This window comes from Argiope bruennichi, chromosome 3 (assembly GCF_947563725.1).
Source record: "Argiope bruennichi chromosome 3, qqArgBrue1.1, whole genome shotgun sequence".
Classification (NCBI taxonomy): domain Eukaryota; kingdom Metazoa; phylum Arthropoda; class Arachnida; order Araneae; family Araneidae; genus Argiope; species Argiope bruennichi.
This window is the reverse complement of record NC_079153.1, coordinates 23,535,608-23,602,829: the sequence shown is the minus strand read 5'-3', so window position 1 is coordinate 23,602,829 and position 67,222 is coordinate 23,535,608. Positions and strand designations below refer to the sequence as shown.

The following is a 67,222-nucleotide window of genomic DNA, read 5'->3' as shown; positions in this document are numbered from 1 at the left end:
TCATTGCTTTATTAAATTATGATACTCACAATAATTGCGAATATACGGCTAACCCATTCACGAATTTGATTCAAATCTAAATGCTATGTAGATCGACGATCTTGGTGATAAATCGTAAATCAAGTTTCAATCCTCTGGTGTGTGTGTTTTTTTTATCTTATTTATACATAATAGAATGAGTAAACATACACGTTTTTGTCCAAAATTCGACAGAAATGTCCAATTTTGATTGAAAGATTACATACCAAATTTTATTTGTCTAGCACTCTGCTCTTTTGAGGTATTATGTTCATAGATAGACAGACATGATTCCAAAAAAGATTTTACGAACTTGGGAAGGTCTGAAACGAAAAGATTCATCAAAATCTCATTGTTCGATTTTTTTTTTTTTTTTTTTTTGACATTTATAAATTTTTTTGTCGCTGCAGTTCATATACGTGAAAGTAAAGAGAATGAGCCATTTGATCGTATCATTTTCGTCTCCCGGTGGAAATTTAGCAAGAGGGGAATGTGCTAAAGGGTGTTTTTTCAGCCGCCTTAACAATGCGCGATGTCACTCCCTCCTCTTCCATTAATAGCTGTGGTGGTGTGAGGTCTTAATGAATACATTCCTCGGGCGAGCGATCACCCCGTCATTACCTCCTCGGTGGTCCCCACACGGAACTCTTTTGCTGTCGCCTCGCAAGAATTCAATCATCTCCAGAAAGGAGCCCGTGCGAAAGGTCGAGCACAGGTGGAAATCAAATCTTTTTTTTTTCCCTGATGCTGATTTGCGTGCGTACAAAAACTTAATTAGGAAGGTGGACAAGACGGGGTTGGAGTAAAAATGCTAATGCAAAAAAAAAAAAAAAAAAAATGTTTAGAATTTTCCGAGACTTTTTAATGGTAGCTTGGTTGAATCAACCACTAAAGTCTTATGCAAATGTGCGGCTTAGAAAGATTTCAAAAATACAATGCATTTTTTTAAAAGTAGAATTTATAAGTCTTTTATTTAATTTACCGTGCTTCATATTTACTAAGATAAGGTATGGTAATTGATATCTTCACACACACTCTGATGTGCTAGAGTTTTCAAACTTTAAGCATTTGTGTATTTTCTGTGTCAATATACTATTAAATATTTTTGAAATTTAGTTATCAATTAATTCGCTAAAATAATTCATTTTTATTCCATATCAATGGCTTTATTTGGTTTTGCTTTGAAATAAAATTGATTTTAAGATCCCATAATGTTTATAAATTAAAAACTAAAAATTATAAGAGTATTAAAACGTAAAAATTTCTCCATTTTAATAGCCTAGTAAAAACATTTTTAATGTTGCTTTATTCTTTCATTAATTTAAAATTTAAAAGGTATTTCTTTATTAAAGGTGCTTTAAAAGATAATATTAATTACTTCTTTATTAGAAGACTAATTTATTCTTCATATTTTCCTTAGAGACTCTTATACAGAGATTATATTGTTATAGAGGTTCTAACAGTTAAAACTTTATTTTGTTAATATAAATTACTATATTTTTTTTGTATTACTTATTGATAGCATTTCACTTCTCCTCTTGGAAACTAATTGGCTAATTCTTTTTCGTTATATATCCCATAAGGACCCAAACTGATAAAAAGTTAATAAAAGACCAATCGAAAAAAATTATTCATAATATGTTAAAACAAATTATAGTATTAAATAAAATTTATTTACTTAAATTTAAGGTTTAAATTATCTCCAAATTGCAATATATGTATCAAATAAAAAAATTGTGATCACATATTTAAAAATATTTCTATTTGTGAAAACATGACAATAATCACAATAATCAAATCATTACTAGATATCATTGCTTTCTTTTATTGGTCACGTTTACTTTCGCAACAGCTATTTTTATTTATATTTTGAAAATATTCTATTTTTAAAGACATCTGAGGGTTTTCGAAAATGATATTGTTTGAGTGTGAGGACATTTAACCAGCAAGTCTACCTACTTCTCCAAACTCCTCCCACGTTTTGGGTCTTTTTATCATTATGTATTTTTTGTTTTATGTAGGAATAAAACGCAGGCAGGTTAAATAATCTGTTGCTTTTCAAAATGATCAACAGCAACAACTTTACTCCTCTATCTTAGTTTAATCATCTTATATCAGTCGAGTCGACAGGATGAAAGTTAAATCTTTTCACTCAGGAAATTTGAAATGGCTTAGTTGTAATTTGTTTTATACGTGAGTAGATCCTGAGAATTGTCAAATTACTTAATTTAAAAACTCGGTGCTGCAGATTGTATACTGTTGATAATATAAAGATTGCTTAATTGCAGATGATATCGTACAATGATGAGTTTATTTTAAATAGTAATGTCTGTTCACAGGCGATAAATAAATTTCTCTAATAAATTATTTTTTTAATATTTTTTTATTATATTAATTATTATTGTAAGTATATAATTGTATTATATTAATTATTATTGTATTCGCAATATTAACTATTATTGTTATTATTGTAAGTTTGTATTTTATTCCCAAGCAAAAAATTCATTTCTCATTTCATAATATCTAAATTTGTCTTTATAATTTTGTAATAAACAAAAAAAAAAAAAAAAAAAAAAAAAAAACGGCATCATTTCCGATTTACTGAATCAAAATTAAAAATTAAAAAATGCAACACAATCAATTGATTAATAAAAATAAATTCAATTACGATTAGTTGTTTAATAAATGTTAATGAAATATGTTAAATTAAAACAATTTTCCGAAGAATTTTTTAATTCCGAAATAAAGAAAAATCTGGTGAAGTAAGAAACTATGGAAGTATTTGAGATATTAATAATAATGTTACACAAACTTATTTGAGAACAGAATGTTTCTATTATGGCAGAAATCTAATGACTAATGTTATATATGAAAATAAAACTATGAAAATTAAAAATCACTTGAAACGACATTACTGAAATATAATTTTTTGTTAACTAAGAATGCATTACAGCAACACAAAATTCTTATATATTAGTCATAGTATCAAAATTAATTGATAAACGATAGATTTTACACAGTTAGAGTCTCACTTTAATCAGAATCAATTGATAATCGATAGATTTTACACAGTTAGAGTCTCACTTTAATCAGAATCAATTGATAATCGATAGATTTTACGCAATAAACTTCTCAATTTAATTTGAAATTTTCAGAAAAATTTAGATTCAATCAAGGATCTGAAGTTTATTTTGCGTTTTTGCAAGTTTCATTCGATATTAAAAATATTGTAAATATAATTTTAATCACATTTTATACAAACAGTTTTTAACTGTATACATTTATTAGTATACAAATGAATAAATATTCTTATTTTATTTATTTTCTATTTTTTGGCCTTTAATTGAGAATGCTTTATTATAAATATTATGGAATACAGAAATCATTTTTTCCTTCGAATTCACTGTCAAGTGACACTACTTGTATGAAATCTAAATTTAAATATATCATTCGATTAATTAGTAAATCGAGTTCTGAAAATGTGGAAATAGTGTACAATTAAAAAGAACATAACAATGTAAAAACGTTAAAAGTGTGAATACAGAATAATACGAAGTGGAAATAATGTTAAAAAATCAATTTCAAAATTCCATCTATACAAACATGAAAAAGTAGATTTCATAAAAATATAGATTAAGATCAACATTATTAACAGTTCTATTTGACTACTAAATATTAATTAAAATTTCTAATATCTATTCTGCAAAAAAAAAAAAAAAAAAAAAAAAAAAAACTTTAGATAAAGTATTTTACATCTGAAAGATGATAAGTAATTGTTTCTTATTTATTCAAAAAATCCTTTATCATCCCAAGCTTATATATATATCCATATAAAGATTTGATTTTTTATTTGTGATTTTTTATAAAAGAAGGAGGTGGGGGGCTGTTATGCAACCAAACGATCTCGATCGACATCCATAATATTCCTCTAAAAACCTTCTAAAATAAACCTTTCAACAGACCGTATGATTTTGATTTCTGAATACTGATATTTTCCAAATAACAGCATCGATAGCATTTTATTCAGTCATAAAATGCTAAAACATTTATTTATTGCATGGAACTAATTTTTAACTATCTCATTTCTTTTAAACTTTCACTACTTTTTAAAATATAATTTCAATTATAATGTGTAAAATAAACGAGTTTAATATTTTTCAATGGACTGTACAATGTATTTAAGGCTTATCAGTAGAATTATTCTATGTAAATTAACTAAAAGACTAAATAATTATAATATTTTCTTTTAACGTGAGGATCAATTTATAGATGAATTAATATAATAATTAAAAGTATATCGAAAGTATAGAAACTCAACTATCCAAAGTGGATATGTAGTAGAGTAACAGAGGATACTTTCATACTTTTCATATCGAATAACTTCAAAAAAATATCAATAAAATATAATACAAAATTTACTTATAATATGGGAAAATTTTGAAACTCCAAAATCCACAATTCTAACAGAATTTTTAAAAGATAAAGTATACGGAATAAAAAAGTGCAATGTAGAATAAACAGCATATTGTAAGATAATAGCAATAAAAGTATAATATAAACTAAAAAAAAAGGAAGGATGTAAGTAAATATAAAATAAAACATACCATTAGAGTAAGGAATGGGATAACAGTATAGATAAAAGAACATTTTAAATACTATTAATATTAAGAAAACGTAGCATATATGCAATTAATATATGACATTTAGCAATACACTATTCAAAGTTTCATTATATAAGTATTGTAGTCTCTAATAATTACTAGGCAAAAGAGTTTCCAATATATTTTGTACAATGTTCTTAATACCAATTTTTCCAGTCTTATTAAAAATATATAGGAAGTCCCAAAAGGTCTTTACACACTTTATGAGTAGATCGGCATACAGGAACTAATTATTTTTACAATAAAACAAAGTTCGTGAACGTAAATACTGACTGTTACAGAGGGCCATTAAACTTATTAAAAGAAAATAATACACAAAATAAAATGTAAAGCAATGTTCAGTGAATAATTATGTTAAAACATAAATATTCAATACGTCACACTTGCAACTGCATGAATTCACATAATTAATCACAAATCACATGCTGTATGACAAATACAGTGACAAATAGGATGCAATATCAAAAACAAACTTGTGAAATATTTGAAGTTTGTGTTCAAAAGGACATTCAAAGCTGTACATGTTTCGCATGTTCTTATTCAAGCAGTTTGCCACAAGTTTAATATGCATATCTTTCAAGCATATTCAGCAGGCACGGCGGCATGTTTTCAAGCGTTATAAGTGTAAGATGTTTCATTTTTTCAAAACTTTGATATGGAATTTATAGAAAATTACAATATTTTCTCTGTGTATATTTTATAAAAAGGAAAAAAAGAATATTTTGTTAATAAAATGCATTCTAACAAACATACTTTCCTGAATCAATATATTTCCGAAGTTTAGAACCAAAATCCAGTTAACTAGATTTGTCCAAAATTTTTTTGAAACAAAATTGGAAGAAAAAAATTATCTCATTTCGCAAAGTGTTTAGAGTTTATTTATAAAAAAATTTATAACAAAAGACAATTAAATTGAAATTAGTCTTTTCTTTACAATATTGATGTTCATAAACAATGTTTTAATGTTAAAAAACATGATATGACAGCGGAATTACATTACTTCCATTTCTTTTTAAACAGATATGAATGCCTTCATATTATTATTTTATTGTATTCAAAACATCATGATTCAAAATTTCTACACATTTAGAAAGTAATTTTATGATTTATCAATTGTTTTTTTATATATATTTTTAAGATATTTATTTTGTTAAACTTATAGGTTTTTTAATATATAAATAGAATGTTAAAAAAGAATAAATAAAAAATGCACTTATCTTTCTTGACTATTCCACTTTGTGTTTGTTCTGCTCCATTAATTCGTTTTCTCTTTCAGAATCCCTTTATTAAGATTTATATCACTTATTTTATTTTCTAAATGTAAAAACCAAGTTCTGAGCTGTCTTTTTAAACTTCTGAATGCGATTAATTTAAAGGAAGAATTTCACAGTTGTGAATTTTAATAATAAACGTTCCGAAATCGAAATAAAGCGTTTTATTTACTCCATCAATTATGCAGCAAAGAATAGATTTACTTATTACAGACGATTTTTGAGTTATAACATAAATCATCTGTTGCCAAATAATTTTATGTTCAGATAAAATGATTTTTAAAGCTCAAATTCAATATCATCAATAAAAATACAAATTTCTTTTGTAGATATCATCTGAAATAAATAAAAGTTAAGAAATTCTTTTTAAATATATTATTTTCCTATTTTCTATGCCCAGCAAATGGGGAAATAATATATTTGAAAAGAATTAATCGAGATGAAATTATCTTCATATCTTTTATTTATAAGATTTAATTATTTAATTCATTGCCTCGAAAACTCCGTTGAAACTTTCATATGCTTCAATATTTGTTAGAAAAATTTGAAGTAGTTCAAATATAACAAAAGTTACAGCTATAACACACTAAATTTATTTTAATTTTCTCAAATGTAATTATGTTTACGTGGTGTGATTATTATGCGCTAAGAAATGAGATTTTATTCAATAATAACACTCGCACAAAGTTTAAATAAATCCAACTTTTATTTTAATTATTTTTATATAAATATAATTTTACGCAAAATATTATAATATTCAAAATTTTCTTATTGTCAGCAATCTTATTCTTAATTAAAATGAGAAAACCATTTGCTCCAAACGATTTTTAAGTCTGTAAATTGTCGGAGAAAATTACAATCTTTATCAAATAATTTTTTAAATTAGCTGAAAACTAATTTTTTTACAAAACTTATTAATAATTTTTAAAGAATGTTTCAAAATTTAATTGAACAAAATAAATAAAGTGTTTCGAAGTATATTTAATATTTATGGAAATACCAACAGAAAAAAATGATTACTTCTACACATGGAAACGTTTTTTAATTAATAAAAATGTATTATTTACTAAATTTTTAAGAACTTTTCAATAAAATCTTCTTTATGCTTCAAAATCTAAGGAAAATTTATTCAATGGTTTAGATTACTATTGTTTACAAACTATTTATAAGTTTCATTCTTATTTACATAAATGAATATTTTCTTATAAATTGATTCTTTTGAATATAATTTTTCATCGGGTTTTTTCCCGTTCAAAAACAATCACCAAATTAAATTTGTCCTATTTGAAATCTTAAGCCAACTGAAATTTGTCCTTTTGGCACAGAACTGTAAAGGACTTGTTTGAAATATATCTCTTTAATAATTGAGTCAAGTAAGGTGATAGTACAATCACCAGATCGGACAATGGTCAGTACAATGAGTATATTACTTCATATTTAGCTGCTTCTGCATTTATGCTACCATGACAAAATATTGAAACCTACAATTGCCAAGTACTAAATGGGAACAAAAATTAAATTGGTGCTGCACTCGTATCATGGTAACATAAGCAGGGGCAGATTTTAGAAATATAATCCAAAGACCCAAAGTGGTTTTGAGGCTCCTCGTCTATCTAATGTCGTTAGTTTACCGTTAATTCATCATTTTGAAGCACGCCAAGTTTTGAATTCTTGCCTCTTACCGATTCAGGTGAGAAACAGGAGTCTGCATAGCATGAGCAAAAAAACCATTACTAAGCATTAGTCAATCTCAACAAACTTAAATTAGAAAATGAAAAAAAAAACAAAAAAACTGAGAGGTTTTATGTTTTTTTCATTTTATAATTAATTTCATTTTTTAAAATAAATATCAAATAATTGAGCATTCAAAAAAATCATTATGTTTTCAAAATAAGTCATATAAGCCATTTTTTTCGATAAATTATAAAATTTCTGATAAAACATTTATTCTATCTCATTAAAGCCAGCAAACTAATATCCAATAGATTGTTTTGTAACTAAATTCTGTTTTATTTTCATATCGTTTACATTTAATGTTAATTTAAAGAGCGTACAAAAGATTTAAGCATGGATCGTCCCTATTAGAGATGCAGTTTATTTTTTGAGAAAATAAGGACCAAAGACGAAAAGAAAAATAAAAGGCTGTAGAATCTCCCTCCAGTTTACCACGGCAATCGGCTTAGTCATCCGAGGAGTCGGTCACTTAAAGGTGTGACTGTAACAGAGGAGGTAAGTCCCTCTTCTCTGTTATTATGGCTTCCGCTAAAGAAAATTGGATGCTTCTCTGGCAGGGAGAAAATTAATTGACCGGACAGAGCTCGCAAAAGATTCAAAGAAGGGTTACCACTTTATCAAGACAAAAGGACAGGCTGTTTTTCATGGATATTGCAGAAGATTTTTGTTTTGGAATCCTTGACATGGATACCTATTGAGTAGATGGAATATATATTAGGTGCTTGAATGTATTTTGATCATTTTTTTTTTCGTTTTGAAAAGGCACTTATTGAGAAAAATTGGTACAATATATATCAATCAAAATATTTCCTACAACTTTTTTCCATTTTCGTCCAATAAGTCTTGCAATTAATTGTCTTGGAATTCTTTTTGGTCTTTGTCATAGACATCGAAATCACCACTCTTAAATTGTTAAAACCAAAACCGATAATTAGGATATGACGGAGCAGCATCCCCATAAGTTTCTAAAAATGTCTGATGAGCTTCGGCAGCAAATTTCTTCAAATCAAAAAAAAAAAAAAAATTGAATGTCGAAAATGCAGTTTGGGACGTTCCATGATTGGAATCTTTATACATTGAATAACTTAATAATACTAAATGGAAAACTTTCAAAATGATAACAATAAAGTAATAGTAAATTGGTAAAACCAAAAACCATTGTCGTTTATATAGATAACAATAAAGTAATAGTAAATTGGTAAAACCAAAAACCATTGTCGTTTATATAGATAATTCGCCTGTTTACCAATCGATGTCGCTGATTAAAATACTTGGACGCGCCTAATATATGTATATATAACATTCATTTCTACCGTTACAAGAAATTAGAACCATTAAAAATTCAAAGTGATTACAAGTAATCACTTTGATAAGTTGATAAGTTATGTGATTGATAAGTTATATTATAAAGTGGGAACTAAATTTGCTCTTTTCGTCAGATCTGATGTTTTGATGGATTCCCGAAATGATGTTCAAAGCAAACATTTATTGAATTCAAATGAAAGAAACTTTTCACATTTGAAGTAAAATTAATACATACTAATCGCTATGATTGATACTTGTTTAGAGTTTCAACTAAGTACTGTGCAACTTGATCTTCATGATTTCCTCAGTGAAGTGCTTCTTAATTTTGAATTCGGATAGAAGACGCCTTACAGCGTGTTTTTAATTGAGTTAAAAAAATAAAGTATTATCTCTAATTTCCTATGATCTCACCTGAAATTTCAACTAGAAGTACATGGAATTCTTCATAATAAATTCGCTCTCATCAATTTCAATTCAATCATCAATTTTAGGAACTAATGCTATTCGTTTGTGCAGTGTTCTAGTCTGTGCACTGGGGTCGGGCACGATTCCTTCTCACTTCTGATCGTGATATCGAGGCCGGACCGTGTCGAAAGCCCTTCGCGATCGCGCCAGACGACACCCAAAGCATTAATTTGTAAAGAAGCAGGTGCTCGAAGCAGCTGCTATGAAAGTCGAATTCGTGGTATATTCTGAAATGACGCATCAGTTTGTCCACAGACTGTATTACTTGGACATAATGTAAGGAATACAATATCTACAGTGAAAGTGTTAAACTATTCTCAAGAACACTAAAGTTGTTCAAAATGAAATCAGTTTCAAAGCACTCGTTTTGAGATAATACTATCTTATTCAAGCATTGGATATAGAGAAAACTCTATTGTTGAGCGTTTTCTAAATGGTTCTAAAATCATCTATTTCTTACTAGTCATCTTTACAACCAAATGATAAATTAAAATTTAATTTTAATTTAATTTAATTTCTTATGTTTATTTTTATGTTCATGACATCTGCAATGAAATATTTTTAATCTCTTAACTGTCTTGAGCGTGTCTCATATGGGCTCTGAATTATTGATCCTCAAACTTACAGGATAAAATTATAACATTCAAAAGACGCCATATTAATTCGATACAAATAATAACACATATAATCTACAAACCTTAAATATTCTATGGATTTTTAATTGAATCAGCAAAGTAAAAAATTGCTGAAGCGGAAAGTGTTATCAAATTAGATAATAATATTAATATTAATAATAATAATAAATAGTTAAGAAGTTGAGCATCAAATTATGATAAGCATGTCATTAAATCTATATTGTTCTAATAGCCTATACTTGATCGATTTATTGTTCTGTTCCTTAATGAAATCAAGTCTCATACTATCCTAATGAAAAAAAAAAAAAAAAAAAAAAAAAAAAAGATCTTAAGCATCCGGATAATTTAGCTCAAATTGCACATTGCTTTCTGCGATAATGTAATTTCTCTTTCCAATTCTTCAGGTAAACTGCAGAGATAATAAATCGAATCTCTCTTTCTTAGTTTTTCAATAATGAAAAAAAATCTCACAATTCGATATTTTATGAAACACCGGAAGTGATTCGAATTTCATTATAACAATGAAATCTTTTGTCAAAAATTATGCAACAAAATACATTTTTTTAAAAAGTTACAAAAATTCAAGAAAAATTTCAAGGTCAAATATATTGTATCATTAAAAATCATAATTTTTTTAAATTTTGAAATGGTATAGCATTTATTTTGGGGCAATAATTTTTTTAAAAGATATAGCAAAAAAAAAAAAAAATGTTTGATTTGTGATTAATTAAAATTTCAAAAAGATAGCTCCGAAACGAGCATTCCCATTCTCCAATACACCTATAGCAAATTGTATAGCTCTACATAAAACAGTTTATTCTGTTAGAGCCAACACGCACATTCTCTTTTATTAGTTGTAGAGATTAATTGTCTATTATGTGTGCAGTGAATTATTATTAGTTCAATATTATACGTAACTACATATTATACGACATTAACCCATTCAACAACATTATTTTTGTGTAACATGATATATTTCAGACTTAAAAATATGGAAATTTGTAATTGTGTTCTTTCAATGAGAATATATATTTTTATATTTTCAGAATTTTATTTTCAATGACGATATTAATATAAACACATTTTGGTCCATGTGTATGGCGCCACCTGGAAATGAATTTGAGGAAATAACAGTTTACAAGATTCCATGTTATTTATAATAATGCTGCATCACTATAAAGGAATTAAAATAAAAAAAAAATCTTCATATTTCAGTTCAGTAATAAAAGTATGTTCTTAAAAATTGTTTTAATCCTTTACTGCAGTGCCATTTATAGTAATTGCTACGAGTTTCTCTGTATTCATTTTTCTAACTCTAGATACCCTCCGTTATTAGAATGAACGTAATTCGACGTCACAGCATTACTATACCCAGCTGGGAAGCGAGAACCAATCACCATTTTGAAAGATTTCTATCCCAGTTCCTGAGGTCCTCTTGCCCCCGATAGGACTGCTTGTAAATGATATAAATGTTAGCTTTCCAAAAGCATCTTTAGGCGCCAAGTATAGTACTAAAAAAAAATAAAGCAAATATTAAAAAAAATTTGAGGTCAAACGTAATTCTAAGCTATTACTTTTTTAATAAAATAAAACATTCTATATAAGTTTTCAGAAGAATATCTATAAAGAAATAAATTGTAGCAAAAAGTTAATCAATCAATTACAAATCCTTAATTGAACTGAACAATCATTAATAAACTATAGTTTGTTAAGAAACTGAGGAAATGTGGGACAGGCGTCTTAAATATCTAAGAATTTTTTTAAAGTTTAAATCACATGATTTGATGATCGATGTAACGCCAGCAAAGAAATAGATTTTGCTTTGCATTATTATGATAAAATATACAATTTAAAGATAAATTAAAACACTTATTCCTACGCAGTATCGCAACAGAGGGCCATCAGGAGTAAGTGGATAAGAAGTTGCAATGTAAGTAGACAGGTTTTCGCTTCTCCGCCAATTACAATAATATTTAAGGAATAATACAATAATATTTAACATTCCACTCCAATAAGGATACTTTTTTCGGAAGAAGTTGTATCGTAACTAGCGATAGTTCTTCGAACTTAACTCAATTTCCCACCTCTATTCTGTTGTGTAAATGGTCATCCAGATATCCCAGGTGCTTAATCATGGTGTGGGAAGAAGCTCTTTGCTGTTCCACAAAATTTCCAAAATTAGACGTTTGGAGCGTTTTTAAGAAAGAGAAAAATTCAAAACTGCAATAAATATAGATGTTTAAGTCAATCCAAAGTTCTTCTGGTTTTGAAAATATGAGATGATTGAAAAGTTCGTTAAAAAACCGTTGTAATTGCAACTCTGAAATCAGATTCATCAAAATCTCGAGTTCGAATTTTTTGACGATTACTATACTTTCTCTATACTAAGTATGCGAAAAAGTAAAAAAAAAAAAAAAAAAAAAAAAAAAAAAAAAAAAAGATGGAATGGTTTTGAAAAAATGTAATATATGACGAAAACTTGCAATTAACAATAACGGAAAAGAAAATTTTATATAAATTTCACTTTGCGAAAGTGGTTCAACGCATTTAGGGGTAAAAAGAATTAAACAAACGTTTTTTAGAAATCTCAAACCAATGCAAAATGGCAAATATAAAAGACGCAATTTAAAATAAGAATAATATACATAATAAAAAAAGACAAAAGTCTTACAAATAGAATAAAACGAATGAATTACAAAAGAAACTGAAAGCATAAATGGAAAATAGAACTAAAAAAAAAGAAAGCTCAAATATAAAAAAAAGGAAAAAATGCGGACAAACTAAACCAAACAGCCATGACGTCCAAAATGGTCTCAACCCAATGCCGACTTCTTCCTAGAGTCTATAATTTGACTTTTTTTTTTTTTTTTTTTTTTTTTTTTTTTTTTTGTTAAATCCTACATTTTTTGCTTCTGAGAATGAATCTATAATCTTGAAACAGTAAATGAGATTATAGTATTTTCGAATGTTCTTGTTACATTTTATTTATACTATATCTCTATATAAATGTCAATATTTTGTTTTAAAATGTTAAATGTTTATAAATTATATGAATGTTTGTATAAATCTACAGTTTTCGTTCGTTCCTGTTGAAATTTCATTCACTTTCTTCTAAAGACAAGCGAGAAATCACTATATGAAAATCCAGAAGTTAATTAAAATATAAATTGAAGAAGATTTCAATATTTTTTAATTATATTCACCAAATATATCTCATAAAGAATTATTTTGATGCTTTCTTAAAATTTAAAAAAGAAAGAAAAAAAATTTTAATACTACTAATTTTATTTCCATTTCAAATTTTCTTTACTTAAATTGTTGTTTTTTTAATTTAATTTGATACACAATTTGCAGCAATATTTTTATTATGCTAAAATTTGAACTAAATTCATTGTTCCATTAATCCAGTCATTAGAACGTTTTCGCCAATATTAAAATTTTAAACAAATGCTTCTTTTGAAAATTAACATCTAAGAGATATTTTCATTTCCGCTTTTATTTCGAAAATATACATTTTTTAATTTGCAAGCGCAATAGAAGTTGGTGTAAACTAATTCCCTAAAAATCACATTTTTCGGTTTTATTAAATAACAAAATGAATACTTAAATAAATGCATTCCATATTAAAAGTCTAACAAAAAAAAAAATATTCGGAACAAACGAGTTGGTAGCCAAAGACGGCTAGTAATCTAATAAAATCACATATTTAGAGAGTGATTCATTTCTATCTATACAAACTTCTGGGTGAAAGAGGATTCTCAAAGAAGAATAGGGATCAGATAACAAAGCAATAATCGTAACAAGTCAGGAGGCCCGATAAAACGTCCGTGCAGGTTAACTGTCATGTAGCAACCATCCCCCTGAAAGAGGAGGATAGAGGATTAGAGGTTTTTCGCAAATACAGAGTTAGGAGATTGCGTATGGAGGAAGCAGCTTTGCTGAGGTTACGCCTATAAGATCGTAAGTCATAACTAACAGTCTTTTCAATTAGATTTGTCAGTTCATATCTTTACATGACTTTCTTAAATACTTTTACTCATTTATTTAACGTTTAAATAACTTTTCCATGTCAATTCTTGTAATATCAGGAATTTTTAAGTTATAAACTATTTGACCAATGATTCTCGTTTAAAATAATAACAACTAAAACTAATATATTTCTTGTGAAAGTTGGACTTCAACTTTGATTTATTTATATAAATAAGAGAGAAAATTCATAAATAAGTTGTATTTTATAAAAATCGAAGATAGGTAATAAGTAATTTTTTTTTTAATTTTCTAACAAATGTTATGAAAATAAGACTGTTTTAGCCAAGATTTCATGGCAGTTAATTATATTGATATTTTTCATAAATTAAAAGTCATTTTTCCACTATAAAGTTTTATCTTCAGTTATTACCAGTCTCATTAAATAAAGATAATACAGATATTTTATTTTATTTTTTATCGCCACGTTACCTTTTCATAACGTTTAATAATATTCTGTATCACTCTTAAAAATACTGGTATTAATTAAAGTTCTTGCTAATTTTACTGACAATAGTAATACTTTTCAATATTTGCACTAATTTAAACAAAATGTGACACGATAAAACTACGAAAATAGGTATACGATTCAGATGCAAACCTAGCCCTGGTCGTTGGCAAGTTAAAATAAATATTATTTATTTTTATAATTAATCAAAGCCCATTCTTCATTCCGATTTGCATCTCATTCATCAACTTTTTTATAAACATTAAACATCTTATTTTTTTAAAAAAATCGTTTGATACAATCTGCCATTACTGTAATAGATTCCATATTTAAAATCTGTTTTGAGAAATTGATGTTCTCTTTATGTAAAGGTATAAGTAATAATTTGTTTATTTTCATGAGAAAAATATATGCATAGATATTTTTATAGTGTATCCCCAAACTAAAATCAAACATGTAAGTATTTTCATCTAAAGTAACACTGTTTAATACTAGCATAGCTGGTTAATAATTAAATAACGCTTTTTAAAAATAATGTTCGATTATCTTTTTTGCATATTTATAATAATTATATATAAATGAATTATAGGTTTTTAATAGGCTATAATAACTGGGCTTTAAATAAACTCTAGTTAAAATTTTATCTGAAATATAAATAGGTATACAGTAGACTCCCGATTATCAGCGGGCGGGTTATCCGCGGTGCGGATTATCCGCGCCTGCCGCACAAAGTTTTTTTTTTTTTTTTTTTTTGACTGATTTTTTCAAAAAGGTGCAGTTTTACAGTTATGCTTTTGTAATTACATAATACATTACAGTATTAAAACAGTACATATGTATTAATTTTTCTGTGTATCCTTGACACCTCTCGTAAGTACAAAGCACTTTTCTGTTTTCATTAACAAAATGCATTTTATGTTAGTTTTCAGTGATATACTAAAATATTAAGCGTTAGTTAAATATTTCCTGCTGTTTATTTTACGTTTTATTGTACATAAAACGATTTTTCAAAGTTGGAATGACTGTTTTCTTTTTTGCTATACCCGTTTTTAGCTTTTTTCGGATTATCCTCGATTTTTATTATCCGCGGCGGCCGCGCCACCCAATTCCGCGGATAATCGGGAGTGTACTGTATTTTTAAAACTTTTTCTGAAAACGATAAAACGATTTTGTTATTCGATGAGATAATATTGACCGATTTCTTGATATTTGATATGTTAAAAGATTTGGAATGTTTGATATATATGCAATAACATTTATGAACAAAGAATTTAGAATTTTGTTAAAACTAATTTCCTTTCTGAAGCTTATTTTTTGATAATAAGAATTCTGGTCTCAGAGAAATTTCTCATCTACATTAAATTTAATTCTATAATAAAATTCTTGAATTGGTTCTGCAGATTTATTTTATGGAAAAACTTGTTTTCTGAAACATTCGATAAGACAATTCATTCATGTTTTTGGCATTCTTTAAAGTATCCGACCACGTTCAAAGTACTTTTTTAAATATAGATAGAAGAAACATTATGACATATTTTAAGACTTGAAAGGGTAATAGAGTATTAGATATTTGTTGTGATAGAAGTATTAAATATATAAGTAGTATTTGTAATAGAGTATTTGATAAAATGTTGTAATTTTATAAAAATTCTAAATGTATGCTCTTTTTAAGTGAAATCTTTCAAAACCTGCAAATATAAAAGATCTAAAACTTCATTCAAATTTATATAAAACTAATGCCAAAATAATTTATAAACCTTAGATGAAAGGATGTGCTCGTAATTTTAAATTATGTTATTGAATAAAAATTTAAAATAAATTGAACAATTATTTTAAGATCTTTAGCAAATATTCGACGTTTGTTTTCAAGAAAATTAAGAAAATATTGATAGAATGTAAATTCTTCCTGTAATTTTCTAAAAAAAACTATTAGAAGAATTTATCCATACAGCTTAAATCAATCAAATAAGAATACCTCGAATGAATATGTTTCAAATAAGAAATCATAATCTAGAAATAAGAAAATCTAGTTTCAGCTCAATGCCTTTCCAGTTTTTAAATTTCAATAATTATTTCTCACAAATAAAATGCTCTGAGCCTGAAATCGCAACATACTTATGGATTATGTACTCATTTTGTTTTGCTTTATCAATTTGCGTCTTTGTTATTGTTATTTCTGTTGTTATTATTCATTCTTTTTATTCTGGCAGTTTCTGCAGAGTTTAATAAATAACTCCGCCAAATCCTTAATTATCAAAACTATCACTGATTTCAGTGTTATGCATCATGATGGTAGGTTACCAGTGATTTTTAAAATATCTTTACTTTATGAGGCTTTATTTTATTATATTAATATTATATTATACTTTAAAGCCTTTTATGAATGTCTGGGCTTTATTGCTTCAAATATAAGATAAAGAAATATCACTTTGTGGATTTCTTTCTACAGAATGCAACTAAAGATTTAGCTTTGGGAATTAAAGGAATATTACTTTATTTGTTATTAATAGAATTATCTTTCTCGCTCTATCGTTATTTAATCATATTTTAATTTTGATTTATTCATTGTGAAAATTATTCTTTCAATATTTTCTAATTCACAGTTGTTTGGAACACATAGAATGTGATGTTCTCTTAATTTACGATTAATTTATTTCTGTTATAATCCATCATAAATATATATTACTCACCCTATTAATTATAATTAGAAACACATTTAACAATCATCTGTTAATTATGTGAAGAAATTTATTGTTGTCATAATTTAGATTACATAGCCAAACTTAAAATACTTTCCTTAAATGAAATCATATTCCACTTAAATTGCAGTTAAAAAAATTTTTTCAAGTATTCTGTTTATAGAAATGCAAACTTTGGATATTTAAATCCTCAGTTCTGATTCGTAGTTCTGATAAAAATGAAATATCTACTTCTAATTCAAGTAGAAATAAAGATAAATAAATTTTATAAAAAATAATAAACTTACAATCTAACTACTGATAGATACTTTTTTTATTTTTTATTTTTGCGGTTACCTTAATAATATTATTACTTTTCAAAAATGAAATGACATATTTACACAGAATAAACTAAAACTCGCAAGAGGAGGCAACCAATTAATAGCTAAGATTTTTTTTTTTTTTTTTTTCCTTCTTCTTCTTCTTTCTGGGCTTAAATTATTATTCACTTCACAAAGAAATAATTTCTTTTCCAACAATTAATTTATTTTCGTATGTTGCTTTTTTTTTTTAACTTTTAGTATGCCAAAATTTTTTTGATTAGGAAAAGTAAGAAATTCAGTGCTAAATTTGGCAGAAACTGCATTAAAAAAGAATCTGAAAGAAATATATATTTTACCGTGAAAGCGTGAAATTAGAAAATGTCGCCACAGTCATCCAGTTAAATGGTGCCGCTGTGAATGTTGATATTCACCGGAGAATAATCGTTTGCTAACTTCGATCTTTTACGATACAAAATAATTTACTTTCTTTCCGCATCAAAACGTTGCAAACATCCAACTGATTTTTTTTTTTTTTTTTTTTTTACTGTGAAAACTACATATATGTGGGAGCGAATAATTATTAAATTATTTTTTAATACAAAATTAATTTATAATTTTTAAGTTTAGGAAATTACCCACATATCCACTGTAAATTGATCGGGTTTCATCACCATGGATGCAGTTAATTTCTGATGAGGCATTATTTCTGTTTATATTATATAAAGAGATCGAATTTCTATCACTATTTTAGACCCATATATTTACATTATAATAATTCAGAAATAATGGTCGTCCACTTAAACAATAGCAACTCTGTCTTGTTAAGCTGATTTGGTTACTATGTCTTTATATTTGCATCGGATTTATTTTATTGCTATTATTTTTATCATAATTCTTCAGATTGTACATTGTTATTCATTTAGATTATTAACAAAATATCAAATAGAAATGTCTAGCAGCTTAGGAGAATGTACCAGAATGTTTCCAATCGGGCCAACTAAGATCGCCATTTACTGAAAGATTCGATGCACTAAAATCGAACGGAGCTCCAGTAACTTCATCTCCAAAATACTCCCTGGCTTCTGGCATGCCGCAGGAAGGCTCGGCGATGCCTTTTGATCTTTGCCGCCGCCCCTGCTCATTGGTCGAAGGCTACCTCCTGCTCCTCCCTCCCTCGTTCTCATCCCCTCCCCCAAGCGAAGCCGAACCCAGAGATGCAGGATCCGAATCCTGGATGAAGCCCAAGTGTTTTTCCATCTGCACAAAAAACGCGACAAAAATCTCTGGAATTTTCGGATTTTATCGGAGTGCGAAAAAAAATTTATTCCATCGGGATTTGGATGAATAACTAGGATAGAATGATCAGTGCTCAAACTCAGGTTTTGTTGGTGATTCTTGTTGCTGTATCTTTTCCACAAAATGTCATCGGAACTTGGTGGTGAGTCTTTTCCATTTGTTCATTTCAGAAAAATCAATGGCAACTTCTGCATTTCCGCGAAACTTATTTCTCATGTCCTATGTATCTGATAGAATTCATAAGCTGATGAAAACGAAAATGGTGATATAATTATAAAACAACGATGTTTTTTTTATTGTTTACTCTTTTTATTTATTAACTTATGAAATTTTTCTGGAATTATCGGAAATAAAATTAATTTTTTAAACTATTTTGTAACTTATTATTCTCTGTGTACATCAGGATTGTCTTCAGCTTTTTTTTTTTTTTTCGCAAAGATAAATAATTTTTTAAAGCGTTTTTTTAAAAAAAACTAGACTAAAAAAAAGAAAACATCTAGAAGAAATATCATCATATAAGATAAATTACCGCACGAAAAAGTGAAAAAGCAAAATCGTTTTCCTTAATATTTCTTCCCTCGGTTTTAAAATATATAAATACGCTGTTTTAAATCGTCAAAAAATTATGGAATTATTTATTTAAATTTAGCAGTGTCTTTCTTTATACACTCATCAAGAATATTTTTAAAGTATTTTTCATTATTGCATTTTTTACTGGAATTAAAATAAATATAAGAAGCTTTATATAAAACTTTTCTTATCAGATAATCAAAATGAGGAGATATTTTTAAAAAAATCAAGAATATAAACCTTTAAGTAAATGGAAATCATGATAGCATTTACAAAGTATTTTATATGTAAATGAGGCAAGATGATAATCAATGTAGCTTTAAATCCTGCTCCTATTGATTTGTGAGCTTAATATTTAATTATTTATCATTTAATGATTTTTATTTTGATCTCCAGATTTTTAATCTTTTTAATTTTAATTCCCTAAGAAAATAAACTATTTTTAGAAAAAAAATTATATTTATCTTGCATAGTCTTTAATATAAACTAATAAAACCAACAACAATAATAATAATCGCTTGAAAATACTGTCTTTTTTTAGCTACCTGCCGACAGAAATGAGATTTTTACTCTTCCAAAAACCCCAAGCATTTTCCGAGTTTGGTCACTCTGGCACTGCAATTCGTACAAGGCTCCTTACTTACCTGTGCGATATTCTTGAAATTTATATGCATTTTCTAAGCATTTAAGTAAAATTTCATTTGAAGAACTAGATGCGAAAATCGATTTTCCAATAATACTTCTGATTTCTAAGAATTATTAGGATATCTTCTATATGATTAAGATTATGTTAGAACATTAAATGATCTAGATATCTTTAATTCTATTAATAAGTATTTTATAATATATACTAGCTTCTTCTAATTTTATTATATTTTTAGTTTCTTACTCAAATTAATTTTTAAACAAAAATATAGATGTATGTCAAAAAAAAACATAAAAAAAAAAAAAAAAACATAAAGTTCTACTCGAAATGTTCAAAAAGGGAAATAATCTAAATCTAATTTTAAATAAATAATCAAATAATCTATATTGAAATTGCGTCACTTTTATAAAGTATTTATAGTGAACATCAAAAAATCTTTTTTAAGATATTCCTTGGATTTAATTTTTTTATAACATGTTTGTTTCGTTTTACGATTAAAAAGGCTTGTAATTAATTCAGCAAGAAAAGCACATTTAAACCATTATAATTTTTTTTTCTGCTTTTTAATATTTAATATATTTTATAATTCATGGTTATAAATGTTTTCAAATTAGCTACTTTGTCCTAACTTGTTAAAATTAAAATTTCTTTAACATGTTTATTAACATTTAAGAGTTCTAAATATTAACGTATTGCATTATAATCAAGAGCTAAGCAAAAAATTTTAAACTCTATCACATTAAGAAGTGAATAAAAAAGAGGTTAAACAAATTCTATTTTTGCAAACTTGAAGCAGTTCATTTTAAATAAAAGATGGAATACAAAAATATTGGGGAAACGACTAATTGCCAATTTATTCATAATTTATATTTTAAAAAAGTTATTTCTTCATTTCATACCTATTTTTAAATTTCTAACCACCATACATATATCAGATGGAATTAAATCTAAAAGTCAATTGGAAAGAAAATTATCGTATTATAATTTTAATTTGATTATAATTATGCATAATGATAATTTAAATATTGTTTTCAATTAAGCGAAATAAGTTACAATTTTCGTTTCCTGCTGGGGAAGGTATAAAAATTTATCAATCATATATATATACAATGTAGTAAATACACAGCAAAGCTGACTTTAAAAAATCTCCTCGTATAAAAAATAATATTGTTTCTAGAAAATTATTCGATAGTATATCAGAATTAATTACTTAAAATATTTTCATTGTGCTCTGATTTTTAAGGAACACGATTCGGAAACCCTGAATCAATAAAGAAATAGAAAGAAAAAAAACCATCACGAGCTAAATGATGCAAATACAATTTATATGATAAAAATCTACAAAAGTAATTTGTGAAATAAATTGATTTCCTATCAAAAGCTACAACGCAAGAAATAAAGAAAATAATGAAAGATATTATACAAAAATGAGGTAAACAAATCTGTTTACATCCTGATAAATATCGAAGACAAATTTCAAATTGTTCAAAGTTATTATGAAATGGAAAAATATAATCTATAAAATTGATTTTCAACTCTTATTTACTTTTCCATTCGAATTCCGAATTGATTTGGATCACTTCTATTTACTTTTTCATTTGAATTCCTTGTATTTATTTATTTTTACATATGAAAAGGAAGCTTTGTAATCTTAAAAATATTAAGTTATAAGATTTTGAGGATCCTCACTCTTATACTTTTTTGAATTTGAAGTACATGTTATTGGAATTATGTCAGTTGATCTGCGACTACGATAACAAAAATGTTACAAAAAGATCATTTTTTTACAAAAGATACAATGTTACAAAAAGATAAATGTCTACCTGCACATTTTATTACATTTGAGAGCCGTAATTCAAAAACTAAACGAGCAAATGGAAGGAAATTAAGTGCATGATTTTATCACCAGAATCTTAGACCTGAGCGAAATTTTAGAACACATCCATATATTTGTTCAATGCTCATCGTTCTGACTGTTCTATTGCGTTTGAACGTAATGGTACAAAAACGAAACAAGATCAAAATGAATTTGTTATTTTGAATCAAATTTGCAGACCTGCATCAAATTTTGAATCTGTTTGATCAAGAAGTTCCGGATTATGTTTCGTATACAATGATGCTTATACAGAAGGTGCCATATGTTGTTAGCTTTACACTTCTTTGAATTTGTTATTGGAATTATGTCAGTTGGTCTGCGACTACCATAACAAAAATGTTACAAAAAGATCATTTTTTTTATTACAGAAAAGGAAACTGGTTTATAAAAAGTCTGTCTACCTCCACATTTTATTACATTTGAGAGCCGTAATTCAAAAACTAAACGAGCAAATGGAAGGAAATTAAGTGCATGATTTTATCACCAGAATCTTAGACCTGAGCGAAATTTTAGAACACATCCATATATTTGTTCAATGCTCATCGTTCTGACTGTTCTATTGCGTTTGAACGTAATGGTACAAAAACGAAACAAGATCAAAATGAATTTGTTATTTTGAATCAAATTTGCAGACCTGCATCAAATTTTGAATCTGTTTGATCAAGAATTTCCGGATTATGTTTCGTATACAATGATGCTTATACAGAAGGTGCCATATGTTGTTAGCTTTACACTTCTTTGAATTTGTTATTGGAATTATGTCAGTTGGTCTGCGACTACCATAACAAAAATGTTACAAAAAGATCATTTTTTTTATTACAGAAAAGGAAACTGGTTTATAAAAAGTCTGTCTACCTCCACATTTTATTACATTTGAGAGCCGTAATTCAAAAACTAAACGAGCAAATGGAAGGAAATTAAGTGCATGATTTTATCACCAGAATCTTAGACCTGAGCGAAATTTTAGAACACATCCATATATTTGTTCAATGCTCATCGTTCTGACTGTTCTATTGCGTTTGAACGTAATGGTACAAAAACGAAACAAGATCAAAATGAATTTGTTATTTTGAATCAAATTTGCAGGCCTGCATCAAATTTTGAATCTGTTTGATCAAGAAGTTCCGGATTATGTTTCGTATACAGCGATGCTTATACAGAAGGTGCCATATGTTGTTAGCATAAGAGAAAAAATAGGATAAAACGCTTTCAGTGGATTTAAATAACGCTAAATCTTTTTAATCACATTTCATTAAGTAACAAATTTATATGACATTAGATCTCACTAAGTGATTTACTTATATCAATTATTCAATTTTATTTGCATATAAATATCCCATAGAAAAGTATTATTATTATATTTCTATCGTAAAATATGCTGTTATTTTTACAGCTTTATTTGTTTCATAATTGCAGCTTTTTTTTTTTTTTTTTTTTTTTTTTTTTTGTCAACTACAGAATTTAATTCCTTGCAGATTGCAACCAACAACATCGGTAAAAAAAAAAATGCTTCATTTGTTTTTTAGATAAATTTTTAATTTATACTAGCCGCCATCGGCGACCAGCCGGTTCGCTGGGATTAATAGTCACTTAAATTTTCAATTCAATATGTATGCTACTTATTCTTAATGGTTCCCTCGTCAAAATATTTAAAGTTTTAAATTTTAATAGTCATATAATTCATGAAAATAAAGAAGCATTGCTTCATTCCATTCATTGCATTATGTATTCTTTCAATTACCTAAAAGATGAAATTTAATTTGAAACAGAAGTGATTACATTTAAATTAATGCAAAAGCTTTCTTAAATTTTGAACTTTAATTTGAAAAAAAAAACGATTAAAGATTTTTTTTATAGGTACAGAAAAGGGATTCTTTAAGTATTGAAGTTGCACTGATGTTACTACAGAATATTTTTATATTTATACTGTATCAAAAAGAATTATTCAATAAAAATTTCTCTTATTTAGTCATAAAACTCAATTTTAACTTCAAAAGAATTTAAATGATGAAAATAATATTTTATTTTGTTTTCGTCAATGAATGTACTTGTGAAAGAAACTATTAAGTCTAAATTTTATACAGCCCTTAGATACTATGAATCATATTCAGTAAAATATTAATGGTATTTCAACTTTTAAATAAAAAAAAAAAAACATCTCAGTGTTCTGTGCCTAAATCTAATCGAGTTATGAAGCTTTGAATATCACTATTTTACAACAATCAGCAATTTCATTTTAGCCCAGTTAGATTTGGATAAACTTAGGGATCTTAAAGGTATTTTTTTCCCGAAGCAGTCAATGGAATGTTTAAAATTGTCTAACATTCCGCATTTTTATAAAATAGTGTCATTAAGATGTTCAGAACTCAAATCAATTTTAGTGGGAAAAAAGTGTACTTTTCTTATGTGTGCTGCAAGAATATTTTATGAAATAAAACTCATAGGTTCAACTGTCTTTGTAAAAATAAAATTCTCTAATTTATCAGAGCATTTATTGATTCAATTATTTATTTCATTTTTATCATTTTTCTTATTAGATTATGCCTGTTAAAGTGTTTGGAAATTAGCTGTTAGGATTAGGATAGCTATTCTATGTATATCAAATCATGTTTGATTTAGAAAACTCAGAATTATTGAATTAATAATACAGATACTTTAAAAGTCACAAAAACATTTTTCTTGCATTTATTTTTTTAGGAAAATTTTATTTCATACAGACATGTGCTAATATATAGAATTATCTAAATTTAATTTGCAGTGAGAGTTATCTTAATTTTCAATTTGATCTTTTATTGATGTGATGACAGCGCCTCGATAATTTTTTCACAAGCATAACTTGCTAGTACAGTTAAATTTTATTTTTATTTCCCGCGAAATATATTGTTAGAAAACATGCTTCAAATATTTTTTTAAATTTCATTAAAAATAGAAATTTTATTTATATGTTAAATGGTATCACTAAAACAATAATTTTTGAATTTTAAGATCATTTAAAAACTATTTTTTACTCTTAATATTTAATGTACTTATAGCGGATAAAGACCAAAATTTCTCTTGATTTTTAATTATTTATAATTCTAATTGGAATTTCAAAAAAGTCACCTTCAAGGCCACATTTCTACTTTCCAAATCATATATATTCCAAGTCTCTTTGGTCAAACGATTTAACCTAAGCTGCTAACATGCACACACTTTCATCTTTATAAATAAAGATAAAAATATTAAAATATGCTTGAGTATTTTAAGGAAAATGAATGCTGAAAGTCGGAATTAGTCAACAATTATTATATATCATTTATTTTTTTATTTATAAATAGTACACACGCATTTTGATTATTTAAAAAGTAAATTATTGAACAGTGCAAATAAAAATTAATGAATAATATTTCCACAGATTCTCGAACAAAAATAACATTTCATAAAATTAAGCAAAATGGTTGAGTTTTTTTTTTTTCCCCACCCTCTCTCCAAAGTTTTTCAACAATCTTTTTTAGATTAAAAAAAAAAACCCCAAAGAAATGCATCAATTGTAAGACTTTTCCTCTAGATTCCAGAAACTTAAAACTTGAATGAAAAAAAAAAATTCTTCATGTATAATAATACATAATGAAATGCGCATCAAATTATATGCCATTCGCAAACTTCTGAGACCTCATGAGCTAATTCTTTTTCGGTAAATGAAAAAAAAAATTATGCTCTGTTTATTACTAGTGGAGATTTCTAATGTCTTAAAGACTTGTGCATATCGGCCAACTATAGAACAAATTATTCGATCTAGTGACACCAAATTTGGTATTTATAGACGTAAAGTGCAAAGATGTGCACTTACGAGTGACTTTTAAAAATTGTAATTAAAAATTGAGCGAAATTTTTGCGTCTTTCCGAGGTAATTTCTAGGAATATTACTGATTTATTACTGATTTATTAATTTTTACATCATTTTGACTTTTAAAAAATTGCCTTTTTTACATAATTTTCAGCGATAGATTTCATTATTGTAATGAAATTCAAACAGTTCACATTGTTTCAATAAATATTTATTCCCTTGATTTTCTCTCACAGTTGAAAACTAAAGAAAAGAAAGACTACTTAATTACCTGCGCAGTTCGTAGTTTACAATCAGAAAGTAAAATTACAATACCGCAAAAGATAATTTGCGATCTGAAATAAATTAACCATACATTTTAGCTTTTAATGTCATTATAAGATTATGGGATTCGATACCATTAGGAATGCTCATGTAAACAATAAACAAAACAAATATAAAGCTTATTAAAACACAGCTGTATTTATTTTCTATTTCTATCATTTATCTGTCACACTGTGATGCTAAAAATTATTTCTTTTGATAATCATAAACTTCAAACTAAGCATGAAATATATAATTGAAATGAAACACAACCTGACGAATCAGTTGGTTGACAAAGGCGGCTACTGCATGAAAATCAATTTCATTAGATTTCGTAATCGATAATACAGGGTGTTCATTAATTATTGTCGGGGTTTCCGTACCTCATAATTTTCGAATAAAAAATATTACGCAAAAACCGATTACGTATTCGTAAATTACAACTCAAAGAATTTTATTAATGATATTAAAGTGTAAAGCTTGCACAATTTGCACTTTGTAGGCATTCAGTTGAAGGCGATTATGTATTCGTAAATTACAACTCAAAGAATTATGAATACGTAAATTACAACTCAAAGAATTATATATTCGTAAATTACAACTCAAAGAATTATGAATACGTAAATTACAACTCAAAGAATTATATATTCGTAAATTACAACTCAAAGAATTATGAATACGTAAATTACAACTCAAAGAATTATGTATTCGTAAAGTACAACTCAAAGAATCGCCTTCAGCTCAATACCTACAAAGTGCAAATTGTTCAAGCTTTACACTTTAATATCATTAATAAAATTCTTTGAGTTGTACTTTACGAATACGTAATCGGTTTTTGCGTAATATTTTTTATTCGAAAGTTATGAGGTACGGAAACCCCGACAATAATTAATGAACACCCTATATTTTATGGTCTACATATTATCTATGCACTAGGTAACTAGGCACAGTGCATCTAGCATATTCCCCCTCGGTCAAATATTACTGACTATAGTGTATGCATTGTTTAAATTAAAATCTTTTGATTCATTTTACGTAAAACATTAAAGGCACTTTACGATTTTGCAAATGACCGTAGAAAAATTGAAAACGTCTTGAAACACGCAAATAAAAGCTATTAGTAAATAAATAAATTTGGCAATTATACCGCCTTTTAAAATTTCTCATATATTGATAGATCATATTCATTCGATTTTTTAAAATTATAATTCATTATTTATCTGATCAATACAATTTCAACTCATAATTGGTCCTTTTTTATTTCCTCGAACAAAAAATAGAAAATATTTTATGAATAAAAAAAGTCGAATCTCGAAATTTAATTGAATTTATATATATATTTTTTTTCAATCATCTGCCTGATTTACATTTTTGCGATCACGTCGGCCTATTTATGAACAAATAATTAAATATTGCAAAGAACTAAACAAGTGAAATTTAGTCCGAAGTCTATACATAAAAATTGTAAATTTCTATTGATTTGGGGTGATTTGATTACACATTCACATGGTAACTTAAAAGCACGACAAACTAAGGAGATGAAATTTGGCATAAGGTTTTATTAGCAGAGTTATAGTTCTGTATATAATTTCATCAAATCCGACGACTAGTTGATTTTCTGCCTTGTTTGTATTTGAATACGATATATCATAAAGACAATACATTAGATAAAGGAGATCTGATTTGTGGGCTTAAAATCAAAATTGTGGATGTGACAAAATTTAGACCTATCAGTTGGGGGAAAGATATCTGCTTACTATATTATTATTTCTGTTTGCAATAGGATTACTAAAGACAGAACATTTCACCTTATAAAAGCATACAAAAAAATCGAAAGTAGAATATTCAAGTTGTTTGGTTTACAAATCTGTACTTTAAGATTTATTATTAAGAAGTAGTCAGACTGTTAAAATGAAAAATGTTATAAAAATGTTTACTCTGAAAATCCTTATTTCAAATATTTTTCTACCATTAAATTTAATTATAGTGATTTTTATAACTATCTAAACTAGTAATAAAGGTGTATATGTTTAGCTCATAATCAAAAAATACGAGAAATTTTTTGCTCAATAACTTTCGATAATATTACAACACAAAAATGATTTTTACATATTATCAAAATGATAGTAATGATAACTTTTCCATGATACTAATTTTTGTCGCATAATTTTTTTCTATTTTCTATTAATTTTTTTAAAAAATTTAACATATTTTATAACAGCATATTCAATTACTGGAGTGAAGCTAAAATCATTTTTATTGTTCCGGCCAATATTTCATCACAGCATTTTTTCCATTGTTTATGATCAAGAAATGAAAATTTTGCTTATTTTTCCATATGAATAGGTTTCAGTATAGGGCTACTTAAAAAAATATAATTTTATTGTACTTAAAATTAAAATTCAATTTTAATTTTAAAATAGTAATGTAGTATGAAATAAGTAATGTTGAAATTGTTTTAAAGTTTTTCAATTTTTAAATATTATTGCTTTTTCATACGATGTATAAAAATGATGATAGAAAACCAGAAAAATACTTAACACAGTGTAAGATTTCTAAAATGAGTTATATGTCTATTAAAATTTGGTATTTAAAAATATTTTATTGTGGGAGCCATTCAAATCAAATTAAACAAAATATTTAATTAAAATTTGAAGCAATAATTAATCTCGGCTAAGCAACTAGTCACGGAAGGGTGCTAGTTATAAATATTATTATGGTGACAAGAGTTTGTTCAACAAAGAAGAATCAAGATTATGAGCCATATTTCTTTTATTTAAGTCTTCTGTACTTATATATAAATGTACACATATAAACTCGGACATGAAATAATCCTTTTCAATCAGAATGTAACAAAATACGATTCAATACTCCTCAACGAGAATAAAATACAAAGCAGTTATGGCATAGAGCTCGACTCGATTCCTTAAAATCCAACATCTCTCTGCTTCCCCAAGTCGCTCTTTAAAAACCGCAATGTGTCTTGTGTTTAAGTTAAAACTTTTTTGCATAGTATTTATCGTTCTACCAACTCCATTTTCTCAAATAGGTCTTCATTTACACCTTCATTGTGAAGTTCTACACAATTTTTTGATAGGGTTTCTAGGACATGCTTTCCTGTTGTCTTTATATTCTTTTGTAGTATTACAATGTCAATGTATCTTTATATTCTTTTGTAGTATTACGATTCTCTTTGTAGTATTACAATATCAATGATAACTTTAAGAAATTTACATTTAAATTCCTCTTTCTCTCTGTCTCTCTATTTAGAACTTTATGTTTCTCCAATTCGGAATACAATTGTTTTTTTTTTTTTTTTTTTTTTTTTTTTTATCGTTAAGGAAAGTTTTTTTCCTGGATATTTTCACAGGAAAGTTTTTTTTAAATGTTTAAACTTTACTTTTGCATCGTCTGAAAATGTTCAAGCTTTCGATTTCAGATTTAATTGCATTTAGGAAACCGAAAATAGAATTCAGAACAATTTTTGCTAGCCCTGATTTCTTGACAATATTGTAAATTATACCTTAAAATTTAAAATAAAGGGCATTATTTATAATTAATTCAGTACACGGCTTCTTATAATGTGGTTTTGTCATTATTTACATCAAAATAATCCTCTTATCCATCACAATTTTATTCTAATTGCATATGAAATGTTTTGAACCAATTAGAATCGTTTTCACAGATTGCAGCTGAAAATAAAGATATCTTTTTCTTCACTCTATTATTGTTGACTTAGAGATACTATTTGAATTGTGGATTAACAGCCTGCCGAGATTTGTCTATTGGGATAATTTACAATGTTCGACTATTTTTTTCCTTGTTGGTTGGTGCGTAAAATGCAAAATCCAATCCAATCTGACTTTCATAGGCTTTAATGGTCACCACCATGAGTATGTGAAAGAGAACCTCTGAGTTAGTTTCCAGGACGTGTCACCGAGTTACCTCCACTTTATTGAAGGGACGTACCTCTTACTAAAGCAGTTTAGAGAGAATATGATTGCCCTTAGACTCAAACTTTATTCTCTATTTCCTGTTATCGCGACGACAGTTATTTAACAGCTGTTAATACTTTAGTAGGTTCGGTTTTGACTCTTTGTTATTTTGAAGTATCTGTTGTCCATGGTATGGTAATTATAAAGTTTCATTCATTTTAGAATTATCGAACGCAGGACCCCAATAGGAGAAAGTTTGTCTTTAAACACAAATCCCTTTTTTTCTTACTGACTGGATCTCATAAATTTTTATCATGCCCAGGATGGAATAATAATTCAGAGGGAATTATCCCTAAGTTTTAAAAGAATATTCATAGGAAACTGTCCCTTTTTACTCAAGCGAATCCCTCAGATCTTGCCATTTCTGAAAATCATCGAGGATATTACGACTATGATTTTGCAGCATCTCCTATGAATATTTTAATCTTACACTCTCTTTGATATTTCGACTTAATTATTTATAACTGAACATTGACTACTGCATGTTTTCCAGAAATATACAATACAAAGCTTATAAAAATAATAAAAAACAATTCAAGTTTTCTGGAAAATAACTTCTTAACATGACTTAAAAGAGAATTAAACGTAAAACTAAAGAAATTAAGCTAAATAAACCAAAATATAAATAAATATAAGATACACAAATAACAAATATAAAGTATAACACAAATGGAAACACGCAAATGAATAGATAAACGCATAAGTTAATACAAACGAATTTCAACTGAAGACTGAAAGTCAAAATCTCAGTATTAAAAGCAAGATCATAGAGAAGTAATCGTAGACACCAGAGGAAAAGAAAACTTAAAAGAAAAAAAATAACTACACACAAGCTAAGAATAAAAAATAATAATAAAGGAATAAAGTATAAAGGGTTAGAAGAAAACAAAATTAAATTGGAAGAAAAGGAATTGCTTCTTATATTCGACGGGATTTCTTTTTTGGAGTAGGGCGCACTTATCATACTAGAATTTGTATTATAGGCTCTTCAAAAAGTTTTGAGAGCACCAACCTGTATTATATTATTTTCCAATATATATATATATATATATATATATATATATATATATATATATATATATATATATATATATATATATATATATATATATATATATATATATATATATATATATATATATATATATATATATATATATATATATATATATATTAATGAGCTTTCAATTTTATGGTCTTAGTAGCTTTTTCGAGTCGTTGGATCTGGATGCATTACATTACTCACACGCCATAGATAGTCGACCTTGAAAGTACTACATTTATTCTACCATTTATTACAATCGTCAAGAATTTCCAAAAACATCGGACTAATTTGTTATTCCGAATATTACTCTACAATTCATATTTAATTAATTTTATTCAAGAGGAATTTTTCGAAACCTTAACTAATTCATTATTTCAAATATTATTGAAAAATTTATTTTTCTCTTGTCAAATTTTTAGTTTGAAATTAATTAAAAAGCACTTTAAAAATATTTCGAATAGAAATGGTACATTCCATTAACAGAAGGAAAAAATATATAAATAAAAGTTCTTGCTTCCTTTTTATCAGAAAAACGATACATTGCTTCCCTAAAAGAAAGAAAATCGTTTTGTAAGTGATAAAGTAAGTTGGCATGCATTGGCGGTTTCTTTCATAGATGCCAATGACGCTCGTTTCGTGTCCCTAGACCCTACAGGGCCTCAAAATCTAACAGACATAGGGCTAAGCCAATAGGGATTTATGATGTTTGATAAAGAGGGGATTCAAGAAAATGTACCACCTATAACTTAAGACTGTCCAAATTCGTCACTGACGTATTTCTACTACTATTAAAAGAGAAAATGTGTATGCATGTGTGTGTTTGTCTATAAGACCATTGGAGCTCTACATATTAAACTATTTAACATAGAACTATTAAATTTGGCACAAATATACTTTCGAATATGAAAAGTGTACCTCGGAGCGATCCTTTAAAAAATTTTAATAATTAAAAATTATGTAAGATTTTGGTGCTTTTCTATGATGACTTCAGAAGATATTAGAGATCAGAAATGATTTTTATAATTTTAAAATTTTAGAATTGTCTTTTGAATAATATCAATTTAGTTGTGCAATTTTTACCGGATTTTTGATATTTTTTAAAATTTTTGCTTCAAAAAATATTTTATATTGCTAATTAGATCAATTTTCTTTAATTAATCTAATATTTAATTGCGAGATATCTTTACATAGTTGAAAACCAGAGAAGAAGTATTCTAATTATAATCTGCACAGTTTGTAAACGGAAAAAGAAAATGAAGTCACATCACCGCAACAAAGTATGCTATTAAAAGCTAGATTATTTGGACAGTTGCATTTTGAATAACTGTAATTATTTTGCGTCAAGCATGTGACTTGTCTGAATTAAAAAGGTTCATTTATTCAATAAACTGAACAAATGTAAGATTGTTCAGAAATACAAAAATACAGCTTTAATGTTTTTCACAATTTGATACTTAAAAATACTTTAAAGATTGAATCATAAATATTAAGTTTTAAATAATACATTTATTTGAAATTATATGCAACCTTGTTAGCTGATTGATCGCCAAAGAAGGATAATCCTTTATAACACAATAACCAAATTTAGCTATATTGCGTGTAAATTTTTGGGATCATTTAAATTTATTCTATGTTCAATATTTAATAAGTCTTCAAGATTTTTCTTGAAATTTCCTTTTGTAATTTCCTTCCTATAATATTAAAAATAAATACAAGCCGTCTTTAGCAACCAGTTCTTCTCTCACCATTATAACAGTATTAATCTAATTATTTCAACCAAATTTGTTTATCTACTCTTATCACAAAATAAGAAAATAATATTTTAAACTATATTTACACAGTAAATATAGAGCATTCGCATTTGCTAGCCTATGCTTGCAATGTGGTGAAATTAACTGTCGAATGAAATTGGAGAAATCTGTCCAGTTGTTAATCCTGGAGGTTTTATCAAAGTTTTATCATGTGATATCTCTCGAAAACGAAGAGCTTTTATGGGTAGAAAACTATTGATGATGTATCTAGGAATCACAAGATTTCATGTAAAATAAAAATTGGCGAATTCATTATAAAGATTGGAATTTGTGAACTCGATCATCGTTTCCCCCGTCCCATGGAAAATGTACATTAAAGTGTTTTTGAAAATTTTTGAAAATCGGGGGAGGGGGGGAGGGGGGCAATAATTGGTGACATATCTAGACTTAAGGAGCTTTCAAATGAAATAAAATCCGCTGAAATCCAATAGTTGGGGTGGAGAACTAGTTTTTTGATCTTCCTTACTATTATAAATATATAGATTTTTTTTCAATCTCAGAAGATTTCCAACTTAAATTAATAAACTTTAAGCATTTTTTTAACTGGTCACCACAAACATTTATTATAATTATGAAAGGAAAAATAATATTTTCAAAAACAAATTTCAAGGATAATTCGGAAAACTCAACGAATTAAACAAATGAAATTTGATTTATTACCTTGTTACTGAAATTATACAATTTTGTGTCATATTTTGATATTTTTAAAAGGAAAATAGTTCTAAAATACAAACTAGGGTTTCTGCATTAGACTATGAAATACAAAACTCTCATTTTCAGGAGCAGGAAAATAAAATCTGAGCTCTCGTGGCATACAGAACCTTGCCCATGGTTTACAGTTTTTTTTTTCTGAATCGGAAAGGGTCAATACCTATTAATAATGAATGCTATTAAAGCGAAAGTCTTGGAGAGGCCCATTCCCTTTCATTTAACTTGAATTTTGAACAAATAATACATATTGATTTAAGTTGAATGTGTTATGTCTGAAATAAGTATAAATTTTTATTTTGTCCATAACTGTAAGGGTTTATATTAGTCGAGGAAAATGGATTTAGGAACCAAAAATTTTTTATTTATAAGATGAATTTATATCAATTTATGCTTTTTTCAAAAATAACTCACCTTGTAGTTTAATATTTGTAATAATAATTTGTGGAAATAAAATAACTTTAAATGTTAAATAAAAGGGAATAATCTGAATAAAAATGTCTTCATTTTTATTTCCTTACTGTATATTTAAAAGATTACACACTTAATCTAAATTGCAAAACTCTCTTGATAGTAAAGATTCAAATGTACAAATCAACATTTTAACTTTTCTTTTTGAATAAATTAAAAACGGCACTTTTATCTTTGCAAAATTAACGCGATCCATATTTTTCCGAAATCTTGGGTAAATTGCCTTATTTAGCTTGATAAATTTTATTTCTATGGCTATGAAATTTGCATTTTGGCATGATAACAATTATAAGCTTGCATGCAATTATAATTTGCTTAATACGATATACGTGATGAAAATATTGTTCGAAACATTCTACAGGCAGACGATTAGACATAAAATTAGAATAAAGCATATGCTGGTATAAACTCATAAATTTAACAATTTGTTTCTAAAATCCCTTTTCCTCAAATAATACAAAGCTTACAGTGATAGATAAAGCATTATTAAATAAAAATTTAACAGACTTAAGCCATAACACATTCAATTTTCGTTGATTTGAATTATTTATTCAAAATTCATGTGCCTTTTCGGAATTTGAATAGTAAGTAATCACTAAGAAAAAGTTTTCAAAACTTGAGTTAAAATGTATTCAAAATTTTAACAGTTCTTTTTTTTTTTTTTTGTCAAAAATTTCGAAATTTATTGTGGGACAAAATGCATTTTACACCACTTTAAAATTTTTAAAAACTTTTCAATGACACCATACAGTTTTCTTCCAGTTTTAATAAATTATCAAAAATATTTTTAAACATTTTTAATACAATATGTTTAATTGTTTTTATAGACTGAATTTATATTCAAGCATATAACAATGATATTAAACATGTTTTTTCTGAACATGTTATTTTTGCTGTACATATAAGGACCATTATCACGTTCTATTGTTCCAAACTAGAGATTGGATTTTCCTTTAATTTTATTACTTTCGATTTTTTTCGGCCATAGTTTTACGAATAAAAATAATGTATGCTCTCTTATAAAAAATTGGACACAATTTGATAATTGGTTCTTAACTTCAATTTAAGTATGTTTTCTATAAAGCTGCTCTGGAAAGAATTTTTTAAACATTAATGCTGCATTTTTTTTCGAAAGCAATTATTGCAATTATAAGTAACTTGTTATGTGATGGACAGGAGTTGGCTTGATTTTGTATAGCATCGATATATTACGAGTGAATACTATTTTTTTATATACTATTTACAAAGACTATTCCAAATTTAATAAAATGATAATTTTTAATTTTATATCTGTAATAGTTACATTTCATTAAAGAAAAGAAGTATTGCTTTCAATAATTTTGCGATCATTTCTGTGTGAAATCTTTATTCAAGGTAAGAAAAAAATTATAAAACAATTTTATGCTGACTTTTTATTGATCTGTCTGTTTCTGTGCATATCAGTGCGATAACTCAAAAATATGAAGAAAAAAAAAGATATAAGATACTACAAGATTTTATTGCCAACTCATTGGGCCTAAATGACGGATTAAATCTTAATTAATCTGATTGTTTATAATTTTTAGCATCTTATTTTGAAATAAATTAATTCAGGGATAGAGTTTGACCGTCTATAGATGAAAGAAAAGTTGTAAAAACACAACAAGAAAGATAAATCGAATTTAGTATATATAGATTTGATCAATAAAAGAAATGGGTTTAAAAGTGCGTTTCAGGCTTTCTTTACTATAATGTGAAATTAAAAACAATATGTACCATTTAATATTGGGCAAACATATGAAAGAAAGTGAAAATTAGAACAATCCACCTATAAAAAGAAAGAAAGAAAAAATGCACCTCCAATATAGTTTTGTCACTATCATTTAGACATCTCCAAGTGCGAAAAATATTAATTAGGTATTATAATTGGAAATAAGTAGGCATTATAAATAGTAAAGTGCTAAAAATAAAAAAGATTAAGTAGATAAAATTGTTCTGCATTAATTTTTAAAAGGTAACACATTTTAAATTTTTATTGTTTTGTTTAGGTAACATAAAAATTTGATCAATTAAAAGAAATTTGAATTGTTCGATTAGAAATTCAGTCAATCCATTTTTTTCTTTTCTTATTACATATTCTGAATGCATATATTTAATTAAATACATCGTAAAAAAGCACCAGCCCAACACTACATTCTACTACCATTTAAAATGCTATTTACAAATGGATGATAAAGTTGTTTAGATCAAAATTATGTTTACAAATATGAGAACTTATTTTATAAATATGTATACTACGGATAGAAATTGTGTGTGTGTGTGTGTGTGTGTGTGTGTGTGTGTGTGTGTGTGTGTGTGTGTGTGTGTGTGTGTTACATATATACTTTAGAAAACGAGAATTTGTACCTCAGAGCGAGATTCTTTTCAAATTGAATTTGTATTTTAATGAATTAAAAATAAAGCGCAATTCTGACATTTTTTTTCGTTATAACTTTGGAAAATCTTATAGGATAAATATGTTTACAGGACATTTTCCCCTCATTTTAATTTTTTTTTAAATTTACCATTTTAAAGAAATATATTATCTTTTCATATAATTTTTCTTTTATTTTCATCAATTTAAGAAATATTTTTTGCAAATTTTCCAACAATGCATTTTTATATAGAATAGAAATAAAATATAACTTGCACGCTCTCAGTGAAAAAAATGCATGAGAAAACGGGAAAAATTAGCTTTTATCAATGTGTTCAAATTGCGTAGACAAAAGCTCAAATTGAAGTTAACTCTCATTACAAATTAAACCTAGAAAACTTTAATTTTTAACACACGTATATAAGAAATGAGTTGAAAATGAAACATGATATTTTCTCGAATTATGTGCAGGAAAAATGTTTCTGCTAACTTTTATAGTATCTATATTATTAATTTAATAATTCGGTAGATTTCAAAGGAAACTTGGTTTATATATTCAGGATATCCAATTTTTCGAAGATTAAATACGTAATTTTTAAACCTTCAGTCATAGACATATGCATCTAATAAAAAAATGTTCTTATTAAGAAAATAATTATATTTTATGTAGTTTGAGACAATAAATGTTCTGATGAATACAGAATTTTAAATATTTATACAAATCATCAGTGCTATGAGTCTAATTTAATAATAATAATAAAAAAAAATTCTCGAGAAACTAATAAAATAAAAGTTCTACTTTTTTGCGATAAAAACTTATTGGAATTGTGAAAATCGAAATATCAGTATTTTATAAAAACATGAGATTTTAGCTAACTCTAATAACCCCTTGGAGGGAAATACACCTATCAGCGCCAGGCGTTTATTCAAGATTATTGGCCTAAAATAATGAAATCTTTGATTATTCTAAAGTAATGATATTCAAAACTTCAAAACTCGATCAGATTTGGTCGCAAGAAGCCGAAACAATTTTTTAAAGAATCTTTATATTTATTTATTTAAAAGTTGGAGAGCCAAGAATACATTACTGAATATGATTCATACGATCGGGAGAATATATAAAATTTAGACTTTATGTCTTTCTTTTCAGAAGTATATTTATGGATTGAAATAAAACTATTATTTAATAAAATATTATTATTTACATCATTTAAATACTTCTGAAATTGAAAATTGAATTGTATGATAAATCAAACAATTCTTTTAAAAATAACCTTTTGAGATTTTGTATAAATTATTTGAAAAAAATATTTTGTACTACACATAAGACAGGAACAGTCTCTTTTCCATACACATATTTAAAAAAAAAAAAAAAAAAAAAGGTGTTGGTTTTAGCAAAAATATTTTTGTTTGAGTTGAATTTCAATTACTCCCCTCTCATATTGATGTTCAAATTTTACAGCAGTTAGCTGAAAATTGGGGAATATATAGTACAATAAACAGAATGATGTAAGACTCGTTTAATAATATGAGTTATATGCCTATGAAAATTTGTAACTTAAAATTAGTTAGCAAAGAACATCATTAAAACCAAGTTACATAAAATATCTAATAGAAAATTTTAGCCACCAATAAGCCAGAAGGCGACTAGTATTAAATAATTAAGAAAACCAACTAAATAGTTTATAAATTCATTCATTTTATAATCAAATTTAAATTATTTCTGGTATTAAGAACGGGCTCGAATGATTTCAATATTAACAGAAAACAACCTATATAAAAAATTGAAATGAAATCTAGGATCGCAAATTTCAACTTATCATGTGAGAACATTATTATTTTTAACTCTCTATTTCTCTTAATTAATTTAAGTCATTAACCAGTTTAAATAGGTTTGAAACAATCACGAGATTTCTCTATCGGTCTATATATATATATGAAATAACAGCTATAATATCATAGTTCTACTTCAACCTTTTAAAAACGCATCTGCTGTCAAAGAAGCACACGTAATAATAAAGCAATATTGGTAAAAGCTGGTCAACCTTTTAGAAACGCATCTGCTTTCAAAGAAGCATACATAATAATAATGCAATAGTGGTAAAAGCAGGTAAATAATATATGCGATTAAAAGATGATAATTAAAATTGCCATTTATGCTTTATTTATTGCCTACGCGATTTCGAGCTTCAATATTCATTTTCTTCGCGAATAACCAAAACAACATCATGTTCTCACATGATAATAAAACTGAAATGCAAGAAATTTCTTTTGATATTGTTGCTGTTTTGTTTTCTATTAATATTTAAATTATTGAATATATTTTTTCCTAATTTCTGCAAAAATATTATGAAGAATAAGAAAGACTTTAGAAGAAATAGTGTGCCGATTAATTCTAATAGTTCATTTTTCAATTGGTAAGTAAAAACTATGTTTCCATTTCATGCGTGCAATATTACTCAGGGAAAGAACATATAGACGCTCAAAACTTGTTACTTTCTTGCATACGTAGTATAAGGAATATATTGTAATAGTCAAAAATTCGAATTCGTATTTTTAACAAATCTCCTCCTTTTAGACCGCCCTGAGTTCGAAAAAGAAATTGTTGCGAAATTTCTATTTATTGGTTTATTTGTTCTGACCAAAATAACTCAAAAACGTTTTGAGCTAGATGGATGAAATTTGCTATTTTGCTTTATTGCAGAGGATTCATCGCCAAAAAAACTCGCCAAGGATGACAGGACAGATTCAATAAAATAGTTAAATTAATACCAAAGGTTTATATTCACTAACTATTGCATGCCAATGCCATGCAAGCCGTTCTCTGGAATTACATATTTATTAGAGAGTGTGCGAGAAAGTTTTGGGAGACCACTTCAGCTGCTTTAATAAACAGAATTTACAGAAGCCAAATCATGAGAAAGACAGGCATTTAAACAAAATTTAATTCATAAGATCTTTTACCTGAATGATATTAAAAAACATTTCTTTAATTTGAAAATTGTTCTGGGTTTCCTGCTTTACTTTAATTAATGCAAACTTTAATTAATTCTTTTAATTATTGATGAAAATAGAAACTCACAATTGAAAGTGATTACTTCCATATTTCATTCCTTTTTATTAATGTAAATACATATTTAAACTGCTACAAGTTTAACTAAATCTGGCATAATTCTTTAAAAATTATTTTTTAAAAGTTTAAGAAAAGTAAACTTAAGTAAAGTAAGATTTTTAAAAATCGTTAGGGATATTCTGCAATTTTTTATGAACTACGAGATATTAAAATTCTTTGATGCAATGGAACTTTTTTATTTTAATTTAAGATGAAACTGGAAAAAAATTTTAAATATTATATAAATAATATTATTTAAGAAAACTTTTGTAAATAATTGAAGTTAAAATAAGTAAAAGAAAAATTATTTATAGTAATATTTTATATAAATTGCCTTAAAATCAGGTTATTTAAAAAAACGTTGATCTGGAGAAGCTTTTAAATTCCGTCAACATCTAATTTCAAATAATTTTTTGTTTTTCCTTATACAATACATGATTAAAATTTTGCTTGCAAATATTGAACATAAGCAAGGTTTTAATGTACGTTTTTCAATGTAAAGAATTTAAGCCTTTATGAAAATTAATTAAAACTTTTTAGCTTCACGCCCATTTACATCAAGATATTTCACAATCAACTTCATCTTTTTGTTATTTTTGTCATTCCGTTTTATTAAGACAAGCAGCCATTAAAAATGCGTTTAAAGTATAATAATAAAGTAAAATTTGTTCGAGGACGCAAGCTTATTCGCATCAGACTCAGGAGCATTAATTTCCAGTTCGTTGGTTACAACAGTTAATTTTTTATTAATTAAAAATTTGAAAATTTTCCTCCGAGCTTGTATATTCGAGACAATTGAGCTTAGACAAAATTTGAGAATAAATAAAAGATTAAAAAATAAGTAAAATCCTATTTCATGATTTAAATTAAATTACCAAAAGAAGTATGAAGCGAAAAATAAAGTATTATTTCAACCAAAAAAAAAAAAAACTTTCCGAAAAATTAATTTAGTGAATCGTTTATATTTTAAGTTAATTTAAAAATTCTAATTAAATCATACTATTTATTTTGTGTTAAATCAAAAAGTTCTAATTAAAATATGCTAATTATTTTGTGCTAATTTTAAAATTCTAATTAAAACATGCTAATTATTTTATGCTAATATTAAAATTCTAATTAAAATATGCTAATAATTTTATGGTTATTAAAAAAATTAATTAAAACATGCTAATTAAAATGTAACCGAATAATATATACCTAAAATATTTTAATCTTTAATTATAAGCACTTAAGACCGGATGCATATTTTTTAACAGAAAGCACTTTTATGATGGTACACACATTTTTATCCTTATCCAAGTGGTGAAAAAAAAATTAGGAAAATTACAGAACATCTGCAATAAAACATGCATGGAACACTCTGAAAATATAATTTTTTTTCTCGTCCAAGGCCTTTTTTGATTTTTTAGAATGTAGAGACAGTTCTTGTAAAGAAATGGAAAAAGAGTGCCATGACATTTGTAGGATTCTTTTATTAATTACAGTCCTAGTCGATATTATATTTTAAAGAGACTGCAATCCCTATTAATATTGCATAAAATGGAAAAAAAAAATTTCCACTCCAATTTGCTGAAACTTTTGAAATTTCCATGCATGCTTATCTTTTAACTGTTAAAACTGAATAAAACTAATTTTAAAAGTAGAAAATTTTTAGTGTTTTAAGTTTTTAGACAGCATAGAAACACCCATTCTTATATTTCTAAGGGGGGAAAAGTAAGTCTTCAACATAAGAATTTCATCAAAAAAAAAAGTAAATGGTCCTTTAATTTATTTTCGAACTATATCACTTGCCTAAGCCCTGGAAAGCGTACTTTGCTTTTATCAGCTTTCATTTACATGAATTTGTCATTCGGATTCTAATAGAAGAGTTTATTATATATTTGAACATTTAAAAACTGAAACATTTTGACGAAAATTGTCTATGCAAGGTGGCCTATTGAATGTTCCAAATAGTTTGCTGAAGAGATTTCTCCAGATAACCGTTTAGAATTCATTGGATTTTCTGTCCTCGCATTATGAAGTCCGGCCACGCACTATAATCACTTTCCTTATTCCAAGCAACCTTAGAACGGAGCCTCAAAGTGTCCATTAAATGATAAAGTTAAAAAGTCGCCGCTTCTCGGTGTTTATCTTATAGTAAAAAAAGAGATTAAATCGAATAAGACATAAGGTAGCTGAATAGAGTTGTGGCAAAGAATCATAATGTCACTTTGGAAGGATTTATTAGCGTTAGAACCGCTCTTCTGATAATAAAGTTGTCTTCAGTAATGGGGACTCGTGACCGTTCGCTGCCGATTTCGGTTTCCGAGGTGTTCAAAAGAAAAAGACCGAAGGAAAAAAATCAATTTAACAACAGTTGAATTAATATGTAACAGAAAACAAAATTTTGGTGATCAGCTGGTTTATTAATAATATTATTAATTAAGTTAATTAAATTAATTCAGTATCCAAAAGGAATTAATAAGGAACAAGTAAAAGTTAAATTTAAGAATGTAGCTTTTGCATCTATTAAAATTAACCAGGAAATAAAATTTTAAAAATTCATTTCATTTAGCACGTAAAAATGAATAAATAATTTTAGCAATTTGATTTTAACTTGAGATAGAAAAGAAAATTTAATAACTGGTGTATCAAGAGTAAATTGTATTTTTTACGTTAGAAGAAGATGATGTTTCAACCTCTATTTAAGAATTAATTTTTTAAACATTTTTTTTAAATTAAAAACAAATTTTCTCGTCCATAAAATTCACATCTTATAATGAAAATCTGTTTTAAGTCAATATGCAATAAAACTGATGCTTTTTTAATATTTTTAAAGAGAAGAAATACGTGATATTGAAAGCTTTAAAAGAACAATAAAATAAATTTAATTGCCATTATAACAAATAAAAATGTTATGCCAAATCATATCAAAAAGGTTCTTAAAAAGATAGTTAAAATTAGGGGAGAACCGTACAACATTTAAATTCGGTACCATTGAAAAGATAATCTTTCAATATTCGGAAAGACTTAAACTTATTCTTATTCGAATATATTTTCTGAAGGTATAGGGGAAAATTTTGAAATTTGCTTTTTTATTTTTATTTTATTATATTAAAACAGGTCTACAAAAAAAAAAAAAATTAAAAATTGTTTTATATTTTGTAGCTGATTTTTATATTGTTTTCAGTGCTGGTTTCAAAAATGGAATCCTTTTTTCTCTCTCATGTAAGGTTTCGCTCAAAACGATGCTGTATTGGGAAGGGAGGAATAAATAAAACCAAAATAACCTAAAAATATTTTTATTTATTTTATTATTTAAGTTTTATACATTATATGACTCGAGAATTTCTGGTAATATGCGATAATATATCCAACTGTAATCCTTTCAATGTGTAGGTTTCACTTCACGACCATTTTTGTAAGGGAATCTGCCTTTTTATTACAAGCAATATTTAAATATCTTGAAATTCAAATGAATGAGCTATTTTGGTTTGGCTCTAATTTAGATTTCCTTGGCTTTCTTTGATCAAGTAATTTGAAAGACAACTTTTTAAGGTTTGAAAGACAGAGAAACAGCCTGTCAGCAAAATTAAATGCGTATGGGGGTGACGAGTGTTGGCGCTCTACAAGAAATACTGTTTTATCTGGAACTATCAAACTTGGCACATATGTACTTTGGAGGATGAGAATGTGCTCAAAGGAGAAATTTTAAATAATTATAAAATTAAGCGAAATTCTGGAGTTTTTACGCAATAACATCAAACATGCTGTTAACAAAATTTAACAGCACGAAAATAATTTTTACATCATTTTAAGATTTAAAAAATTATTTTTACAATTAAAACAATTTTTTAATATATGAATTAAATTTTCATTATTTAAAAAATATTTTTAGCATAAATAAATAAAAATTAAAATAAAATTTAACTTGCACAAGCGCATTACACGTGCATGAGAAATATTAGCTTTCATCAATGCATCACTTTGATAAAAACCCAAATTAAAAGATTAAGTTAACTTTTACTACAAACTAAACTTAGAAAAGCGTGATTTTCACCCCGTATCTATATGAAAAGAGTTGAACATGAAACATGATGTTTTCTTGAAAGATAAATGCAAGAAAAAGGTTTCTATTAACTTTTAAAATATCTATATTGTTTATTCAATAATTCAGTAGGGTTTAAAAGAAACATGATTTTTAAATAGAATGTCCACTCTAATCGAGTTCCAACACTTAATTTCTAAATAATTAGTCTCAAGTATATACATCTAAAAGAAAAAAAATGGTCTGAATAAAGTAAACTATATTATTTTATGCAATTTATATAAATTCTGATAAATTTCTAATTTTATATTTTTAAATAAAATTTCGGTTCTGTGAGTCATACGCAGAGAAACATTTTTGAGACACTAACGCTTTAAATTAAAAAAAAAAAAAAAGGGTCCATTCTATTGCAATTAAAACTGAGTTATGAAAATTTGATGTTACTGTCTTACAAAAATGAGCGATTTTTAAAACACTCCATTGACTGTCAGCAAAAAGATATGCCAATGTACTCCCGAAGAATAATTATCTTAAACGTATAAAATTGTTGATTATCTAAAAATTGTGATATTCAAAACTTTATAATTTAGTCTGATTTAGTCGTAGAAGATAGAAATTTCCGTTTTATTTTAAAACTGGAATGTCAAGAATATTCCATTGAGTAAAATTGCTTAGAACCGAAAGATTGTATAAAATTTGAACTTCATAATTGTTTAGGAATGCGTTTATTGACTAAACAAAATAAAATGTTATTATTTACGTTTATTGAATAATTCTTTGATATAGTGCATAAATTACAAAAAAATATTCGGTAATACGCATAAAACTTCTGCTGAAAGATTGTCTTTTCTGTAATATGTTTTAAAAACGCTTCTGTTTTCAAAAAAAGAGTCTTTGTATTAATTGAAGTTAAATCATCTCAGTCTCAGTTTAAATTTCAAATTTTAAGAGAGCTTATATGATATTAGAGATACATAGTAAGGCATAGGGCCTCTAAAATAGTATAAGTTATTTAGACTATCAAAATTTGAATTTGAAAATACCTTACTGAAGAGGCTATTAAGAGACCAAATTACATTTAATTGAAAGTTTTAGTGGGCATTATTTCCGGCAAACCAACAGATCGCCAACTAAACAATAAAATAAGCTTAATATTTTATAAAAACACATTGCAATAAAATGTGTTTAAATTAATTATAAAAATTGATCAAAATTAGAGGAATAATTACACAGAAATAAAATTTATATCATGAAAAAGGTTTTTTTTTTTTTTAATTTTAAAATAGTGAGGGAAAAATTTGTAAAATGATTTATTCATAAGAGAAAATAAAATTCATAAGGGAATGGAGTGAAAACATAAAATCCTTTAATCACCGCATTTTACCCCCTTTAAAGAAACACAGAAACTATTTAAGGAGCTAAGAAACATGTATAGAAAAATTTCGTTCGAATCCATCAAGATGTGTTTAATTATATCTAGTTCAAACATATATATATTCAAAATTTCATAATATATATATATATAGCGTACACACAGCGATTACAAAATGATACCGATTGTAATATTTCCAAGATTATTCGGAAAGAAAATTCATACAAATTCTATGAATAAGAAAGAAAAAAGCATTCAAGGTCTATTTATTCTTCTTTTTATATAACAGCTATGATTTCTAAAAGAAAAATTTTGATTATTCAAAGCCATCGTTAGCCACACGGGTGGGACATGAAACAACCATCATAAACAATTTTTTTTTAAGTTGATTTCTGGATGATGTCTCTTTTCTGAGGACGTGGGTCTTTCTAGTATTCCTCTCAGCTTCCGTAGATATCATTTCTTTTAGGTAATTCCCGCTTTCTCTATATTTGCAAATGATCTGCTCCTATCTAAATGCGATTCAAAGGTACCATATTGCATCTGAAATGAGAATATAACACTTGATTGATAACGTAAATTCGAAAATTAAGCAGTCAATGAGAGAAACGATTTCTATGTTTGATGTGTGATCTGAATACGGAATGAATAGTTCACTTGATGCATTTTCATCAGTTGAATTTAAAGATGTCATCAACTTTGAATATCGTAGATATCTGTATATATAAAGATAAATGTTTGTATGTTTTTTTAAACTAATCTACTGCCTTTCTCCGATCTGCGTGATATTGACACGCGGCACACTATGAGGAAAGACGTTATTCCCTTTCCAAAGTCTTAAAAGTTTGCTTCATTTTTTATTAAAATTAATAAATAAAATATGAATTAATAAAAAGTGAAGCAAGTTTTTGGTTTATTTCAATCATATTTTTCGCAAATATTATCTCGCACGAAATTATATCAAAACAAAAATGATTTGGCACCATTTTGAAACTCTGCTTTTTATCGATACTGATTTTATGTCCGTACAAATTTTCTCTACTTTTAAAAGTTTTCTTTATTTAATTTGATACACAATTCATATTATCGTTAATTTATTATGATGATATTCAACTTTCCGTTGTTTTTTTAAACCATTTAATAGTATATTTCAATAAATTCCGAAGTAAATAGATTCCGAAGCAACATTTTCACTTTTGCTTCATTCCATAATATACATACTATTAATTTCTAAGCATCGTAATTAGTCATAATTTCATTCCATTAAATTCATATTTTTGAATCTTTTCAAATAATAAGGTGAAATTTTAAATAAATATATCCTATATTAATATCTTAATTTGCCAGGAAAGTAATATTCTATACCAATATAATCGCCAAAGGCGACTGGCGATTAACCGATATATATATATATATATATATATATATATATATATATATATATATATATATATATATATATATATATATATATATATATATATATATATATATATATATATATATATATATATATATATATATATATGCGAAATTTCTATACGATACATTGAGACGAAAAAGGATTTTTTCTTCATCATTAGTAAGTTTTGTAAATTCTTTCTTTTTTTTCTATTTCGAGTAAATTAGCTTTTTTTTTAAAAAATAGAATCAATTATTGAGAATTCTTTTCTTCTTTACTTTTTTAACTGTAATGAACTTTTATCCTATTTTTTTTTATTGTTCTGAAGATACTTTCGGTGATTAGTATCTCTCCTAACTGCAATTTTAAAAAAAAAATTATTGTTAAAATTCGGCGAAATTTGCGCAACTTTTAAATTGGTGTCATTAAAAATATAACTTTTACATTTTCGAAAGAGTATGAAACTCATTTTTATACTATAATGTTTTCAGAAATTATCACGGAAAAGACATCGAAAAATTGTGTAATTTTAATTAATTAAAATGAGTAAAAAAAAAAAAAAAATCGCGCTGAGGTTCATATTTCCATCTTCCAAGGTATATATGTGCCAAATTCCGAACTTGTAAGTCAATTTATGTGGTTTAAAGAGTACCAACACACACACTAATCATATACATAATTAATAAAAATTATGTATATGATAAAACTATAGATGCAATAAATATTCAACTATTTAGTTTTTTTATATACAATTTTGTGATGAACTACTGCATTTTTCTCTATGTATAATAGTAAAAATTGTTGCATTAAATTTAATACTAGACATTTACTGAAATCCATGCCCAGTTTTGAGTCATATATATATTTCAATGAATCCTCAAGTACAGTTTGAAATGTTGTTGAAACGAATTTTTCGAAAATAAAATTGATTTCAACTAAATAATAGACAGATTTTATTTTAATTTGATATTATCATAACCTTTTCAATAAGGCTTAAAATAAAGAAAACTAATGGGAAGGTGTCTTACTTTATTAAAATAAATGCTCCATTAAAATACGGAATAATCTTTAAGACAAAGGTCTTTTTTATATTAGGTAGGTTATGCACACATTATTTCCAGGCAGTTCAAGTATAAAAATTTAATTCTCCTATTCGCTTCTCCTCTCCCATCCGTTTGCTGAAAAAGCTGCTTTCAATTGCTAAAAACAGAGTTATATTTTGAATTACAAGGACAGCATAATCGTTATGAATGACCTTATGGTAAATGAATGACCTTATTTTTAAAGCATATATATTCTCAAAATTATTACACATAATAAAAATATATGAAAATTAAGAAAACGCACCAATCATTTTTTGTAAACATCACTCAACGTTTAGCAATTTTCATGTCACGTTCAAAACAGGGTTATTTCCACGACTACGTGAGGCTAGTACAAAATTTTATCTTTCAACAAGTTGGGACCCCGTTTCTTTGGAGTTTATATATTCCTAACCTACCGAATTGAAGAGCTTCCATAACGCTAGATTGGACGTGCAGATAACAATGATTTACCCTGAGTCACATGGCTACCAAGATCCCCGGATCTGACCTAGTGAGGTTTCTTTTTTATGGGGTTACACCAAAGACCTCGCTTATAATCCCTTATTTCTTAAAACATTCGTGGAACTGAAAGGACGCATCAGTACTGCATAAAGTACCTTTGACGGAGTAAAACGTCAAAATGCGTAGAAAACTTGATTACAGATCAAATGTTTGTCGTACTACAAAAGATTCCCACATCGAGCATTTGTAAATGAAAAAAGAATGGAATGTTTATTTGTATTTTCACGTATTATTCATTATATTACATGTAATAGTTTTAAAAATATAAATGGTGAATATACGATTATGCTGTCCTTGTAATTCAAAATATAACCAATTTTTAGACTGTGTAATATGTGAGCATAATTTTTTTCTTTCTTTTAATTTTGAAATTCAATTTTGTTTGATAATTTCCTTGTAATAACACTTTTAAACCATTTAATTATTCAGAATTTGCTACTTTATTCAACCGTTTGTTCTGTCAGCAGATACTGAAATGCAAATAAATGACATTATGGCTTCTTATATCTATATACCAACCAAATAAACATCACCAAACATCGCGTAAATTAAACGTAAAGTTAATAAATTATGTTTCAATAATTTACAGTATATTTTACTTGCTTAGTATGTCAATTATTATCCGAAACTAGCCGCCTCAGGCGACCAATTAGTTTTCCGGGATTAATTTCCGGGATTACAATGTAAATAAAAGTAAATTTACCTTAAATTATTAAGAGAAACTTTTTTTCTGAATTTATTCATAAATTTTATGAAACGATTTAAGTATTAAGGCATTCAATTCATTCCTTTATATATTCCTTTATATTATTTTTTAAAAAAAAACTGAAATGACATTAAGCGTCTTTCTTTCCTTATCCCCAACAGGTTGTTGAGCAGGCTGCAGCTATCGTCTGCTTATGCAGACACCCATTTAATGTGCGGAGGCATCCCTGGATTGACCAGAAAGCAGCGAGAAATTTGCGAACGTAACCCGGATACTTTATTAAGCGTCAGCAAGGGTGTCCGCATGGGAATAACAGAGTGCCAAGCACAGTTCAAGAATCATAGGTGGAATTGTTCTACTTTGGACACGGGGACATCCGTCTTCGGGAATCACATGCTCAAAGGTATGTACTCCCTCTTTCTCTTTTATTCTAACTTGTTCCTTAATCTAGCTCACTGAGGCCAATTTACAACTAAACAAATACATACTTCAAAATATTGACTAAACTCAAACATTTATTTTTAATAGATTAATCTGAATGTTAATAAATTATATCAAAAATGCCACAATGACCCCCAGGGGAGTCATCGTATTTGTTGTTCACTGTGCAGTAGCAATAAGTTTCTTTCCATCATGTCCAATTTGGACAATAGATTAAACAGTCTTTGATGAAACTATAGCAAAACTCCTCTCTATCTTCTGGTACTTCTTTGGTAATCATAAAGTAGCTACTTTGCCCTTCCCGAAAGCCTAAATAAAGTAATGAAAGGACAAACTGAATTTTAAAGTGAAAGCCATTGCAGCGTAGGCAAGAACTATGATTGAGTCATAGGGAACCAACACTGGCCACGGCGCATCCCTTCCATCAGAAGCATGTCTTGTCATTAGTAGGAAGTAGCCGATCCCACACCATTTTTTATCCGCCAAAGCAACGAGAACCAATTACCATCCCTGAAACTTATCATTTCTATTTCTGAGGTGCTCCCAGAGAGGTACTACTTCTCCGTATTAATCAAACCCTTGACTAAAATCGCCAAATCCTAGCGATAGATAGCCAGGCTATTGCTAGTTTAGTGATGAATGTTAAAAACAAAAAGGAATAACTTCAAATTCTCACCTTGGCTGCGACTGCAATTCAATAACTCTCTCTCTCTTCGGCTGATATATTTTCACCCATAAATCATGAGTTGTACTTAATTAACTTTTACGGAACCAGAATAACAATATGAAATATTTTTTCAAAGAAAGTGACTATTATAAGTAAGAATTAAATCTTTTTTTTTTTTTTTTACTTGCAAAATGGTAATGTCTTTTGCACCATTTTTCTTACTTTATTTAAATAACACATCTTTTTTTTTGCCCCATCACCAATTAATGTCTTTTTTTAACTCATATAGGAAGAAACGTTTTTCCAATCTGATCAAAATCTTAACAACAAATTTCCACATTTTTTTACCCAGCGTAGGCCACTAAATTATGAAATATTCCACATTATTTGCAAAATCTTCACAAAATAGAAAATCCATAAAGTTATGCTTTAAATTTTAAAACATGTAAGTAAATATCTCTTTTAACGGATATCTGCTCAAGAATTACTTTCATACACAATCTGCATTGGATGAATGAATATATTAAAATAGCTTTCTAAAAGTTGTTCATCATTAAAAGCCAAATATCAATAAGAAGAAGATTAAATTTCTATCAGGTAAAGATGCATTCTACAATTCATAACAGTTCTTTAAGCTTCATTTCCGAATTCCAAAGACATCAAATGCCAGTATCCATAGCCATACTGATTTTAGTATTTCTAATAATTCTAAGAGCAAAAATGTGCCTGAATGTGCCTACTGGAAGACGATTTCACTCAGAACATGATTTATTAAACACACATTGGTTTAGACAACATGGAACATGGATAGACCACATGGAACATGGAAAATCCACATGGATGACTATTTCACTCAGAGCTACCAAAATTGGCTTAAATACATGTGTGATTTTTTTTTTTTTTTCTTTTTTCAAAATGTTAATTCAAAATTAGGCAAAAAAAATTTCGTGTTTTTTGGAGATGATATTTGAAAATATCACGCAAGAATCATCTTTAATACACCTTAAAATCCAAATCACTATCTTTTCAGTTACATCAGTATCATTGCGTCTAATTTTCTTGCTAATTTAATACATTTTGAAAATCCTTTTATGCATAACATTTCAGCAAGACTTTTTTCATTTGTTGTAATAAACTTGAAATCGTTATTATTATTAATTCGACGTGACTTGTTTCTTTCCTTCTTTCTTACAGTGGATAGTCGCGAGTCTGCTTTTTTATACGCAATTAGTTCTGCTGGCGTTACCCATGCCCTTATCCGATCCTGCAGCCGAGGCGAGATTCTGCACTGTCCCTGTGATCCCGTGCGCCGGGGCTTCGCTTATGACTCCAAAGGAATGTATAGCTGGGGCGGATGTTCGCATGTGGCCACTGGACTCAGATACTCCAGACGGTTCATAGATTCGACGGAAGAACGAAGGAAGGATGCCAAGGGACTCATCACTTTCCATAATAACAGGGCAGGGAGAAAGGTAGGTGCAATTCTCTTGTAGTTACCACTTATCACAAACTAGGGATTTTGATATTAAGAGATTACAAGTACAAAATTACTTTCGGCTTCTCAAAGAAAAGCTTTATTGGTAATGAAAACAAAATAGTAAATTCTCAGTCATCATTTTGCAAATGTAAGCAGTTTTTAAATAAAAGGAATATGTTATCACAGAAAGAGCAAATCTTATATGTAAAAAATTTCATACAGCTGAAATCTATTAGTCGTGACCTTTAGATCGCTAAAAGTGCCAAGTTGACAATGTCAAAGAGTAGGATGATTTCTCAGATTAACAATGACTCAGATTAACAATAAAAGAGGTCATAGTTAAAGATAAACTGCTTAGGGTTAAAACGAATTTTCGTTTTCCCTAGAGAATTCTTAATTATTTTTAAATATTTTATAATTTTAAAAATATTATTTAAGTCAACTGCTTGTATTGATTTAATATAGTATGGATTATGTAGAAAATGATCATCTAGAAGGCGTTAAGAAAGTTTAGAACAATTTTTTTATTGATTTAATATAGAATGGAACATGTAGAAAATGATCATATAGAAAACATTAAAAAGTTTAGGTCATTTTTTTTCTGTATTGATTTAACATAGTAAAAAGTTTTGAAGCAAATTCTTGCACAGAAGTAATGCTTTGAGCAATCTTTATGTTGATTCATACGGTAAAGTTTTCAGTTTAATTTTTAGTTTGGTTTAGACTCTAGACAAGAGCACCACAAGTACATGGATGAAAAACTATAATAAATAGATTTTCATTTACCTGGTAGATATAATGATTGTTTTAGATCGAGTTGTTTCTGCTTCGATAATGGAATATATTTCCTTCATTTCTACTTTTTTCTATTGCATCGAGAGTCATTCAGTAAACCCCAGCTACCGAGGCAAGGTGGAATGACTCTTTTATGGTTTACATTGGTTTAGTGTTATAAAGTGTTGAGACTAATTTTTATATTAATGAAGCAAAGTTTCCAGATAGATTTTAGCATCGATTGACCGTATTAAAATTTTCGTACCAATTTTTACATTGATTTTGTGTAATTTACATCTATTTAAATTCGATCATTCTAAAATTCATATCATTCTGTAAATTAACTCTCTTCTCCATTTTATAGGCTGTCCAACGTAGGGCTCGTCTACAGTGCAAATGTCATGGCTTGAGTGGTTCTTGTACCACTCGTAGCTGTTGGAAAGCCTTAACGGACTTTGGAGAAGTGGGGAGGCTCCTGAAAAAACGCTACGATGGTGCAGTGCAGGTGACGGTTGACAACCAGAACTCCTTAATACAAATCGAGGGTAGAAAACCCTTCAGCAAGCTGGATCTCGTCTACTTCGAACATTCTCCAGATTACTGCACTCCCAATAAATCGTTAGGTGAGAAGAACAAATTTTTTGATAATAATGATGCTATGAATACTGCAATGCATATTTTTTTTATGAATGATAAGAGTTTACATACAACTTAAGCTGAAAGAATTTTTGTTTTTTTTAAAAACAAAACGTAAAAAAGAAGGGCAATAAGTCGGATGTGCTTATTTTCTGAAAGATAAATTGAAAAATGACCATTAGGAATACTTTCCTCCATTTTTTTCATATACCTAAACAATATATCACATTTCGTGTAGATCAAATTTTATTTAACATTATGTTTTTATAATGCTCACATATTCTCATAACCCACATCAAAACCAAAATTTAAATAAATAAATGTGCAAAAATAAAAAATGCTCACATATTCTCATAAAACACCCACATCGTCCAAAATTTAATGCATATCTATAACTTTGATAACAAAATTATGTGCCAAATTTAATTTATCATGCTGAAAACGTTTTTGAGTTTTGGTGCAGACATATACAAAGGCTGCCAGACCTCTAGACTTCCCATAGACAGATTTCATCTAAAATATCAGATAAATCTGCAAATTTTATATAATACCAGGTCAATCCTTCTAATCCTTTGTGTTTTGGAATTATTGTGTCCACATTTGGTCCTTCTAATTCACATTTACGGAGTGCTCATTCCACATTTTAGATAGTCATCTTAAATATTTAATCTTTCCCTCTACACCATGCTGATTTTTGACGGCATTTCCATTGTTGACAATTTTGGAATGCCATTACTGCACTGGCGTAGTCTGGAATGATCAAAACTCATCAACTTTAATATTCCGACTTCAGTTTTTGTATATATGCTATCATTCAGATTAATCAGCTCTAAAACAAAAAGACTGAAGTGACCCTCCTTAGTGTTGAATGAATAAACTTACATGTCAAGATATTGGAGATTGCTTCCTCATTCGTGATAATACATAACTGTATGCACTTGTCAGATCTATAATGTACCGAAACAAAAAGAAAGCATAGTGTAATCCACAGAATACAATTCAAGTGTAATAAGACTTTAGAGGATATTTATAGTTGCCATTGATACTTTGTACTTTCATCTCACTTAAAATGGGAGAGAATGGCTTCAATGTAGAGTTTCCTGGTTTACTGCCAGAACCAAATTTTTGAAAGATTTTGTGCTTCTTTGTCACAAGTCAATCATTGATGTTTCAGTCAATTTTATAAAGAATTGAATATTATGAAATCACATAGAGAAATATCAGCAATATATTTAGTGAATTTTTGAGTAATTCCCATCTATATCTTATTGGTCATATATGACCTAGAATTGTCATGGAGCAACACTATCACTTCAGGATCTTGTCCTGGTCTGTTTAGTTAGACTGTGACAGTGCGGTACAATACTATGAGTGTTTATTGTTTCTCCCCATTCCTGATAGCTGATGAATGAAATTCTTCATTCGTCAAATAAAAAGTATCATTTTTCAAGCCTTCATGGTAGAATTATCTTTTTCGAAACCTGCCTCCATGCCTTTCTTTGTAGACAAACATGCCATCATACTGTGACTAAATCAAAAGTTCTGAAGCAAAAGTCTTCGTTTCAGCTTGGTAGATCTTTTAAATCCTTTTTGCATTAATCTCAATTAACTTTAAAATGTTCATTAAAGACTATAAAAAAATATTTGCTATTACGAATTTTCCCATTTAGCAACGAAAGTACTATCATGATGTTGTCAATGAGGAGTTCTAAACAGTGTTTTATCGTTGCAGGTACTTTAGGCACAGGAGGGCGCCGTTGCGCAAAAGATTCTCTTGGAAGCGAAGGTTGCGACATCCTATGTTGCGGAAGAGGATACGACACTCGCCGTGAACTTTTTATTGAAAAGTGTGGATGCAAGTTCAACTGGTGTTGCAAGGTCAAGTGCAAGGTGTGCAGAGAATGGAGAGACATTCACACCTGTAAGATGCCCCACATCACCTGATCTGAATGTAAACGAAAATTCGTTCAGAATGACAAAAAGTCTGCACGATTTCTATTTTCCAGAAACGGAATGGTATTGTAAGTCTTTGGGACTGTTTATCTCTTCCAAGTCATTTAATCTACAGAGCCACAGAAATGCTAGTTATTTCAGTTACAATCGAGACATGTTTATGGTTGGAAAATGAGCTGTAAAAATGTATCAACATAATCATATGTGATGCACGATTGTTACTGATAAAAATGTTTTTGGAGATCTAATGGAAATTAATTGGCATGGAAGCATTTTTAGCGAATGTTCATAACTTTTCACGTGAAGTATATTTTCATCCAAGAACAAGCATTTCAAAAGCCCAATTTTGACTATTTCTGCCAAGATGATCGTGAGAAGACACTCTTCCAGACTTTTATATTTATCAATTCTAGTCGATTTCCAAAATACTTTTCTTCTATTGTATTAAATCTCGTGTACTGAACTTATATTAGAGATTCATTGAATTCCAATGCAATAATTCAAAATGTGTTACAGCATGCAGAAAATGCAGCAGCATGGAAATCATACGAAGCTTCTTTCTTTTAAATCTGAATGGATTTGAAATTCAATAAAGCATTCAGATCGGAGAAAATAATTTTTTTCGAAGAATACCAACTGTATTTGTTGAAACTCGCATCTAGAACTGTTTGGTGGATGTTTGCTGCTTGTATAAATGTATAAAGCTTTGTATAAATTAAATTAAGAGCCAGTATTTGATATTATTGCACTTATATAATTGTTTAATTATTTACACTTTTATGAAGTAAACAGATATGATTATGATTATTTCCACATAACACGAATGGAGTCAATCCACTCGACACCACAGTCACATGACAAATGTTACTACGTATGCTATCTAATATTTAACATTACATTATCTTACATAGTGATGTGAGCAGAATCTTTTTTTCTTCCGCAAGGTATGAGACGTATTCCAAAATTAAATTAACGCGGCGCGACTTAAAAATAAAATTCAAATTATTTTTTTTTTTAATCTGCTGAAAAAACGTTAAAAATTCTTTAAAAAAAATAAATTTTTTAATGTAGTTACCTACCTTAAATGTCATCTAATCTATCTTTTCTGTCACCAGCCTTTCATTCATCTTCAAACCTCTTTGGATTTCTAGGTCATTATTTCCGCCTGGACACGGATCCACAAACAGACATCTCATGAAGGAATTTCGAAAAAAATTTGGTAGAAATTCACAAATAAAACCCAAAATCACATTTAATGCCTTTAATTAGTAGCTTTTTTGAGTTATCATGTTCGGAGATAGACATATAAACAGACATATTTCCAAACAAAAATGTTACCTTTCCGATTCAGGAAAGTTTGTGGTGGTTTACGGAAACCTTAATATCAATTATTATTAAAAATAGAAGAATATATAGAATCATTGATAGAAATATGGAATTTTGTTACAAATACCATACATCAAATTTCATGTCTGCATTTCATTGCGTTTTTGAATTGTCGTGTTCACAGACAAATCGATAGATATAATTCTAAAAAAAAGTTCCTCTCTCTCTTTTTAAGAGTCAAGAACTAGGAAGTGAAAGCTTATTGATTCCTCAAAATCTCAACTCGTTTTTTTTTTTTTTTTTGTTAATTTTAATACCTTTTTTTCGTATACTTCGAAAAATAACAATAAAAAAAAACGATAAGGGGAAATATCAGTCCTTCTACTTCTGCTAATAAGACATATTGCAACGATCAGAATTCAAATTCTAAGAATTACAAACCGATTATACGGCAGTTTCTAACAAAACTTTCGAGTTCCTGCATTTTTCCAAAAAGACCGCACTCTGTCATCCCTTCGCTTCTTTGCGGATCCCCCTCCCTTGCCCCTTCAAGCCGATTAAGAGATACCATACCTGACGTTTGAAACGACAAAGAAGAGAATCCGACATAAAAGCCCCTTCTCATCCAACTCTGAGCACCACTCGACATCTACAGAAATTGCCGCAGTTAAAACCTTCTTTAGGAATCGGACGCTTTCTTTGAGAAAAAACGTGCGCGCAAAGAAGAAACCCACCGTCAAAGAGACATAAAAACAGCCTCCTCGACATCCCTCGGTCCATTATACAAACAGATGTCGCAAGACTACAGTAGGTGCCGACAGGGCAGCACAAAAGGTGTTCCCTCAGAGGGGTCAAAAAGGAGAGGCTCCATTGTCCACTTCAAAAGGGAACTGGCGGTTAAAATTGCACCAATTACATAAATGTCCCTAATGGACGTATTGTGCAGTGTTGTTGTGACATTGAATCGCATTGACAACTACATTTTGATCCCACTGAGGGTGCAGGAGGATTTCTTACTCGATTAGATTTCTGAAATCTCTCTCTCTTTTTTTTTTTTAAAGGAGACTCGAACACTGTCGCACTAAAATATTTTAGATTATTTTACTTTTAAAATATGCATTATATTTTAAAATATATCCTTTTAAAATAGAATAGCAAAACAAGTAATATATAAAAAAAATTACAGTACACTCCCGATTATCCGCGGAATTGGGTGGTGCGGCCGCCGCGGATAACAAAAATAGCGGATAATCCGAAAAAAGCTAAAAACGAGTATAGCAAAAGAGAAAACAGTCATTCCAACTTTGAAAAATCGTTTTATGTAAAATAAAACGTAAAATAAACGGCAGGAAATGTTTCACTAACGCTTAATATTTAAGTATATCACTTAAAATTAACCTAAAATGCATTTTGTTAATGAAAACAGAAAAGTGCTTTGTACTTACGAGAGGCGTCAAGGATACACAGAAAAATTAATACATATGTACTGTTTTAATACTGTTATGTATTATGTAATTACAAAAGCATAACTGTAAAACTACACCTTTTTGAAGAAATCAGTTATTTGTGTTTGCTTCTTGCTTTGGAAGCATTTTCTCTTTGCTTGGAAGCAAAAAAAACTTAATGCGGCAGGCGCGGATAACCAGCCAGCGTATAATCGGGAGTCTATTGTAATTCCTACTTTGGTCGACAAAGAAAATTTTTATTTTAGTTACTTTTTATTAAATAATTACAATTAATATAAATATGTTTATACATATGATAGAATCACAGTATTAAGTGGCAAAAGAGAAAGCGAATTTCCTTGCAATTGTCCATTTTCCTTTCTATATATGGTGTTGGACAATTATTTTTGTTTGTTACTATTTATTCGCTTTCTATTAGTTTTCGTTTCTAATTTATGAAGCTGATGGTGGTCTGTCATTTCTCATTCTATCCATCTCTTGTAATGCTTCATTCTTGCAAGGAACCTTCCCAGTGAGTTTCGAGCAGTCCAGTTCTTCAATCAATAGTCCATTTAATGATTTCACACAATTCAAGGCGATATATGCTTGACCTGCTGCGATGAGTTTTCGTTCTAGATATATTACTGCATAATCTACTGTTCTACCTGGCATCTTTTGTACTGTTGATACCCATGATAGTAGTATGGTAGCATTCTTCGTTTAGCAGTATCGTAGCTGCGTTTAGCGGGGAATTGCACTGATATTGGCTCCCATATAAAACTATAATTAATTAATTTAATTTAATTAATGGATAAATATTAGAAAAAAAACTGTATTAACATCAAGTGTCATCCACTACAAGTTTTAAAAAATGTATTTGAACTTAAGTGGATGAATACAAAATATTTTATTAACGATTGAAAATTTGAACAAGATATATTTAGGGAAAGTGTGAGCTAATAGAAGGAATTGAATAAAGATATATTTAAAATAAATCTTTATTTTACTTTTTAAATATATATGTTTTAGATTAATTATAATACAGCGATACCATGCACACTAAATTATGCCTGTGATAATGCTGCAACGTTCGTGATAAAAGTGGTATTGAAAACTATGAAAAGTATTATTGAAAATTATACTTAAAAATATTTTGAAAAATTATTTAAATTGAAGAAAAATTCTAAAGGAATAGGGATTATTATTGAAATATCTATTTATTGGGTTAGAAGCGGTACAAAATTGGGTTTTGTTCAATAGGAAGCTCATGATCTACTCAATAACTTTGATTTTTCTGTTAAAGATCTAATTAAAATTTTGAAACATTTTTTCTCAGTAAACATTTAGTACTAAAGAAGTAATTATGTGCTAAATATAATACCGATGTCCTGTGAAGAGATTTGAATGATTCTTTTCATTATGTGAGCCACATGACACAATTTACATGATATACTAGCCTGCTAATTCTATTATATTAACCCTTATCGTGGCAAGATTGCTTTTTTGAAGAAAAGCGAAAAAAAAAAATGTATATAGGTAGCTATACATTTTGTATAGTATACCATACATACAACTTTATAAAAATTATTTTACAGTGGTAATATATTTTTACAGTGGTAGTATATAATACAGTGGTAGTATATTTTTATAAAGTTGTATGTATGGTATACTATACAAAATGAACATAAGGGTTAACCTTCTACCACTTCAGTGGCGTTGCTAAACATCGGGCTTGCGCAAAATGTATAGAGCGAAGCCCTCTGAAACTAAAACATCCCTCACACTAATTATAAAAGTACTTCACTTTTTTGAGAAGATAAATGATTCTTTACAAAAGTGATAATTGATTTTAAAAGATCTTATAATTTGGAAGAGGGGAAAACATGCAGTATTTATTGAAATTATTTGACCCTTTTTTTAAATATTTTTTATAAATCAAACAATACTTTACATTATTAAAGTCATCTCCCCAAAACTTTCTCGCAAGCCCTCTAATAAACTTGTCATGCCAGAGAACGCCTTATACACACCATATTATATATATATATATATATATATATATATATATATATATATATATATATATATATATATATATATATATATATATATAAGTATTAGAATCAAGTTAATAGGAAAAACAAAAAACAAATAACAATTAAACCAAAAAAATTATTAAAAAAATATAAAAAAAGAATCCTCCTTAAAAATTTAATTAAAAATGAATTTCCTAGAAATTACTGTAATGTCAATTTTTTAATTAAACAAGGTATGGTTTGGGATTAATCCTTTAGCTTAAATAAAAATAGAACTTTCCTTGCATATTGGATCACTCAATAGATGGCGCTGGGAGCCTACCTCTGTTTACATAATTTACCATTAATTTTTTTAAAAACAGGGAATCACAATCGATAGTTTAAAGTTTCCTTGACTGTTGGATGGTATGTTCTGGCCTTTTCGTTTTTAATTTTAATTTTAATGCTAGTTTTTGTTTTTATTGTTATTTTTGTTATTGTATTTTTACTTTGTTGTGGTTATTTTTTTCTAATTTGTTATTTTGTATTTCCTTTCTGTTAAAATGGTATATCTCTTGAGCATAATTTCAAGGGATTTTCGGGTCACGAGGAATCATTATTAGACAATGTCTGTATGTCCTCACAGAAAAAATCCCTTTATTTGAATCCCTGCCTGAGGGTGACCCTTGAAAAAGTCTTCAGGCCGGATTCTTTTTTATATTTTTTTAATAATTTTTTTGGTTTAATTTTTATTTGTTTTTCCTATTAACTTGATTCTAATACTTTTGTATCAATTCATCTGTGTTTTAGAAGAAGCGCTCTCTAAATACTATGAAGTTCTTTTTTGGCTTTAGTTTAAATAGGTAATAAATTTTAGTTGCGATTTCAAAACTGTTTTGTTTCGTTTTCATTTTAGTTTCGTTTTCAAACTTTTTCTTACTTTAGATTGGTTACTTATATATATATATATATATATATATATATATATATATATATATATATATATATATTACTGGAGTACAAAACCAACTTACGAAATATTAACTTTTGACGTGAATTTGGCACTTTTACTAAATCTACTGAGTCATCCTTGGCGAGTTATTTGGCGATTAATCTCTGGCATGTGTTAATAGTATTAAAAAAAAAAACGAATTGGTGTTTTATACACGTTTTTCTCAATCGACTAAAATAAAGATTTGACACAAAACTGCACTTCTAGTCACAAATTGCCATATCAAATTTGATAGATTTAAGTCACTGCATTTTTGAGTTATCGCCTTTACATGCTTTTGAAAGTTCAGATCAACAGAGGGTCAACTCTTAGTTGGATTTGGCTTACAATTTGGCAGGTGTCTGCACTATACATGTTAAATACGTATGTTGAACTTTATTTTTTTAGCTATCTTCGTTTTGTAATTATTGCGTTACCTTGTATACGAACAACCGGACAGACAGACTTTCTCGGCACAGATTTTACACAAAATTTGATAGAAATCTGCAAATTTGGTGTCAAGACCAAATTTCAACGGTCTAGCTCAAATTGTTTTTGAGTTATCTTTGTCACAAACAGTTAGGCAGACAGACATTTTCAAAAATGTATTTTTCGAACTCAGGGAGATCTGAAATGTGGATATTCATTAAAATCCAGAGTTCGAATTTTTTTAAGGATTACTATGCTTTCTCTATACTACGTATAAAAAAAACTGTTTACTTCACTTGTCATTGGAGCAAAATGATCAATTACTTGATCAAACTCTAATATTCGAGTCAACGAATGCTCAAACTGCAGTATTGCTATGTTATGCAAACTCTTTTGTTACATGGATTTCCACAAGTCGCATTTTATCAGTTTATATGCTGGAACCGATTTTACCTCTTTATATTTAGATCGAATAACGATCATATTTTTGTCGAATGCTGACTGTGTTGTTGTTTCTTATGGCATTTGCCATGGACAAGCCCGCTGTTCCGAAGACAGCGATTTTAAGCCGGTGGGGGAGCGTCTCTTATTTTTATAGTAGCGCCATCTAGGGCCAAGAGAACGACTTAGCTATACCCACGTCACAACCCTTTTTACGGGGTGGACTTCATTCACTCATCCACAAATCGTAATTTAGACATGAATCAGAGAACGATCACCCCTGATCCAGTACCCGCAGTGGTATTACTCTCGACATGGAGGACTTAGTGACCACAACAGATTTATACGCGCGTCAGCCACCACACACGCGGGGTGTCTTCAGCAGGCGGGGATATATTATATATATTATGTGCTATTCAACACGCGATATTGATTTTAACAATGCATCTGCTCCCCTGCGATTATTTGTTCTATATGTATATAAGAAACGGCATAATAAATGTGCTGTATGTTGAAATTCAGTCCTTTAAGAGATTTTAGGGCCTTCAATATAATTCATAATAATTAACTAATTAAAAAATTTCAGATGTACGACAATCTCACGCTTATCGCGTACGTGTAAAAATTACTTGGAGTCCCACTCGAGAACTTGGTAAAATATATTGGAAGAAATATAAAGATTCTAGATGGATGTTGACAATTTTAAGAGATTAAATTGTAACTTAGGAGTTAGAAATTTTAAGAAAAGACAAACTAAAAAATATTTTGGTCTCAGACGATTCAAACTATCTTCATTTAATACTTGACATTACAGAAACACGTAGAAGCCCGCCAGTAATATCAGAATCCTAATAATTATAAAATTCAGATGATGCTCAAGTAAATTTTCAAGGATAGAGGTATTACGTACAAACAATTACATTTTTTTAAATATTTATTTTCTCGTATACGAAATATATATAGATTCGAGATTTTGACGAATATTCATGTTTCAGGCTTTCCTAAGTTCTAAATATACATTTAATTATGCAAGACTCTTTGATAAAAATGAAATCTGAAAAACGTGACGTGAAACTCATATCGTTATGTGCATTTCGGCGAGTACTATCCAACGATACGAGCAAATGCAATGTAACTCAAATTTGTAAATTTCGAAACCCGATCGCGGATCCTAGCGAGACACGAGTTTCAGTAAAAATGTCATTCGACTTTTATTCATCGAGACGAGTGTTTAGACGGACGCACTCGTCTCTACGTTGCATAGAAGCCGAAATATAATAACTTCCGGTCTGACCGGAAGTTGACGTTGGCATACCGAGACGCATTGGAACTGTATGGTATAGATCCGACATTGATTTGACCAATATTAGGCAAAATACGTATTGCACGTGCACAGTGGATCTAAAATTTTGGGGGGCTTAAAGAACCCCCGGGAGTACTTCTAAGTAAAAACCCCATGTCTCTAACATATGTAGTTTACGAGATATAACGAAAACCATCTGCGCATGCGCAGTATATGACTCCGTGAAGGATCTTTTATAGCCCTATAGGATTACTATGGAGAAACCCATTGCCTCTAACATATATAGTTTACGAGATATAACGAAAGCAATATGCGCATGCGCAGTAGACGACTCCATGGGGTACCTTCTATAGCCCCGTAGAATTACTATAGTGAAAATCCCATGTCTCTAACAGCAGGTCAAACTTTTAAAAACGAATCTGCTTTCAAAGAACCATGCATAATAATAATGCAATACTGGTAAAAGTAGGTGAAGATGAAAATGGCGATTTATGCTTTATTCATTGCCTACGCGATTTCGAGCTTCAATTATTCGTTGAGTATGAGAGCTTCATAACTCCCTAACCAAAAACAATATCATGTTATCACATGATAAAAAAAACCTAGAACTTTTTGGAAGCAGGGAGCTAGTAATTCTCTAGCACATTGAATGTAAAACATCTGTACTTTGTAATTATAGAATCAAATTGGAATAAATAGGACCCATGATGCCAGAGGATTCTGAAATGAGCACTTGACACTTTTTTTAACATAAAAAAAAAACATTATTTTACGGCTTTGACACCAGGGGAGAAAGAATCTAGTAATATTGCTGACATAATGAAAATAAGCATTCTGAGGAAATTAGAAAAGACACTGTACTGTAATGAAAAGTAAAAAACACTTTTACACAACGTAATTATTCTCTTACAGCTTCGTTATTTCGTTTTAAAAAAAACATTCCACTCAAATATGTCTTCCTTTCACGTATGTCTCAAACGTTAAAGGGATTTCTACTAACTAGATGGAAGCTGAACTCGAAATAACTAAAAGTATATGCAAACGATTTTTAATAAAATGAAAAGCAAATGGAAATCATTCGTTTATGTGAAACTGTAAAATAAAACCAATAAATAAATACAAATGTCATTAAAAAATCTCATTATAAAATTTTTTCACAACACGCAATTAGATTATTTAAAAACATTTTATTCTTTAAATTATTATTTGATATTCTTAATTTTTTTAAAGTTATGTAGTGAGCATACAATTCAATAATGAAAACTAATTCAATGGAAGGGTTGCTATATTTTATTGTGAAACTACTCCGCTTGGGTGCTATATTGGCGATAAGATCGCGTGTGCTCCAAAGTGTAGATACAAAACATAACTTAATCCAATTTGTTGCACTTTTAAGTTTCATTTTCCCAGACATGCTGACAAACAAAGGCGTAAAGTTAATTCTAATAACAACAATTTTTAAAAGCACAATTTTATTGCAGTTTTAAATAATAGAAAATTTATTTAAATTATTTCTTATTATATTCATTGAATGATATTATTCATTGAAATCATTTCGCATTAAATTAAGACGAAAATTAAAAGAGCTGACTCTCATATTAGGCTCAAATGAATATGTTATTTCGCATATACTGCGATGTTTGATACTAATATAGTATCAAACAAAAAGTTTTTTAAATTCGTTGTTGGTAAAAAATATTGAACATTTTCCAATGCTACGGTATCAATAAATTTTATTCAAATTCTGAATGCACAATTATATTATTTATTAAAGCCCCATACCCCTTAGCACTTTATTTAGATATGAATTATGAGAGAGCTAGACAATCTGAAAAAAAAAAAAAATCTTTTGGAAACGAATACGTTTTATGTGAAGCATGGGGAGAATTTAACACAAAATGTGTCCGATTCATACAGCAGTCAACATGTTATGGTAATCAATATTTCCTTCAAATCAGCAGGTCATCAATGGGGCTATAAAAAAGTAAACACATCTTTGAGGTGTATGTCACGGAGTTCTTGAACTCAAGGTTCTTAACTTTCAGACAGAACAGGTGATTTAAAGTAATAGCATAGCACTGATATTAGTAAGTGGTTGTATTTAGATAATTAAAGATATCACATAGGAAAGAAACTGATATATTTCGGGGTGGGGGGGGGGGAGAAAGAAGACAGAGTTTGAATGGATGTTTTTCGTCCAATTCGAGTCAGAATCAAGTCGGTGTGTAAAACAATGATGAAGACTTATTCATGAAGGAGATGGCGAAGTCTCTTGGAATAAATAAACACACACATAACTTTTTGAAGTTAATTTTATTCGTAAAAAACCGGAGACACGAATGACTAGGTAAACAACTGTACAACTTGTATCACAACAATTTTGTTCTGAGAAGCACCTTTTGCTTTTAGGCTACAGAAAAGGAAATAAACATACAAATCACATATCCAGGGTGAAAAAGATACAGCCACATATGCATATAAATAGATAAAGAATGAAATACAGCTCTCGAATAGCTAAGTACACGGAATCGTACAAAAAACACTAGGCATGGAATCAACCACACTGGAAAGTCGATCAGAATTCAAAAACACTTAAGACAGAACATGCATATCGTACGATGATACAAAGTAAATGCAGACATTGAAAGAGATTTAAATAGCTATATACAATATGTACAGAGACAAGGCCAACAAATGGGAAACAAACATATGAAACATTTTTTAATATCATTCAAAATAATTTTTAATGACTGCATAAAATAATGTTACTTGATACATAAATTAACACCAATAAAGCGTCAAAAATCTAGACTAATTGCAACCTAAAACAGATTTTTGTTTTGTTTTTTTAAATTTTATCTATACTTTCGAACTTTAAAAAATGAGAAATAATAGCAGTGAGAAAGTTTTAAACAAAACTTTAAATATAAAACAAAAACTATCCTCGATTAAAATGCATTGTTCTGTTTTTGCTGGCTCTTGGACCACATTTACAATGGTAAAATTATACATTAAAGGATAACTAAATTAATAAGTAGATAGGTAGTTATTTTAATAGATTATTAAAATAGCTAAGTGTAATAGATATAATTCCATGAAATTTATTTCTTAAAACTTTTAGGGGTCGGTAATTAAAAAAGTAATGAAAACATCACCCTTCAGAAATTTGAGGTAGGCATAGATCTGTCGACGACCTTTCAATAAAAATACGTTTTCTAATACTAATGAAGGCAATACATTGGAATGGTAATTTTTTTTATCTGATGAACTGATGCATAATTAAATCTTGGCTTCATTGAGAAAAAAAAATTAGAATATGCACCAGAAACGATTAGACAGTACTTGCAAACCACAGTTTGGCAATCAGATTAAATAGCGAGAAAAAAAAACCGCAGACATTTTAACAGTAAAAACTATTGCTGTCCTAATAATTGACGCTTTATTGGGATACCAAAATAAAAATCTTTTATGCTCTTGATAAGAAATATATTAACATTTTTTTTTACATTAAAAGTCCTAGATAACAATTTCAAATTAATTATTTCTTGAAAAAAATATAATGTATTATATTATAAAACAGAATGTGTTCATTTAGTTATTATATATCAAACTTCAATATTTTAAAAACTTTTTACTACTTTAGTGTAGGAAAATGAAGAAAACAACTTTCAAATAATGAAAAATGAAAAGTTTCCCTTTTGTTATAGCCAGTTAAAAAAGTTTCATATTACAAATTTATAAAATAAAAATAAGCAAGTATTTCCAAAATTGCTTGGAAACAAAGACAAATTCAATACGAGAAACACAGATTTCAATGATAGTTGTTTTTTTATGGACTCTCAAATTGTATTGTAGTTGAGTTTGATTGGAAAGTGATAAAATATTGAAATACAATAAATAACATAAACAAAGTAAAACTGAAAATACGGTGTTAATAAAACGCTATATAATTTGAAAATTAACTTTCATTTTAAATATCAAGATATTCTATTGAATTCAATTAAATATCATTTTTGAAAAGCCAAATTAACAAATTGAAAATAAAACTCAATTTTTTAATATTTTGCTACAGTCATTATAAATTTACATGAAATGTTGGAAAAATAATTCAAATTCCAAAATTTAAGATATCACATGTAAAAAATTTCATACAAATTTTACTTATTTCATCTAAAAGTAATTTCTGAGCAAAATATAACAAGAATCATTAATAGGTCAGACCTAAGCTTTTTACTTGAACTATATAAGAGGGTGAAATTATAAATCTTCCACTCTTCAAAATAAGCCTCTATAAAACTGGCAGTGAATTTGCTTTTGTTCTAAAATCTCACACTGTCAATGAATGAGATAAAATAGTTGTCTCTAAATAATCTGTCAGATATCAGACCAGAAGATTAATATGAGTTAGATTAGCGAGTTCATTTTTTTAAATGTATTTTAATAGCAATTCTTATGTTAACAGCTCTAACTATTATTAATAAAAAAATACACAATATATAATAAATATTGCAAAATATAATTAAAAATATGCCTGCTTATTTTGCTTTTTTATGACTTATTTTGCTTTTGAAACTCTTCATTCACTTTTCTGAAAA

At 27.9% G+C, this 67,222-nt stretch overlaps 1 protein-coding gene across 2 annotated transcripts; it reads left to right on the top strand.

Moving 5' to 3' along the window:
• Positions 1 to 13,982: 13,982 nt before the first annotated feature.
• LOC129963752 (protein Wnt-2b-like) lies at positions 13,983 to 55,396 on the top strand. 2 transcript variants are annotated; one of them, XM_056078288.1, is made up of 5 exons: positions 13,983 to 14,049; positions 48,891 to 49,132; positions 51,032 to 51,309; positions 52,453 to 52,711; positions 54,457 to 55,396. In XM_056078288.1, the coding sequence occupies exons 2-5, from the start codon at positions 48,940 to 48,942 to the stop codon at positions 54,666 to 54,668; spliced, it is 942 nt and encodes a 313-aa protein (XP_055934263.1). In that variant the 5' UTR covers positions 13,983 to 14,049; positions 48,891 to 48,939; the 3' UTR covers positions 54,669 to 55,396. The 2 variants fall into 2 exon arrangements, with proteins under 2 accessions (XP_055934263.1, XP_055934262.1); XM_056078287.1 differs by lacking the exon at positions 13,983 to 14,049 and adding an exon at positions 18,801 to 19,002.
• Positions 55,397 to 67,222: the final 11,826 nt, after the last annotated feature.

Coding starts and splice junctions, on each gene's coding strand:
- LOC129963752 (XM_056078287.1), top strand. CDS start 18,923: ATGATCAGTGCTCAAACTCAGGTTTTGTTGGTGATTCTTGTTGCTGTA. Junction 51,310..52,452: donor ATAACAGGGCAGGGAGAAAG/GTAGGTGCAATT, acceptor TCCATTTTATAG/GCTGTCCAACGTAGGGCTCG. Junction 52,712..54,456: donor CACTCCCAATAAATCGTTAG/GTGAGAAGAACA, acceptor TTATCGTTGCAG/GTACTTTAGGCACAGGAGGG.